Source organism: Coccinella septempunctata, chromosome 1, assembly GCF_907165205.1.
Source record: "Coccinella septempunctata chromosome 1, icCocSept1.1, whole genome shotgun sequence".
NCBI classification, from domain to species: Eukaryota; Metazoa; Arthropoda; class Insecta; order Coleoptera; family Coccinellidae; genus Coccinella; species Coccinella septempunctata.
The window spans coordinates 24,353,874-24,425,962 of record NC_058189.1 but is presented as its reverse complement, the minus strand read 5'-3'; the positions used below and the strand labels follow the sequence as shown (position 1 = coordinate 24,425,962).

The following is a 72,089-nucleotide window of genomic DNA, read 5'->3' as shown; positions in this document are numbered from 1 at the left end:
TGGTTCGAATTGATCCAATAGTTCCTTAGGAATTGAAATGATATTTTGTCGAATCGACTTCTGAAATCTCCATTCCTATTAGAACTATCGATCTGAAATTCAACATGTGCATCTCAATTCGAAAACTATGTGCAGTTTCTAGATTTGGGTCGAATTGGTTCAACAGTTTTTGAGGAATTGATATCACACTTTGCCGAATAGACCACTGAAATCTCAATTCCTATCTGCACTATCGAACTGAAATTCAAAATGTGCATCTGAATTCGAAAACTATGTGCAGTTTCAAGATTTGGTTCGAATTGATCCAACAGTTTTCGAAAAATTGATATCACACTTTGCCGAATTGACCACTGAAATCTCAATTCCTATCTGAACTATCGAACTGAAATTCAACATGTGCATCTCAATTCGAAAACTATGTGCAGTTTCAAGATTTGGTTCGAATCGATCCAATAGTTCCTTAGGAATTGAAATTATAATTTGTCGAATCGACTTCTGAAATCTCCATTCCTATTAGAACTATCGAACTGAAATTCAACATGTGCATCTCAATCCGAAAACTATGTGCAGTTTCAAGATTTGGTTCGAATTGATCCAATAGTTCCTTAGGAATTGAAATGATATTTTGTCGAATCGACTTCTGAAATCTCCATTCCTATTAGAACTATCGATCTGAAATTCAACATGTGCATCTCATTTCGAAAACTATGTGCAGTTTCAAGATTTGGTTCGAATTGATCCAACAGTTTTCGAGGAATTGATATCACAATTTGCCGAATAGACCACTGAAATCTCAATTCCTATCTGCACTTTCGAACTGAAATTCAACATGTGCATCTCAATTCGAAAACTATGTGCAGTTTCAAGATTTGGGTCGAATTGGTTCAACAGTTTTTGAGGAATTGATATCACACTTTGCCGAATAGACCACTGAAATCTCATTTCCTATCAGAAATATCGAACTGAAATTCAACATATGCATCTCATTTCGAAAACTATGTGCAGTTTCAAGATTCGGTTCGAATTGATCCAACAGTTTTCAACATGTGCATCTCATTTCGAAAACTATGTGCAGTTTCAAAATTTGGTTCGAATTGATCCAACAGTTTTTGAGGAATTGATATCACACTTTGCCGAATAGACCACTGAAATCTCAATTCCTATCAGAACTATCGAACTGAAATTCAACATATGCATCTCATTTCGAAAAATATGTGCAGTTTCAAGATTTGGTTCGAATTGATCAAACAGTTTTCAAGGCATTGATATCACACTTTGCCGAATTGACCACTTAAATCTCAATTCCTATCTGAACAATCGAACTGAAATTCAACATGTGCATCTCAATCCGAAAATTATGTGCAGTTTCAAGATTTCGTTCCAATTGATTCAATATTTCCTTAAGAATTGAAATGATATTTTGTCGAATCGACTTCTGAAATCTCCATTCCTATTAGAACTATCGATCTGAAATTCAACATGTGCATCTCATTTCGAAAACTATGTGCAGTTTCAAAATTTGGTTCGAATTGATCCAACAGTTTTCGAGGAATTGATATCACACTTCGCCGAATAGACCACTGAAATCTCAATTCCTATCTGCACTATCGAACTGAAATTCAACATGTGCATCTCAATTCGAAAACTATGTGCAGTTTCTAGATTTGGGTCGAATTGGTTCAACAGTTTTTTAGGAATTGATATCACACTTTGCCGAATAGACCACTGAAATCTCAATTCCTATCTGCACTATCGAACTGAAATTCAACATGTGCATCTCAATTCGAAAACTATGTGCAGTTTCAAGATTTGGTTCGAATTGATCCAACAGTTTTCGAAAAATTGATATCACACTTTGCCGAATTGACCACTGAAATCTCAATTCCTATCTGAACTATCGGACTGAAATTCTACATGTGCATCTCAATTCGAAAACTATGTGCAGTTTCAAGATTTGGTTCGCATCGATCCAATAGTTCCTTAGGACTTGAAATGATATTTTGCCGAATCGACTACTGAAATCTTCATTCCTATCAGAACTATCGATCTGAAATTCAACATGTGCATCTCAATTCGAAAACTATGTGCAGTTTCGAGATTTGGGTCGAATTGGTTCAACAGTTTTTGAGGAATTGATATCACACTTTGCCGAATAGACCACTGAAATCTCAATTCCTATCTGCACTATCGAACTGAAATTCAACATGTGCATCTCAATTCGAAAACTATGTGGAGTTTCAAGATTCGGTTCGAATTGATCCAACAGTTTTCGAGGAATTGATATCACACTTCGCCGAATAGACCACTGAAATCTCAATTCCTATCTGCACTATCGAACTGAAATTCAACATGTGCATCTCAATTCGAAAACTATGTGGAGTTTAAAGATTCGGTTCGAATTGATCCAACAGTTTTCGAGGAATTGATATCACACTTTGCCGAATAGACCACTGAAATCTCAATTCCTATCAGAACTATCGAACTGAAATTCAACATATGCATCTCATTTCGAAAACTATGTGCAGTTTCAAGATTTGGTTCGAATTGATCCAACAGTTTTCAAAGAATTGATATCACACTTTGCCGAATTGACCACTGAAATCTCAATTCCTATCTGAACTATCGAACTGAAATTCAACATGTGCATCTCAATCCGAAAACTATGTGCAGTTTCAAGATTTGGTTCGAATTGATCCAATAGTTCCTTAGGGATTGAAATGATATTTTGTCGAATCGACTTCTGAAATCTCCATTCCTATTAGAACTATCGATCTGAAATTCAACATGTGTATCTCAATTCGAAAACTATGTGCAGTTTCTAGATTTGGGTCGAATTGGTTCAACAGTTTTTTAGGAATTGATATCACACTTTGCCGAATAGACCACTGAAATCTCAATTCCTATCTGCACTATCGAACTGAAATTCAACATGTGCATCTCAATTCGAAAACTATGTGCAGTTTCAAGATTTGGTTCGAATTGATCCAACAGTTTTCGAAAAATTGATATCACACTTTGCCGAATTGACCACTGAAATCTCAATTCCTATCTGAACTATCGGACTGAAATTCTACATGTGCATCTCAATTCGAAAACTATGTGCAGTTTCAAGATTTGGTTCGCATCGATCCAATAGTTCCTTAGGACTTGAAATGATATTTTGCCGAATCGACTACTGAAATCTTCATTCCTATCAGAACTATCGATCTGAAATTCAACATGTGCATCTCATTTCGAAAACTATGTGCAGTTTCAAGATTTGATTTGAATTGATCCAACAGTTTTCGAGGAATTGATATCACACTTTGCCGAATTGACCACTGATATCTCAATTCCAATCTGAACTATCGAACTGAAATTCAACATGTGCATCTCAATTCGAAAACTATGTGCAGTTTCAAGATTTGGTTCGAATCGATCTAATAGTTCCTTAGGAATTGAAATGATATTTTGTCGAATCGACTTCTGAAATCTCCATTCCTATTAGAACTATCGAACTGAAATTCAACATGTGCATCTCAATCCGAAAACTATGTGCAGTTTCAAGATTTGGTTCGAATTGATCCAATAGTTCCTTAGGAATTGAAATGATATTTTGCCGAATCGACTACTGAAATCTTCATTCCTATCAGAACTATCGATCTGAAATTCAACATGTGCATCTCATTTCGAAAACTATGTGCAGTTTCAAGATTTGGTTCGAATTGATCCAACAGTTTTCGAGGAATTGATATCACACTTTGCCGAATAGACCACTGAAATCTCAATTCCTATCTGCACTTTCGAACTGAAATTCAACATGTGCATCTCAATTCGAAAACTATGTGCAGTTTCAAGATTTGGGTCGAATTGGTTCAACAGTTTTTGAGGAATTGATATCACACTTTGCCGAATAGACCACTGAAATCTCAATTCCTATCTGAACTATCGAACTGAAATTCAACATGTGCATCTCAATCCGAAAATTATGTGCAGTTTCAAGATTTGGTTCGAATTGATCCAATAGTTCCTTAAGAATTGAAATGATATTTTGTCGAATCGACTTCTGAAATCTCCATTCCTATTAGAACTATCGATCTGAAATTCAACATGTGCATCTCATTTCGAAAACTATGTGCAGTTTCAAAATTTGGTTCGAATTGATCCACCAGTTTTCAAGGAATTGATATCACACTTTGCCGAATTGACCACTGAAATCTCAATTCCTATCTGAACTATCGAACTGAAATTCAACATGTGCATCTCAATCCGAAAATTATGTGCAGTTTCAAGATTTGGTTCGAATCGATCCAATAGTACCCTAGGAATTGAAATGATATTTTGCCGAATCGACTACTGAAATCTTCATTCCTATCAGAGTTATCGATCTGAAATTCAACATGTGCATCTCAATTCGAAAACTATGTGCTTTTTCAAGATTTGGGTCGAATTGGTTCAACAGTTTTTGAGGAATTGATATCACACTTTGCCGAATAGACCACTGAAATCTCATTTCCTATCAGAAATATCGAACTGAAATTCAACATATGCATCTCATTTCGAAAACTATGTGCAGTTTCAAGATTCGGTTCGAATTGATCCAACAGTTTTCAACATGTGCATCTCATTTCAAAAACTATGTGCAGTTTCAAAATTTGGTTCGAATTGATCCAACAGTTTTCGAGGAATTGATATCACACTTCGCCGAATAGTCCACTGAAATCTCAATTCCTATCTGCACTATCGAACTGAAATTCAACATGTGCATCTCAATTCGAAAACTATGTGGAGTTTCAAGATTCGGTTCGAATTGATCCAACAGTTTTCGAGGAATTGATATCACATTTTGCCGAATAGACCACTGAAATCTCAATTCCTATCAGAACTATCGAACTGAAATTCAACATATGCATCTCATTTCGAAAACTATGTGCAGTTTCAAGATTTGGTTCGAATTGATCCAACAGTTTTCAAGGAATTGATATCACACTTTGCCGAATTGACCACTGAAATCTCAATTCCTATCTGAACTATCGAACTGAAATTCAACATGTGCATCTCAATCCGAAAATTATGTGCAGTTTCAAGATTTGGTTCGAATTGATCCAATAGTTCCTTAAGAATTAAAATGATATTTTGTCGAATCGACTTCTGAAATCTCCATTCCTATTAGAACTATCGATCTGAAATTCAACATGTGCATCTAATTTCGAAAACTATGTGCAGTTTCAAAATTTGGTTCGAATTGATCCAACAGTTTTCGAGGAATTGATATCACACTTCGCCGAATAGACCACTGAAATCTCAATTCCTATCTGAACTTTCGAACTGAAATTCAACATGTGCATCTCAATTCGAAAACTATGTGCAGTTTCAAGATTTGGTTCGAATCGATCCAATAGTACCTTAGGAATTGAAATGATATTTGGCTGAATCGACTACTGAAATCTTCATTCCTATCAGAACTATCGATCTGAAATTCAACATGTGCATCTAAATTCGAAAACTATGTGCGTTTTCAAGATTTGGGTCGAATTGGTTCAACAGTTTTTGAGGAATTGATATCACACTTTGCCGAATAGACCACTGAAATCTCAATTCCTATCAGAAATATCGAACTGAAATTCAACATATGCATCTCATTTCGAAAACTATGTGCAGTTTCAAGATTCGGTTCGAATTGATCCAACAGCTTTCAAGGAATTGATATCACACTTTGCCGAATTGACCACTGAAATCTCAATTCCTATCAGAAATATCGAAATGAAATTCAACATATGTATCTCATTTCGAAAACTATGTGCAGTTTCAAGATTCGGTACGAATTGATCAAACAGTTTTCAAGGAATTGATATCACACTTTGCCGAATTGACCACTGAAATCTCAATTCCTATCTGAACAATCGAACTGAAATTCAACTTGTGCATCTCAATCCGAAAATTATGTGCAGTTTCAAGATTTCGTTCCAATTGATCCAATAGTTCCTTAAGAATTGAAATGATATTTTGTCGAATCGACTTCTGAAATCTCCATTCCTATTAGAACTATCGATCTGAAATTCAACATGTGCATCTCATTTCGAAAACTATGTGCAGTTTCAAAATTTGGTTCGAATTGATCCAACAGTTTTCGAGGAATTGATATCACACTTCGCCGAATAGACCACTGAAATCTCAATTCCTATCTGCACTATCGAACTGAAATTCAACATGTGCATCTCAATCCGAAAACTATGTGCAGTTTCAAGTTTAGCGGTATGTGCTGGGGTGAGTTCACGCCATTTGAAGAATGGCGTGCTCTTGGGGTGATTGTTTCGTCCCACTGCTAGGGTCGGACTCATCAGGTAGGTTAATGAACCCTAGCAGCTACCTACGACAATCGCCGAAGCAGCGTAGTTTGTGCCTGCTATAAACGCCGGTTACGTCGAGGGTATAGAGTGTTGCGTCGCCGGTGGCGCCATCGTTTGGCGTATGCTGCACCGCAATAGACGTATAATCTACCCTGTGATCGCAACCGTCCTGCGCAGTGATGCCATCGTTTGGCTACCCTTGGTACCATCATGGTGAGATGAAGTATTCCTCTACCATGGGTACAACTACGCCGCCACAACACTCCCCCACCAGCGGCGCTGACTGGGGAAGCGATGCGATACGGTAGGCAGGGTACCGCCGTTTACGAAGATGGGGAAGGGCGTCTAGAGTAGCGTCAGAAATACCCGAAATGGGAGCGTGCATTGTGAGCGAGCTATTGTCTCAACCGGTCTGGCCTTCTGGGATACGTCGTTAAGACGGCCCTCCCTCATCACGTCGGGGTCACCACTTTAGCGGTATGTGCTGGGGTGAGTTCACGCCATTTGAAGAATGGCGTGCTCTTAGGGTGATTGTTTCGTCCCACTGCTAGGGTCGGACTCATCAGGTAGGTTAATGAACCCTAGCAGCTACCTACGACAATCGCCGAAGCAGCGTAGTTTGTGCCTGCTATAAACGCCGGTTACGTCGAGGGTATAGAGTTTTGCGTCGCCGGTGGCGCCATCGTTTGGCGTATGCTGCACCGCAATAGACGTATAATCTACCCTGTGATCGCAACCGTCGTGCGCAGTGATGCCATCGTTTGGCTACCCTTGGTACCATCATGGTGAGATGAAGTATTCCTCTACCATGGGTACAACTACGCCGCCACACAAGATTCGGTTCGAATTGATCCAACAGTTTTCAACATGTGCATCTCATTTCGAAAACTATGTGCAGTTTCAAAATTTGGTTCGAATTGATCCAACAGTTTTTGAGGAATTGATATCACACTTTGCCGAATAGACCACTGAAATCTCAATTCCTATCTGAACTTTCGAACTGAAATTCAACATGTGCATCTCAATCCGAAAATTATGTGCAGTTTCAAGATTTCGTTCCAATTGATCCAATAGTTCCTTAAGAATTGAAATGATATTTTGTCGAATCGACTTCTGAAATCTTCATTCCTATCAGAGTTATCGATCTGAAATTCAACATGTGCATCTCAATTCGAAAACTATGTGCGTTTTCAAGATTTGGGTCGAATTGGTTCAACAGTTTTTGAGGAATTGATATCACACTTTGCCGAATAGACCACTGAAATCTCATTTCCTATCAGAAATATCGAACTGAAATTCAACATATGCATCTCATTTCGAAAACTATGTGCAGTTTCAAGATTCGGTTCGAATTGATCCAACAGTTTTCAACATGTGCATCTCATTTCGAAAACTATGTGCAGTTTCAAAATTTGGTTCGAATTGATCCAACAGTTTTCGAGGAATTGATATCACACTTCGCCGAATAGACCACTGAAATCTCAATTCCTATCTGCACTATCGAACTGAAATTCAACATGTGCATCTCAATTCGAAAACTATGTGGAGTTTCAAGATTCGGTTCGAATTGATCCAACAGTTTTCGAGGAATTGATATCACATTTTGCCGAATAGACCACTGAAATCTCAATTCCTATCAGAACTATCGAACTGAAATTCAACATATGCATCTCATTTCAAAACTATGTGCAGTTTCAAGATTTGGTTCGAATTGATCCAACAGTTTTCAAGGAATTGATATCACACTTTGCCGGATTGACCACTGAAATCTCAATTCCTATCTGAACTATCGAACTGAAATTCAACATGTGCATCTCAATCCGAAAATTATGTGCAGTTTCAAGATTTGGTTCGAATTGATCCAATAGTTCCTTAAGAATTAAAATGATATTTTGTCGAATCGACTTCTGAAATCTCCATTCCTTTTAGAACTATCGATCTGAAATTCAACATGTGCATCTAATTTCGAAAACTATGTGCAGTTTCGAAATTTGGTTCGAATTGATCCAACAGTTTTCTAGGAATTGATATCACACTTCGCCGAATAGACCACTGAAATCACAATTCCTATCTGAACTTTCGAACTGAAATTCAACATGTACATTCGAAAACTATGTGCAGTTTCAAGATTTGGTTCGAATCGATCCAATAGTACCTTAGGAATTGAAATGATATTTGGCCGAATCGACTACTGAAATCTTCATTCCTATCAGAACTATCGATCTGAAATTCAACATGTGCATCTCAATTCGAAAACTATGTGCGTTTTCAAGATTTGGGTCGAATTGGTTCAACAGTTTTTGAGGAATTGATATCACACTTTGCCGAATAGACCACTGAAATCTCAATTCCTATCAGAAATATCGAACTGAAATTCAACATATGCATCTCATTTCGAAAACTATGTGCAGTTTCAAGATTCGGTTCGAATTGATCCAACAGTTTTCAAGGAATTGATATCACACTTTGCCGAATTGACCACTGAAATCTCAATTCCTATCAGAAATATCGAACTGAAATTCAACATATGTATCTCATTTCGGAAACTATGTGCAGTTTCAAGATTCGGTTCGAATTGATCCAACAGTTTTCAAGGAATTGATATCACACTTTGCCGAATTGACCACTGAAATCTCAATTCCTATCTGAACAATCGAACTGAAATTCAACATGTGCATCTCAATCCGAAAATTATGTGCAGTTTCAAGATTCGGTTCGAATTGATCCAACAGTTTTCAAGGAATTGATATCACACTTTGCCGAATTGATCACTTAAATCTCAATTCCTATCTGCACTATCGAACTGAAATTCAACATGTGCATCTCAATCCGAAAACTATGTGCAGTTTCAAGATTTGGTTCGAATTGATCCAATAGTTCCTTAGGAATTGAAATGATATTTTGTCGAATCGACTTCTGAAATCTCCATTCCTATTAGAACTATCGATCTGAAATTCAACATGTGCATCTCATTTCGAAAACTATGTGCAGTTTCAAGATTTGGTTCGAATTGATCCAACAGTTTTCGAGGAATTGATATCACGCTTTGCCGAATAGACCACTGAAATCTCAATTCCTATCTGCACTTTCGAACTGAAATTCAACATGTGCATCTCAATTCGAAAACTATGTGCAGTTTCAAGATTTGGGTCGAATTGGTTCAACAGTTTTTGAGGAATTGATATCACACTTTGCCGAATAGACCACTGAAATCTCAATTCCTATCAGAACTATCGAACTGAAATTCAACATATGCATTTCATTTCGAAAAATATGGGCAGTTTCAAGATTTGGTTCGAATTGATCCAACAGTTTTCAAGGAATTGATATCACACTTTGCCGAATTGACCACTTAAATCTCAATCCGAAAATTATGTGCAGTTTCAAGATTTCGTTCCAATTGATCCAATATTTCCTTAAGAATTGAAATGATATTTTGTCGAATCGACTTCTGAAATCTCCATTCCTATTAGAACTATCGATCTGAAATTCAACATGTGCATCTCATTTCGAAAACTATGTGCAGTTTCAAAATTTGGTTCGAATTGATCCAACAGTTTTCGAGGAATTGATATCACACTTCGCCGAATAGACCACTGAAATCTCAATTCCTATCTGCACTATCGAACTGAAATTCAACATGTGCATCTCAATTCGAAAACTATGTGCAGTTTCTAGATTTGGGTCGAATTGGTTCAACAGTTTTTTAGGAATTGATATCACACTTTGCCGAATAGACCACTGAAATCTCAATTCCTATCTGCACTATCGAACTGAAATTCAACATGTGCATCTCAATTCGAAAACTATGTGCAGTTTCAAGATTTGGTTCGAATTGATCCAACAGTTTTCGAAAAATTGATATCACACTTTGCCGAATTGACCACTGAAATCTCAATTCCTATCTGAACTATCGGACTGAAATTCTACATGTGCATCTCAATTCGAAAACTATGTGCAGTTTCAAGATTTGGTTCGCATCGATCCAATAGTTCCTTAGGACTTGAAATGATATTTTGCCGAATCGACTACTGAAATCTTCATTCCTATCAGAACTATCGATCTGAAATTCAACATGTGCATCTCAATTCGAAAACTATGTGCAGTTTCGAGATTTGGGTCGAATTGGTTCAACAGTTTTTGGAAGAATAGCAAACCTACCAGAGTAGCTGCTAGCCAGAGACAGAACTCGGTGTTGTCTAGGGTAGTAGCGACAACGAAGAAGTCAAAATCGAACTATGTAAAAGTTTATTCACAACTTCGGAAACTAATTATATGTACAAGGGAGATATGTGTGATATAAAATATGAGTGATTCTATCAGTGAAAATACATTCGGGGAATCTTATCCGGTCACGAGCACTTTATGAAATTTGTACCGGGTGTAGTGAAAAATTAAGGGTTCAATAAAAATGCGCCAACCAGAACTGACGAATGCTAAGGACTTGCTATACGGTATCGGTGTGTAGTTGTATTTCTCCGGGAATGAAACACAATAAGGACGGGTCTGTTCGAGACTTTTACTCGCTGCCCCAAGGGTTTTAGCACGCCATGACTGACAGCGAAGAAAATGTCTATTTTTAACGCAACTACGGGATCTCACTGACTACGTGCGGTATCTCTTATTCTCTGCCCCAAGGGTTATAGCACACCATGATTGACAGAAAAGAAGAGATTTCGGATTTAACACTTATGACGCGGAACGCGGACAGGGTAAAGAACGATAAAATACAACAGGAAACGATACAGTACAGCAGTGTCAAAGTTAAAGAAGTAACGGCGTAGGTCTAACAAAGAAACTGAACGGTACAGACGGGGACCTACCTCCTTTGTTTCAAGCACTCGGAACTCAAAGGATTTAAAAGAAAAAAAAAACTAAAAAAAATTAACTCTAAGCACTGATGCAAATAACACAAAATGATTATCTTCAACGGCGAAAGAAATACGGAAAATCAACTGAATTTATAACAGAAGTTAGAAACCACGTTAGAAAGCGAAAAATACTCAAGCGAAAGGAAAGCACTGAAGTAAAATTCAAAAGTGACCGTCGCGGGGGGAAAATTTGCTTTTATAGGCATATCCCCTCTCACGGTAAAAATCTGAAAATTCCAGAATGCGACGAGAATGAAAAACGTCGTCAGCTCCGGTTTATCGCATATCAACAGATGAAAAACGTCGAAATCTTCAGCGGCATGTAAGAAAAACAACGTGAAATACAGATAAGCGGTTTTTTTACATTTACTCTGCCTGTCGGAATGAACGCACGGAATATTCGAGAATTAAAATATTTTCAAAGACGGAAATTTAAAACGAAAGAAAATGCACTAAGATGAACTCCAATTTTCCTCAGAAAACTGGGGTTCATCACACCCCCTCCATCTCGGAAGAAATTAACTTACGATGAAATAGTGAGTTTAATTTCACGACTCTATCTACCCCTAGAAATAATGACCTTACTTTCGCGCGCGCCACTGATATACTCGTGACCAGTTTACAATTACAACTCGATCAAGTACTTATCTTCTCTATGGTTGGAATGGTAGTTCCAATGCGCACGCAGAAACGTCAGCGTCAGTCACCTCGGCGCAGGTCTCCGCCATCTTGTCAAAGAATTTTGCTCAGCGTTCCGTGCGTGGATGTTCAATTATTATAGTGGAAAATCTTCTTCCTCCATGTGGAAATCCATCTTTATCGCTGGTCGGAAACGTGCCATGTTTCATTCCTCCGGTGAGTACCTAATTTAACTGTGTTTGGCGGGTGTTTGAATTCCATCGTGGTTTTGTAGGTTACCCAGGAATCGTGGGAGCTGCAACAGGTGGAAAGCCTCCAACAGCTCGACGTGGGGGCTCAATGGACCGGTTCACCCCTTCCGACCTGGCTATACGGACGTTGGGACTCTCGGAGCCGGTAGGAGACTCGCAGGTGGGTAATTTCTAACAATAAACTCCCCAATCTTCATCGTTCCTCGTGGTCAACTTTTCTTCCTGGAACGGTTTTCCTCTGTACTCTGTTTTCAGGTAGACGGTGTTCTCTTCAGGTAAACAGTGTTAAATTGACGGTACAGTAATTTCGATTCGGTTCAGGACAGAAATTGGTTAGATCTATTGGATTAATAGACGGATATACTCAGTTGTAATGTGAAACAGTATCCTTTATTGGTATTCCTTACATAAATAACAGATTTTTCGGACAGTTTTAACAGGTTTGATTTATAATTGCATGTTGAACGGATGAAAATCTGTAGATACGGTATTTCGGTCAACGGTGGTGCATGTACGGAATTTGAACGGAATTGTAACGGTGTAGTCGGTTATAATTATGTTTGATAATGGGCATCCTATTAACGAGATTTCTCCTTGTAGGTAGCTTCGGCTTCTTGGACAGGCACAAAGGGCTAACTCCCTACTGGTTGACATGCGGAACTTGTTTAACTTCTTTCGGGGTGGTTCTATCCGCTGACTCTTGGAGACAGACTGTCTAGATGCACTGGTTCTGGTTGATTTAGCAACTACAGTTATTCAGATAAACAGGTAAACGGAAAATAATAATATAGTCGGTAACGGAAGAAATATATACATATATATATTCGGTGACGGAAAAATAAGGTATATTCGGTAACAAAAAAAACTATAACGGGTTCCCTCCTTTCAGAGGTTATTTCTAAAGAACGGTTAACGGATCATGACAATAATATATACTATGCATGAAATGGTTTTAAATCTTTAATGTGTATGTTAGTGATTTTTCTACCCTCTGTATCTTTCAGGTCATAGACGACAGGTGAAACAACTTTAACGACGGTAAACGGTCCGGAAAACTTCGGAGCCAACTTGGCGGCGAAACTGTCAACAGCCGAGGATAAAGGACGGTCCCGGCGGAGAACTTTATCTCCCACATGGTATCGGACTTCTCTTCGTCGAAGATTGTAGTGGTGAGCCTGTTGTTGGAAGGCACGGTACAGTTTAGTACGGACGAACTCATAAGCCTCCTGGAGATGTTTGATCTGTTGAGTACAGTAAGTCATGTCTCTATTTTCTTCTTCTGTACGGTTGGATTCTCCCTTCATTCCTTCATTGTGGGGGTTTGTCGAATAAATCGCCCTCGGGACTTCTAGTTCCCTTCCATAATTTAAAAATGCCGGTGTAAATCCAGTAGACTCCTGTTTAGCGGTGTTGATGGCAAACGTTAACTCTCCTATCTTTTCATCCCAGGTTCGTTGATCGGCTTCACAAAACTGTGCTATCATGGTCTTTAGGGTACGGTTAGCTCTTTCTACAGGATTGCACTGAGGAGTATACGGTGGTGTGAAACGGTGAGCGATGTTCAGCTCTCGGAGACTGTTCTTGAATAGTCTGCTGTCAAATTGTACTCCATTGTCGGATATTACTAGTTTTGGGCAACCGTATTTCAGGATGACTTGTTCGTAGAGGGCCGAATAAACAGTTTTGGCGGTGGCTTTTCGCAACGGACGACACTCTACCCACTTTGTGAACCGGTCTTGCATTACCACGATGTAGGAGTTTCCCTTTTTTGACCGTGGCAATGGTCCAACTATGTCCGTGGATACTTCTTTGAACGGCGCATCCGCCATTCGGTGTGGTTGCATCTTACCAGGGGTTTTCTGTTGCGAAACTTTGTACTTTTGGCACAATGTGCAGTTCCTCACGTATTTCGCAATGTCTCTAAACATCCCTGGCCAGTAATAATTTCTGGCTATCCGTGCAATCGTTTTGGCAATCCCCAAGTGACCTGCTAGTTCTGAGTCGTGGTTTTCCTGCAGTACTTCTGTTCGCTGTTCGGATGGTACACAGAGTTTCCAGGGTTGGCCGGTTCCATCTTCTGTGAAGTCGGATGAGTCCCAGAAATGTCGCAACAGTTTTCCATTTTCAACGGCGTAGTCAGGAAAATTTGCTGGGTCTTTTTCCACCTCCTGTAACTTTTTGTTGTACCATTTGCACTGAGTTGTTTCTATCTCGGATAAACATACGGAATCTAGGGACGGCAACGGGTTTCGGGACAGGCTGTCGGCTACTTTGTTCATCGATCCTTTACGGTACTGGACTTCGAAGTCGAATTGCTGAAGGAAAACGGCCCATCGAGCAATTCTTCCGGACGGTGACTTGATGGAGTTAAGCCATTTCAGACTCATGTGATCGGAAATTACTGTGAAATGGAATCCTTCTAGGTACGGTCGCAGTTTCTCTATGGAAAATACTATGGCGAGACATTCCTTTTCTGACACGGAGTAATTTTTCTCTGCGGGGTTTAGTGTTCGGCTCACATAGGCGATTACTCTCTCCTCTCCATCGATCACTTGTGTTAGGGCACCTCCAAGGCCCATGTCACTGGCGTCAGTTTGCAGAACGAACGGTTGGGTGAAGTCTGGACAAGCCAGTATCGGAGATTCTGTGAGTTTTTGTTTCAGAAGCTCGAAGGCCTTCTGCTGGTCTTCTCCCCATTTCCAACGGTATTTCTTCTGCAGTAATCGAGTCAACGGGGAAACTAAATCGGAGAAGTTCTCTATGAAACGACGGTACCAGCTGGCAACTCCAAGGAATCGACGAAGTTCTCGGACGGTTTTCGGTATTGGTAAAGACACTATCGAAGACACTTTGTCGGGATCGGTACAGATGCCATCGGAGGTGACGACATGTCCAAGGTATTTTAGGGATTTTCGCACAAAGTCACACTTGTCGGGGTTGAGACGAAGATTAGCTTCTCTCAACCGTCGGAATACTTCTCTCAAGTTCTCCAGGTGCTCCTCGAAAGTTTCCCCCAGGACAACTATATCGTCCAGGTAAGCGAACGCTTCCGGTTCCATTTCTGGGCCAATGACGGTGTCTAGGAACCTCTGGAAGGTAAATGGGCTTGCATGTAAACCGAACGGCATCACGGTGAATTGGAACAGACCTCTTCCGGGGACGGTAAATGCAGTAATCGGACGGCTCTCCTTTGCTAATGGTATCTGCCAGTATCCTTGTTTCAGGTCCAGCGTGGAGATGTATTTCGCTTTTCGGAGTTTGTCCAGAATCCCAGAAATGTACGGCAACGGGTATGCATCTTTCACAGACACTTGGTTAACAGCACGGAAGTCGATGCAGAAACGGTACTTTCCGTCTTTCTTCTTGACCAATACAACAGGTGAACTCCACGGTGACTTGGAGGGTTCAATCACTCCCTCAGCCAACATACGGTCCACTTCCTGATTGAAGATCTCCTGCATTTTCGGATTTAGGGGTCGGTACCGTTGTTTGATCGGTTCGGTGCCCGGTTTCAGTTTGATCTTGTGTTCAATCAGGTCGGTTGTACCATACAGGTCTTCGAACTTCTTTAATTCTTCGGTCAGAAATGCCTCCAGTTCTTGTTTCTGAGATTCTGTCAGTTCCAATAGGTGTTCTTCGGCGGTGTGAACTTCTGCGGTGGTTTCGACGGGAGTCATTGGTTTTGAGATCAGTCGGCCTTCCAGAAAGCACTCGGCGGTACTGAGATTTACGGAAAACTTGAAAGTCGACAGAACATCCATCCACAGAATAATGTCTACCGGTAAGCTTGGTACCAGTAAGAATTTCAAATCAGGCAGTGTGTAGTCGGAAATTTGCACGGTGGTGGTGTACAACAGTTTGTCCAACAGTTTTCAACGAATTGATATCACACACGATACAGAAATAATATAAAATCCAAGTATATGCGACTTGAAAAATCGAAGAATGGTCCCAATTTCATCTCTCATAAACTTTTCAATAAGTTACCTGTGGAGGTTAAGAGGCTCAATCCTAAAGAATTCAACAAAAGAATCAATGAAATATTGACGACAAATGCATTTTGGAGTGTGCAGGAGTTCTTGTCCAGTGACCTGACATCTTTTGAAATAAATTATTGAATATTTACTATATTCCTCATTTTTGATTGGAATGGTATATTGTGTCCTCCCAAATTTGTAGTGTCCAGGTGTTTTTTTATTCTTGTTAAATGTTTTTTATATAATTTTTGACTGTGATAAGAGATGGTTAAATCATCCTATTCCTATTTTGAAATATGACTTGTGCAATACAGTGTATTTTGTAAAGTAGCACCAATAAATTATCTTATCTTATCTTATCTTATCTTATCACACTTTGCCGAATTGACCACTGAAATCTCAATTCCTATCTGAACTATCGAACTGAAATTCAACATGTGCATCTCAATCCGAAAACTATGTGCAGTTTCAAGATTTGGTTCGAATTGATCCGATAGTACCTTAGGAATTGAAATGATATTTTGCCGATTCGACTACTGAAATCTTCATTCCTATCAGAACTATCGATCTGAAATTCAACATGTGCATCTCAATTCGAAAACTATGTGCGTTTTCAAGATTTGGGTCGAATTGGTTCAACAGTTTTTGAGGAATTGATATCACACTTTGCCGAATAGACCACTGAAATCTCAATTCCTATCAGAAATATCGAACTGAAATTCAACATATGCATCTCATTTCGAAAACTATGTGCAGTTTCAAGATTCGGTTCGAATTGATCCAACAGTTTTCAAGGAATTGATATCACACTTTGCCGAAATGACCACTGAAATCTCAATTCCTATCAGAAATATCGAACTGAAATTCAACATATGCATCTCATTTCGAAAACTATGTGCAGTTTCAAGATTCGGTTCGAATTGATCCAACAGTTTTCAAGGAATTGATATCACACTTTGCCGAATTGACCACTGAAATCTCAATTCCTATCTGAACTATCGATCTGAAATTCAACATGTGCATCTCAATCCGAAAACTTTGTGCAGTTTCAAGATTTGGTTCGAATTGATCCAATAGTTCCTTAGGAATTGAAATGATATTTTGTCGAATCGACTTGTGAAATCTCCATTCCTATTAGAACTATCGATCTGAAATTCAACATGTGCATCTCATTTCGAAAGCTATGTGCAGTTTCAAGATTTGGTTCGAATATATACAACAGTTTTCGAGGAATTGATATCACACTTTGCCGAATAGACCACTGAAATCTCAATTCCTATCTGCACTATCGAACTGAAATTCAACATGTGCATCTCAATTCGAAAACTACGTGCAGTTTCAAGATTTGGTTCGAATTGATCCAACAGTTTTCAAGGAATTGATATCACACTTTGCCGAATTGACCACTGAAATCTCAATTCCTATCTGAACTATCGCACTGAAATTCAACATGTGCATCTCAATACGAAAACTATGTGCAGTTTCAAGATTTGGTTCGAATTGATCCAATAGTTCCTTAAGAATTGAAATGATATTTTGTCGAATCGACTTCTGAAATCTCCATTCCTATTAGAACTATCGATCTGAAATTCAACATGTGCATCTCATTTCGAAAACTATGTGCAGTTTCAAGATTTGGTTCGAATTGATCCAACAGTTTTCGAGGAATTGATATCACACTTTGCCGAATAGACCACTGAAATCTCAATTCCTATCTGCACTATCGAACTGAAATTCAACATGTGCATCTCAATTCGAAACTATGTGCAGTTTCAAGATTCGGTTCGAATTGATCCAACAGTTTTCGAGGAATTGATATCACACTTTGTCGAATTGACCACTGAATTCTCAATTCCTATCTGAACTTCAGAACTGAAATTCAACATGTGCATCTCAATTCGAAAACTATGTGCAGTTTCAAGATTTGGTTCGAATCGATCCAATAGTACCTTAGGAATTGAAATGATATTTTGCCGAATCGACTACTGAAATCTTCATTCCTATCAGAACTATCGATCTGAAATTCAACAAGTGCATCTCAATTCGAAAACTATGTGCGTTTTCAAGATTTGGGTCGAATTGGTTCAACAGTTTTTGAGGAATTGATATCACACTCTGCCGAATAGACCACTGAAATCTCAATTCCTATCAGAAAACTCGAACTGAAATTCAACATATGCATCTCATTTCGAAAACTATGTGCAGTTTCAAGATTCGGTTCGAATTGATCCAACAGTTTTCAAGGAATTGATATCACACTTTGCCGAATTGACCACTGAAATCTCAATTCCTATCAGAAATATCGAACTGAAATTCAACATATGCATCTCATTTCGAAAACTATGTGCAGTTTCAAGATTCGGTTCGAATTGATCCAACAGTTTTCAAGGAATTGATATCACACTTTGCCGAATTGACCACTGAAATCTCAATTCCTATATGAACTATCGAACTGAAATTCAACATGTGCTTCTCAATCCGAAAACTATGTGCAGTTTCAAGATTTGGTTCGAATTGATCCAATAGTTCCTTAGGAATTGAAATGATATTTTGTCGAATCGACTTCTGAAATCTCCATTCCTATTAGAACTATCGATCTGAAATTCAACATGTGCATCTCATTTCGAAAACTATGTGCAGTTTCAAGATTTGGTTCGAATTAATCCAACAGTTTTCGAGGAATTGATATCACCCTTTGCCGAATAGACCACTGAAATCTCAATTCCTATCTGCACTATCGAACTGAAATTCAACATGTGCATCTCAATTCGAAAACGACGTGCAGTTTCAAGATTTGGTTCGAATTGATCCAACAGTTTTCGAGAAATTGATATCACACTTTGCCGAATTGACAACTGAAATCTCAATTCCTATCTGAACTATCAAACTGAAATTCATCATGTGCATCTCAATCCGAAAACTATGTGCAGTTTCAAGATTTGGTTCGAATTGATCCAATAGTTCCTTAAGAATTGAAATGATAGTTTGCCGAATCGACTACTGAAATCTTCATTCCTATCAGAACTATCGATCTGAAATTCGACATGTGCATCTCAATTCGAAAACTATTTGCGTTTTCAAGATTTGGGTCGAATTGGTTCAACAGTTTTTGAGGAATTGATATCACACTTTGCCGAATAGACCACTGAAATCTCAATTCCTATCAGAAATATCGACCTGAAATTCAACATATGCATCTCATTTCGAAAACTATGTGCAGTTTCAAGATTCGGTTCGAATTGATCCAACAGTTTTCAAGGAATTGATATCACACTTCGCCGAATTGACCACTGAAATCCCAATTCCTTTCAGAAATATCGAACTGAAATTCAACATATGCATCTCATTTCGAAAACTATGTGCAGTTTCAAGATTCGGTTCGAATTGATCCAACAGTTTTCAAGGAATTGATATCACACTTCGCCGAATTGACCACTGAAATCTCAATTCCTTTCAGAAATATCGAACTGAAATTCAACATATGCATCTCATTTCGAAAACTATGTGCAGTTTCAAGATTCGGTTCGAATTGATCCAACAGTTTTCAAGGAATTGATATCACACTTTGCCGAATTGACCACTGAAATCTCAATTCCTATCTGAACTATCGAACTGAAATTCAACATGTGCATCTCAATCCGAAAACTATGTGCAGTTTCAAGATTTGGTTCGAATTGATCCAATAGTTCCTTAGGAATTGAAATGATATTTTGTCGAATCGACTTCTGAAATCTCCATTCCTATTAGAACTATCGATCTGAAATTCAACATGTGCATCTCATTTCGAAAACTATGTGCAGTTTCAAGATTTGGTTCGAATTGATCCAACAGTTTTCGAGGAATTGATATCACACTTTGCCGAATAGACCACTGAAATCTCAATTCCTATCTGCACTATCGAACTGAAATTCAACATGTGCATCTCAATTCGAAAACGACGTGCAGTTTCAAGATTTGGTTCGAATTGATCCAACAGTTTTCGAGGAATTGATATCACACTTTGCCGAATTGACAACTGAAATCTCAATTCCTATCTGAACTATCAAACTGAAATTCATCATGTGCATCTCAATTCGAAAACTATGTGCAGTTTCAAGATTTGGTTCGAATCGATCTAATAGTTCCTTAGGAATTGAAATGATATTTTGTCGAATCGACTTCTGAAATTTCCATTCCTATTAGTACTATCGATCTGAAATTCAACATGTGCATCTCATTTCGAAAACTATGTGCAGTTTCAAGATTTGGTTTGAATTGATCCAACAGTTTTCGAGGAATTGATATCACACTTTGCCGAATAGACCACTGAATTCTCAATTCCTATCTGCACTATCGAACTGAAATTCAACTTGTGCATCTCAATTCGAAAACTACGTGCAGTTTCAAGATTTGGTTCGAATTGATCCAACAGTTTTCAAGGAATTGATATCACACTTCGCCGAATTGACCACTGAAAACTCAATTCCTATCTGAACTATCGAACTGAAATTCAACATGTGCATCTCAATCCGAAAACTATGTGCAGTTTCAAGATTTGGTTCGAATTGATCCAATAGTTCCTTAAGAATTGAAATGATATTTTGTCGAATCGACTTCTGAAATCTCCATTCCTATTAGAACTATCGATCTGAAATTCAACATGTGCATCTTATTTCGAAAACTATGTGCAGTTTCAAGATTTGGTTCGAATTGATCCAACAGTTTTCGAGGAATTGATATCACACTTTGCCGAATAGACCACTGAAATCTCAATTCCTATCTGCACTATCGAACTGAAATTCAACATGTGCATCTCAATTCGAAAACTATGTGCAGTTTCAAGATTCGGTTCGAATTGATCCAACAGTTTTCGAGGAATTGATATCACACTTTGCCGAATTGATAACTGAAATCTCAATTCCTAACTGAACTTTCGAACTGAAATTCAACATGTGCATCTCAATTCGAAAACTATGTGCAGTTTCAAGATTTGGTTCGAATCGATACAATAGTACCTTAGGAATTAAAATGATAGTTTGCCGAATCGACTACTGAAATCTTCATTCCTATCAGAAATATCGACCTGAAATTCAACATATGCATCTCATTTCGAAAACTATGTGCAGTTTCAAGATTCGGTTCGAATTGATCCAACAGTTTTCAAGGAAATGATATCACACTTCGCCGAATTGACCACTGAAATCTTAATTCCTTTCAGAAATATCGAACTGAAATTCAACATATGCATCTCATTTCGAAAACTATGTGCAGTTTCAAGATTTGGTTCGAATTGATCCAATAGTTCCTTAGGAATTGAAATGATATTTTGTCGAATCGACTTCTGAAATCTCCATTCCTATTAGAACTATCGATCTGAAATTCAACATGTGCATCTCATTTCGAAAACTATGTGCAGTTTCAAGATTTGGTTCGAATTGATCCAACTGTTTTCGAGGAATTGATATCACACTTTGCCGAATAGACCACTGAAATCTCAATTCCTATCTGAACTATCGAACTGAAATTCAACATGTGCATCTCAATCCGAAAACTATGTGCAGTTTCAAGATTTGGTTCGAATTGATCCAATAGTTCCTTAGGAATTGAAATGATATTTTGTCGAATCGACTTCTGAAATCTCCATTCCTATTAGAACTATCGATCTGAAATTCAACATGTGCATCTCATTTCGAAAACTATGTGCAGTTTCAAGATTTGGTTCGAATTGATCCAACAGTTTTCGAGGAATTGATATCACACTTTGCCGAATAGACCACTGAAATCTCAATTCCTATCTGCACTATCGAACTGAAAATCAACATGTGCATCTCAATTCGAAAACTATGTGCAGTTTCAAGATTTGGTTCGAATCGTTCCAATAGTTCCTTAGGAATTGAAATGATATTTTGCCGAATCGACTACTGAAATCTTCATTCCTATCAGAACTATCGATCTGAAATTCAACATGTGCATCTCAATTCGAAAACTATGTGCAGTTTCAAGATTTGGGTCGAATTGGTTCAACAGTTTTTGAGGAATTGATATCACACTTTGCCGAATAGACCACTGAAATCTCAATTCCTATCTGCACTATCGAACTGAAATTCAACATATGCATCTCATTTCGAAAACTATGTGCAGTTTCAAGATTTGGTTCGAATTGATCAAACAGTTTTCGAGGGATTGATATCACACTTTGCCGAATTGACCACTGAAATCTCAATTCCTATCTGAACTATCGAACTGAAATTCAACATGTGCATCTCAATCCGAAAACAATGTAAAGTTTCAAGATTTGGTTCGAATTGATCCAACAGTTTTCGAGGAATTGATATGACACTTTGCCGAATTGACCACTGAAATCACAATTCCTATCTGAACTATCGAACTAAAATTCAACATGTGCATCTCAAATCAACAACTGTGTACAGTTTCGAGATTTGGGTCGAATTGATCCAATAGTTCCTTAGGAATTGAAATGAAATTTTGTCGATTCGACCATTGAAATCTCAATTCATATCTGAACTATCGAACTGAAATTCAACATGTGCATCTCAATTCGAAAACTGTGTAAATTTCAAGATTTGGTTGGAATTGATCCAACAGTTTTCGAGGAATTGATGTCACACTTTGCCGAATTGACCACTGAAATCTCAATTCCTATCTGAACTATCGAACTGAAATTCAACATGTGCATCTCAATTCGAAAACTGTGTACAGTTTCGAGGTTTGGGTCGTATTGATCCAATAGTTCCTTAGGAATTCAAATGATACTATGTTGAATCGTCCACTGAAATCTCGATTCCTATCAGAACTATCGAACTTAAAATCAACATGTGCATCTCAATTCGAAAACTATGTGCAGTTTCAAGATTCGGTTCGAATTGATCCAACAGTTTTCAAGGAATTGATATCACACTTTGCCGAATTGACCACTGAAATCTCAATTCCTATCTGAACTATCGAACTGAAATTCAACATGTGCATCTCAATCCGAAAACTATGTGCAGTTTCAAGATTTGGTTCGAATTGATCCAATAGTTCCTTAGGAATTGAAATGATATTTTGTCGAATCGACTTCTGAAATCTCCATTCCTATTAGAACTATCGATCTGAAATTCAACATGTGCATCTCATTTCGAAAACTATGTGCAGTTTCAAGATTTGGTTCGAATTGATCCAACAGTTTTCGAGGAATTGATATCACACTTTGCCGAATAGACCACTGAAATCTCAATTCCTATCTGCACTATCGAACTGAAATTCAACATGTGCATCTCAATTCGAAAACTATGTGAAGTTTCAAGATTCGGTTCGAATTGATCCAACAGTTTTCGGGGAATTGATATCACACTTTGCCGTATAGACCACTGAAATCTCAATTCCTATCAGAACTATCGAACTGAAATTCAACATATGCATCTCATTTCGAAAACTATGTGCAGTTTCAAGATTTGGTTCGAATTGATCAAACAGTTTTCGAGGGATTGATATCACACTTTGCCGAATTGACCACTGAAATCTCAATTCCTATCTGAACTATCGAACTGAAATTCAACATGTGCATCTCAAATCAACAACTGTGTACAGTTTCGAGATTTGGGTCGAATTGATCCAATAGTTCCTTAGGAATTGAAATGAAATTTTGTCGATTCGACCATTGAAATCTCAATTCATATCTGAACTATCGAACTGAAATTCAACATGTGCATCTCAATTCGAAAACTGTGTAAATTTCAAGATTTGGTTGGAATTGATCCAACAGTTTTCGAGGAATTGATGTCACACTTTGCCGAATTGACCACTGAAATCTCAATTCCTATCTGAACTATCGAACTGAAATTCAACATGTGCATCTCAATTCGAAAACTGTGTACAGTTTCGAGGTTTGGGTCGTATTGATCCAATAGTTCCTTAGGAATTCAAATGATACTATGTTGAATCGTCCACTGAAATCTCGATTACTATCAGAACTATCGAACTTAAAATCAACATGTGCATCTCAATTCGAAAACTATGTGCAGTTTCAAGATTTGGTTCGAATTGATTCAAAAGTTTTTAGGAATTGATATCATACTTTGCCGAATCAAAACTCCATTCCTATCAGATCTATCGAACTGAAATTCAACATGTGCATCTCAATTCGAAAACTATGTGCAGTTTCAAGATTTGATTCGAAATGATCCAACAGTTTTCAAGGAATTGATATCACACTTTGCCGAATTGACCACTGAAATCTCAATTCCTATCTGAACTATCGAACTGAAATTCAACATGTGCATCTCAATCCGGAAACTATGTGCAGTTTCAAGATTTGGTTCGAATCGATCCAATAGTTCCTTAGGAATTGAAATGATATTTTGCCGAATCGACTACTGAAATCTTCATTCCTACCAGAACTATCGATCTGAAATTCAACATGTGCATCTCAATTCGAAAACTTTGTGCAGTTTCAAGATTTAGGTCGAATTGGTTCAACAGTTTTTGAGGAATTGATATCACACTTTGCCGAATAGACCACTGAAATCTCAATTCCTATCTGCACTATCGAACTGAAATTCAACATGTGCATCTCAATTCGAAAACTATGTGCAGCTTCAAGATTTGGATCGAATTGATCCAACAGTTTTCGAGGAATTGATATCACACTTTGCCGAATTGACTACTGAAATCTTCATTCCTATCAAAACTATCGATCTGAAATTCAACATGTGCATCTCAATTCGAAAACTATGTGCAGTTTCAAGATTTGGGTCGAATTGGTTCAACAGTTTTTGAGGAATTGATATCACACTTTGCCGAATAGACCACTGAAATCTCAATTCCTATCTGAACTATCGAACTGAAATTCAACATGTGCATCTCAATCCGAAAACTATGTGCAGTTTCAAGATCTGGTTCGAATTGATCCAATAGTTCCTTAGGAATTGAAATGATATTTTGTCGAATCGACTTCTGAAATCTCCATTCCTATTCGAACTATCGATCTGAAATTCAACATGTGCATCTCATTTCGAAAACTATGTGCAGTTTCAAGATTTGGTTCGAATTGATCCAACAGTTTTCGAGGAATTGATATCACACTTTGCCGAATAGACCACTGAAATCTCAATTCCTATCTGCACTATCGAACTGAAATTCAACATGTGCATCTCAATTCGAAAACTATGTGCAGTTTCAAGATTTGGTTCGAATCGTTCCAATAGTTCCTTAGGAATTGAAATGATATTTTGCCGAATCGACTACTGAAATCTTCATTCCTATCAAAACTATCGATCTGAAATTCAACATGTGCATCTCAATTCGAAAACTATGTGCAGTTTCAAGATTTGGGTCGAATTGGTTCAACAGTTTTTGAGGAATTGATATCACACTTTGCCGAATAGACCACTGAAATCTCAATTCCTATCTGCACTATCGAACTGAAATTCAACATGTGCATCTCAATTCGAAAACTATGTGGAGTTTCAAGATTCGGTTCAAATTGATCCAACAGTTTTCGGGGAATTGATATCACACTTTGCCGAATAGACCACTGAAATCTCAATTCCTATCAGAACTATCGAACTGAAATTCAACATATGCATCTCATTTCGAAAACTATGTGCAGTTTCAAGATTTGGTTCGAATTGATCAAACAGTTTTCGAGGGAATGATATCACACTTTGCCGAATTGACCACTGAAATCTCAATTCCTATCTGAACTATCGAACTGAAATTCAACATGTGCATCTCAATCCGAAAACAATGTAAAGTTTCAAGATTTGGTTCGAATTGATCCAACAGTTTTCGAGGAATTGATATGACACTTTGCCGAATTGACCACTGAAATCACAATTCCTATCTGAACTATCGAACTAAAATTCAACATGTGCATCTCAAATCAACAACTGTGTACAGTTTCGAGATTTGGGTCGAATTGATCCAATAGTTCCTTAGGAATTGAAATGAAATTTTGTCGATTCGACCATTGAAATCTCAATTCATATCTGAACTATCGAACTGAAATTCAACATGTGCATCTCAATTCGAAAACTGTGTAAATTTCAAGATTTGGTTGGAATTGATCCAACAGTTTTCGAGGAATTGATGTCACACTTTGCCGAATTGACCACTGAAATCTCAATTCCTATCTGAACTATCGAACTGAAATTCAACATGTGCATCTCAATTCGAAAACTGTGTACAGTTTCGAGGTTTGGGTCGTATTGATCCAATAGTTCCTTAGGAATTCAAATGATACTATGTTGAATCGTCCACTGAAATCTCGATTCCTATCAGAACTATCGAACTTAAAATCAACATGTGCATCTCAATTCGAAAACTATGTGCAGTTTCAAGATTCGGTTCGAATTGATCCAACAGTTTTCAAGGAATTGATATCACACTTTGCCGAATTGACCACTGAAATCTCAATTCCTATCTGAACTATCGAACTGAAATTCAACATGTGCATCTCAATCCGAAAACTATGTGCAGTTTCAAGATTTGGTTCGAATTGATCCAATAGTTCCTTAGGAATTGAAATGATATTTTGTCGAATCGACTTCTGAAATCTCCATTCCTATCAGAACTATCGATCTGAAATTAAACATGTGCATCTCATTTCGAAAACTATGTGCAGTTTCAAGATTTGGTTCGAATTGATCCAACAGTTTTCGAGGAATTGATATCACACTTTGCCGAATAGACCACTGAAATCTCAATTCCTATCTGCACTATCGAACTGAAATTCAACATGTGCATCTCAATTCGAAAACTATGTGCAGTTTCAAGATTTGGTTCGAATCGTTCCAATAGTTCCTTAGGAATTGAAATGATATTTTGCCGAATCGACTACTGAAATCTTCATTCCTATCAGAACTATCGATCTGAAATTCAACATGTGCATCTCAATTCGAAAACTATGTGCAGTTTCAAGATTTGGGTCGAATTGGTTCAACAGTTTTTGAGGAATTGATATCACACTTTGCCGAATAGACCACTGAAATCTCAATTCCTATCTGCACTATCGAACTGAAATTCAACATGTGCATCTCAATTCGAAAACTATGTGAAGTTTCAAGATTCGGTTCGAATTGATCCAACAGTTTTCGGGGAATTGATATCACACTTTGCCGAATAGACCACTGAAATCTCAATTCCTATCAGAACTATCGAACTGAAATTCAACATATGCATCTCATTTCGAAAACTATGTGCAGTTTCAAGATTTGGTTCGAATTGATCAAACAGTTTTCGAGGGATTGATATCACACTTTGCCGAATTGACCACTGAAATCTCAATTCCTATCTGAACTATCGAACTGAAATTCAACATGTGCATCTCAATCCGAAAACAATGTAAAGTTTCAAGATTTGGTTCGAATTGATCCAACAGTTTTCGAGGAATTGATATGACACTTTGCCGAATTGACCACTGAAATCACAATTCCTATCTGAACTATCGAACTAAAATTCAACATGTGCATCTCAAATCAACAACTGTGTACAGTTTCGAGATTTGGGTCGAATTGATCCAATAGTTCCTTAAGAATTGAAATGAAATTTTGTCGATTCGACCATTGAAATCTCAATTCATATCTGAACTATCGAACTGAAATTCAACATGTGCATCTCAATTCGAAAACTGTGTAAATTTCAAGATTTGGTTGGAATTGATCCAACAGTTTTCGAGGAATTGATGTCACACTTTGCCGAATTGACCACTGAAATCTCAATTCCTATCTGAACTATCGAACTGAAATTCAACATGTGCATCTCAATTCGAAAACTGTGTACAGTTTCGAGGTTTGGGTCGTATTGATCCAATAGTTCCTTAGGAATTCAAATGATACTATGTTGAATCGTCCACTGAAATCTCGATTCCTATCAGAACTATCGAACTTAAAATCAACATGTGAACCTCAATTCGAAAACTATGAGCAGTTTCAAGATTTGGTTCGAATTGATTCAAAAGTTTTTAGGAATTGATATCATACTTTGCCGAATCAAAACTCCATTCCTATCAGATCTATCGAACTGAAATTCAACATGTGCATCTCAATTCGAAAACTATGTGTAGTTTCAAGATTTGATTCGAAATGATCCAACAGTTTTCAAGGAATTGATATCACACTTTGCCGAATTGACCACTGAAATCTCAATTCCTATCTGAACTATCGAACTGAAATTCAACATGTGCATCTCAATCCGGAAACTATGTGCAGTTTCAAGATTTGGTTCGAATCGATCCAATAGTTCCTTAGGAATTGAAATGATATTTTGCCGAATCGACTACTGAAATCTTCATTCCTATCAGAACTATCGATCTGAAATTCAACATGTGCATCTCAATTCGAAAACTATGTGCAGTTTCAAGATTTAGGTCGAATTGGTTCAACAGTTTTTGAGGAATTGATATCACACTTTGCCGAATAGACCACTGAAATCTCAATTCCTATCTGCACTATCGAACTGAAATTCAACATGTGCATCTCAATTCGAAAACTATGTGCAGCTTCAAGATTTGGATCGAATTGATCCAACAGTTTTCGAGGAATTGATATCACACTTTGCCGAATTGACTACTGAAATCTTCATTCCTATCAAAACTATCGATCTGAAATTCAACATGTGCATCTCAATTCGAAAACTATGTGCAGTTTCAAGATTTGGGTCGAATTGGTTCAACAGTTTTTGAGGAATTGATATCACACTTTGCCGAATAGACCACTGAAATCTCAATTCCTATCTGCACTATCGAACTGAAATTCAACATGTGCATCTCAATTCGAAAACTATGTGCAGTTTCAAAATTTGGTTCGAATCGATCCAATATTTCCTTAGGAATTGAAATGATATTTTGCCGAATCGACTACTGAAATCTTCATTCCTATCAGAACTATCGAACTGAAATTCAACATGTGCGTCTCAATCCGAAAACAATGTAAAGTTTCAAGATTTGGTTCGAATTGATCCAACAGTTTTCGAGGAATTGATATGACACTTTGCCGAATTGACCACTGAAATCACAATTCCTATCTGAACTATCGAACTAAAATTCAACATGTGCATCTCAAATCAAAAACTGTGTACAGTTTCGGGATTTGGGTCGAATTGATCCAATAGTTCCTTAGGAATTGAAATGATATTTTGTCGAATCGACTTCTAAAATCTCCATTCCTATTAGAACTATCGATCTGAAATTCAACATGTGCATCTCATTTCGAAAACTATGTGCAGTTTCAAGATTTGGTTCGAATTGAACCAACAGTTTTCGAGGAATTGATATCACACTTTGCCGAATAGACCACTGAAATCTCAATTCCTATCTGCACTATCGAACTGAAATTCAACATGTGCATCTCAATTCGAAAACTATGTGCAGTTTCAAGATTTGGTTCGAATCGTTCCAATAGTTCCTTAGGAATTGAAATGATATTTTGCCGAATCGACTACTGAAATCTTCATTCCTATCAGAACTATCGAACTGAAATTCAACATGTGCATCTCAATTCGAAAACTATGTGCAGTTTCAAGATTTGGTTCGAATCTATCCAATAGTTCCTTAGGAATTGAAATGATATTTTGCCGAATCGACTACTGAAATCTCCATTCCTATCAGAACTATCGATCTGAAATTCAACATGTGCATCTCAATTCGAAAACTATGTGCAGTTTCAAGATTTGGGTCGAATTGGTTCAACAGTTTTTGAGGAATTGATATCACACTTTGCCGAATAGACCACTGAAATCTCAATTCCTATCTGCAATATCGAACTGAAATTCAACATGTGCATCTCAATTCGAAAACTATGTGCAGTTTCAAGATTTGGTTCGAATTGATCCAACAGTTTTCGAGAAATTGATATCACACTGTGCCGAATTGACCATTGGAATCTCAATTCCTATCTGAACTATCGAACTGAAATTCAACATGTGCATCTCAATTCGAAAACTATGTGCAGTTTCAAGATTTGGTTCGAATTGATCCAACAGTTTTCGAGGAATTGATATGACACTTTGCCGAATTGACCACTGAAATCACAATTCCTATCTGAACTATCGAACTAAAATTCAACATGTGCATCTCAAATCAAAAACTGTGTACAGTTTCGGGATTTGGGTCGAATTGATCCAATAGTTCCTTAGGAATTGAAATGATATTTTGTCGATTCGACCACTGAAATCTCAATTCCTATCTGAACTATCGAACTGAAATTCAACATGTGCATCTCAATTCGAAAACTGTGTAAAATTTCAAGATTTGGTTGGAATTGATCCAACAGTTTTTAAGGAATTGATATCACACTTTGCCGAATTGACCACTGAAATCTCAATTCCTATCTGAACTATCGAACTGAAATTCAACATGTGCATCTCAATTCGAAAACTGTGTACAGTTTCGAGGTTTGGGTCGTATTGATCCAATAGTTCCTTAGGAATTCAAATCATACTATGTTGAATCGTCCACTGAAATCTCGATTCCTATCAGAACTATCGAACTTAAATTCAACATGTGCATCTCAATTCGAAAACTATGTGCAGTTTCAAGATTTGGTTCGAATTGATTCAACAGTTTTTAGGAATTGATATCATACTTTGCCGAATCAAAACTCCATTCCTATCAGATCTATCGAACTGAAATTCAACATGTGCATCTCAATTCGAAAACTATGTGCAGTTTCAAGATTTGGGTCGAATTGGTCCAACAGTTTTCGAGGAATTGATATCACACTTTGCCGAATAGACCACTGAAATCTTAATTCCTATCTGAACTATCGAACTAAAATTCAACATGTGCATCTCAAATCAACAACTGTGTACAGTTTCGGGATTTGGGTCGAATTGATCCAATAGTTCCTTAGGAATTGAAATGATATTTTGTCGATTCGACCACTGAAATCTCAATTCCTATCTGAACTATCGAACTGAAATTCAACATGTGCATCTCAATTCGAAAACTGTGTAAAATTTCAAGATTTGGTTGGAATTGATCCAACAGTTTTTAAGGAATTGATATCACACTTTGCCGAATTGACCACTGAAATCTCAATTCCTATCTGAACTATCGAACTGAAATTCAACATGTGCATCTCAATTCGAAAACTGTGTACAGTTTCGAGGTTTGGGTCGTATTGATCCAATAGTTCCTTAGGAATTCAAATCATACTATGTTGAATCGTCCACTGAAATCTCGATTCCTATCAGAACTATCGAACTTAAATTCAACATGTGCATCTCAATTCGAAAACTATTTGCAGTTTCAAGATTTGGTTCGAATTGATTCAACAGTTTTTAGGAATTGATATCATACTTTGCCGAATCAAAACTCCATTCCTATCAGATCTATCGAACTGAAATTCAACATGTGCATCTCAATTCGAAAACTATGTGCAGTTTCAAGATTTGGGTCGAATTGGTCCAACAGTTTTCGAGGAATTGATATCACACTTTGCCGAATAGACCACTGAAATCTTAATTCCTATCTGAACTATCGAACTAAAATTCAACATGTGCATCTCAAATCAACAACTGTGTACAGTTTCGAGATTTGGGTCGAATTGATCCAATAGTTCCTTAGGAATTGAAATGAAATTTTGTCGATTCGACCATTGAAATCTCAATTCATATCTGAACTATCGAACTGAAATTCAACATGTGCATCTCAATTCGAAAACTGTGTAAATTTCAAGATTTGGTTGGAATTGATCCAACAGTTTTTAAGGAATTGATATCACACTTTGCCGAATTGACCACTGAAATCTCAATTCCTATCTGAACTATCGAACTAAAATTCAACATGTGCATCTCAAATCAAAAACTGTGTACAGTTTCGGGATTTGGGTCGAATTGATCCAATAGTTCCTTAGGAATTGAAATGATATTTTGTCGATTCGACCACTGAAATCTCAATTCCCATCTGAACTATCGAACTGAAATTCAACATGTGCATCTCAATTCGAAAACTGTGTAAAATTTCAAGATTTGGTTGGAATTGATCCAACAGTTTTCAAGGAATTGATATCACACTTTGCCGAATTGACCACTGATATCTCAATTCCTATCTGAACTATCGAACTGAAATTCAACATGTGCATCTCAATTCGAAAACTATGTGCAGTTTCAAGATTTGGTTCGAATCTATCCAATAGTTCCTTAGGAATTGAAATGATATTTTGCCGAATCGACTACTGAAATCTCCATTCCTATCTGAACCATCGAACTGAAATTCAACATGTGCATCTCAATTCGAAAACTATGTGCAGTTTCAAGATTTGGTTCGAATCGATCCAACAGTTTTCGAGGAATTGATATCACACTTTGCCGAATTGACCACTGAAATCTTAATTCCTATCAGAACTATCGAACTGAAATTCAACATATGCATCTCATTTCGAAAACTATGTGCAGTTTCAAGATTTGATTAGAAATGATCCAACAGTTTTCAAGGAATTGATATCACACTTTGCCGAATTGACCACTGAAATCTCAATTCCTATCTGAACTTTCGAACTGAAATTCAACATGTGCATCTCAATCCGAAAACTATGTGCAGTTTCGAGGTTTGGGTCGTATTGATCCAACAGTTTTCGAGGAATTGATATCACACTTTGCCGAATTGACCACTGAAATCTCAATTCCTATCTGAACTTTCGAACTGAAATTCAACATGTGCATCTCAATTCGAAAACTATGTGCAGTTTCAAGATTTGGTTCGAATCGATCCAACAGTTTTCGAGGAATTGATATCACACTTTGCCGAATTGACCACTGATATCTCAATTCCTATCTGAACTATCGAACTGAAATTCAACATGTGCATCTCAATTCGAAAACTATGTGCAGTTTCAAGATTTGGTTCGAATCTATCCAATAGTTCCTTAGGAATTGAAATGATATTTTGCCGAATCGACTACTGAAATCTCCATTCCTATCAGAACTATCGATCTGAAATTCAACATGTGCATCTCAATTCGAAAACTATATGCAGTTTCAAGATTTGGGTCGAATTGGTTCAACAGTTTTTGAGGAATTGATATCACACTTTGCCGAATAGACCACTGAAATCTCAATTCCTATCAGAACTATCGAACTTAAATTCAACATATGCATCTCATTTCGAAAACTATGTGCAGTTACAAGATTTGGTTCGAATTGATCCAACAGTTTTCAAGGAATTGATATCACACTTTGCCGAATTGACCACTGAAATCTCAATTCCTATCTGAACTATCGAACTGAAATTCAACATGTGCATCTCAATCCGAAAACTATGTGCAGTTTCAAGATTTGGTTCGAATTGATCCAATAGTTCCTTAGGAATTGAAATGATATTTTGACGAATCGACTTCTGAAATCTCCATTCCTATTAGAACTATCGATCTGAAATTCAACATGTGCATCTCAATTCGAAAACTATGTGCAGTTTCAAGATTTGGTTCGAATTGATCCAACAGTTTTCGAGGAATTGATATCACACTTTGCCGAATTGACCACTGAAATCTCAATTCCTATCTGAACTATCGAACTGAAATTCAACATGTGCATCTCAATCCGAAAACTATGTGCAGTTTCGAGGTTTGGGTCGTATTGATCCAATAGTTCCTTAGGAATTCAAATCATACTATGTTGAATCGTCCACTGAAATCTCGATTCCTATCAGAACTATCGATCTGAAATTCAACATGTGCATCTCAATTCGAAAACTATATGCAGTTTCAAGATTTGGGTCGAATTGGTTCAACAGTTTTCGAGGAATTGATATCACACTTTGCCGAATAGACCACTGAAATCTTAATTCCTATCAGAACTATCGAACTGAAATTCAACATATGCATCTCATTTCGAAAACTATGTGCAGTTTCAAGATTTGATTCGAAATGATCCAACAGTTTTCAAGGAATTGATATCACACTTTGCCGAATTGACCACTGAAATCTCAATTCCTATCTGAACTATCGAACTGAAATTCAACATGTGCATCTCAATCCGAAAACTATGTGCAGTTTCGAGGTTTGGGTCGTATTGATCCAATAGTTCCTTAGGAATTCAAATCATACTATGTTGAATCGTCCACTGAAATCTCGATTCCTATCAGAACTATCGAACTTAAATTCAACATGTGCATCTCAATTCGAAAACTATGTGCAGTTTCAAGATTTAGGTCGAATTGGTTCACAAGTTTTTGGGGAATTGATATCACACTTTGCCGAATAGACCACTGAAATCTCAATTCCTATCTGCACTCTTGGTTAAACTCTTCAATGATGTATACAACACGGGAGAAATACCAGAAGAATGGCTGAGATCTGTATTCATAACAATTCCCAAAAAACAACGAGCCAGAAGATGCAACGATCACAGACTAATAAGCCTGATGAGCCACACACTAAAGGTGTTCCTTAAGATTATACACTCTCGAATAAGAAACAAATGCGAAAATGATTTAGACGAGACGCAATTCGGCTTTAGAAATGCCCTTGGCACCAGAGAAGCAATGTTTGCTCTGAATGTTCTTCTCCAAAAATGTCGAGACCAGCGTAAGGATGTCTTCGTGTGTTTCATCGATTATGAGAAGGCCTTCGACAGAGTACAACACGAAAAGCTCATAAATATATTGAGAGGCGCTGGTGTTGATGGAAAAGATCTACGTATAATTAAGAACCTGTACTGGCAACAGAAGGCAGTCGTTCGAGTCAACGGGAGATTTACAGATGAACGACAAATCCAACGAGGCGTTCGGCAGGGATGTGTCCTGTCTCCACTGCTCTTCAACCTATATTCTGACAAAGTCTTTAAAGAAGCTTTACATGACAAAGAATTTGGGGTCAAAATCAACGGTGAACTGATTAACACCATTCGCTATGCTGACGATACGGCTATTTTGTGCGACGATCTTCAAGGCCTCCAAAATCTCATCAATTCTGTTAATGCAGTGGGACAGGAAATGGGACTGAATATAAATGTTGCTAAGACAAAATTTATGGTCTTTAGCCGTCAGCCATACCTCAATGCGTCACTAGAGGTGAATGGACAAAACATTGAGAGAGTATCCAGTTTTAAATACCTCGGATGCTACATCACCGAGCAACTCGACCCGGAGAAGGAGGTTAGATGCAGGATTGAGTCAGCGCGTGCAACGTTCAAGAAGATGAGGTCACTGTTCTGTAATGACAGCCTGAACCTAAAACTGAGACAAAGAATGATTAAATGTTACATTTGGTCTGTGCTGTTGTACGGAGCTGAAGTCTGGACCCTGAAAGCTGCCACAATCAACCGTTTAGAAGCATTTGAAATGTGGTTACATAGAAGAATGCTGAAAATACCATGGGTGGCCTTGCAAAGAAATGAAGCAGTCTTAGACAGAGCAAATACAGTTCGTGAACTTTTAACAACAGTTAAATGCCAAAAACTGGCATACCTCGGCCATGTTCTCAGAGGAAATCGTTACCGGATTCTACAACTTATAATGAAGGGCAAGATAGAGGGCCGCAGGGGCGTAGGAAGAAAACAAATCTCCTGGTTGAAAAACATCCGGGATTGGACAGGCATACATAGCGTCGAACAACTGTTTAGAATGGCTGAAGACAGAGATCAGCTCGCCATCGTGATCGCCAACGTCAGGGGGACCTGACAGGGCACAACAAGAAAAAGAAGAAGATCTGCACTATCGAACTGAAATTCAACATGTGCATCTCAATTCGAAAACTATGTGCAGTTTCAAGATTTGGTTCGAATTGATCCAACAGTTTTCGATTAATTGATATCACACTTTGCCGAATTGACTACTGAAATCTTCATTCCTATCAGAAGTATCGATCTGAAATTCAACATGTGCATCTCAATTCGAAAACTATGTGCAGTTTCAAAATTTGGGTCAAATTGGTTCAACAGTTTTTGAAGAATTGATATGACACTTTGCCGAATTGACCACTGAAATCACAATTCCTATCTGAACTATCGAACTAAAATTCAACATGTGCATCTCAAATCAAAAACTGTGTACAGTTTCGGGATTTGGGTCGAATTGATCCAATAGTTCCTTAGGAATTGAAATGATATTTTGTCGAATCGACTTCTAAAATCTCCATTCCTATTAGAACTATCGATCTGAAATTCAACATGTGCATCTCATTTCGAAAACTATGTGCAGTTTCAAGATTTGGTTCGAATGAAACCAACAGTTTTCGAGGAATTGATATCACACTTTGCCGAATAGACCACTGAAATCTCAATTCCAATCTGCACTAACGAACTGAAATTCAACATGTGCATCTCAATTCGAAAACTATGTGCAGTTTCAGGATTTGGTTCGAATCGATCCAACAGTTTTCGAGGAATTGATATCACACTTTGCCGAATTGACTACTGAAATCTTCATTCCTATCAGAAGTATCGATCTGAAATTCAACATGTGCATCTCAATTCGAAAACTATGTGCAGTTTCAAAATTTGGGTCAAATTGGTTCAACAGTTTTTGAAGAATTGATATGACACTTTGCCGAATTGACCACTGAAATCACAATTCCTATCTGAACTATCGAACTAAAATTCAACATGTGCATCTCAAATCAAAAACTGTGTACAGTTTCGGGATTTGGGTCGAATTGATCCAATAGTTCCTTAGGAATTGAAATGATATTTTGTCGAATCGACTTCTAAAATCTCCATTCCTATTAGAACTATCGATCTGAAATTCAACATGTGCATCTCATTTCGAAAACTATGTGCAGTTTCAAGATTTGGTTCGAATGAAACCAACAGTTTTCGAGGAATTGATATCACACTTTGCCGAATTGACCACTCAAATCTCAATTCCTATCTGAACTATCGAACTGAAATTCAACATGTGCATCTCAATTCGAAAACTATGTGCAGTTTCAAGATTTGGTTCGAATCTATCCAATAGTTCCTTAGGAATTGAAATGATATTTTGCCGAATCGACTACTGAAATCTCCATTCCTATCAGAACTATCGATCTGAAATTCAACATGTGCATCTCAATTCGAAAACTATATGCAGTTTCAAGATTTGGGTCGAATTGGTTCAACAGTTTTTGAGGAATTGATATCACACTTTGCCGAATGGACCACTGAAATCTCAATTCCTATCTGCACTATCGAACTGAAATTCAACATGTGCATCTCAATTCGAAAATTATGTGCAGTTTCAAGATTTGGTTCGAATTGATCCAACAGTTTTCGAGGAATTGATATCACACTTTGCCGAATTGGCCATTGGAATCTCAATTCCTATCTGAACCATCGAACTGAAATTCAACATGTGCATCTCAATTCGAAAACTATGTGCAGTTTCAAGATTTGATTCGAATCGATCCAATAGTTCCTTAGGAATTGAAATGATATTTTGCCGAATCGACTACTGAAATCTTCATTCCTATCAGAACCAACGATCTGAAATTCAACATGTGCATCTCAATTCGAAAACTATGTGCAGTTTCAAGATTTGGGTCGAATTGGTTCAACAGTTTTTGAGGAATTGATATCACACTTTGCCGAATAGACCACTGAAATCTCAATTCCTATCAGAACTATCGAACTTAAATTCAACATATGCATCTCATTTCGAAAACTATGTGCAGTTTCAAGATTTGGTTCGAATTGATCCAACAGTTTTCAAGGAATTGATATCACACTTTGCCGAATTGACCACTGAAATCTCAATTCCTATCTGAACTATCGAACTGAAATTCAACATGTGCATCTCAATCCGAAAACTATGTGCAGTTTCAAGATTTGGTTCGATTTGATCCAATAGTTCCTTAGGAATTGAAATGATATTTTGTCGAATCGACTTCTGAAATCTCCATTCCTATTAGAACTATCGATCTGAAATTCAACATGTGCATCTCACTTCGAAAACTATGTGCAGTTTCAAGATTTGGTTCGAATTGATCCAACAGTTTTCGAGGAATTGATATCACACTTTGCCGAATTGACCACTGAAATCTCAATTCCTATCTGAACTATCGAACTAAAATTCAACATGTGCATCTCAAATCAAAAACTGTGTACAGTTTCGGGATTTGGGTCGAATTGATCCAATAGTTCCTTAGGAATTGAAATGATATTTTGTCGATTCGACCACTGAAATCTCAATTCCTATCTGAACTATCGAACTGAAATTCAACATGTGCATCTCAATTCGAAATTTGTGTAAAATTTCAAGATTTGGTTGGAATTGACCCAACAGTTTTCAAGGAATTGATATCACACTTTGCCGAATTGACCACTGAAATCTCAATTCCTATCTGAACTATCGAACTGAAATTCAACATGTGCATCTCAATTCGAAAACTGTGTACAGTTTCGAGGTTTGGGTCGTATTGATCCAATAGTTCTTTAGGAATTCAAATCATACTATGTTGAATCGTCCACTGAAATCTCGATTCCTATCAGAACTATCGAACTTAAATTCAACATGTGCATCTCAATTCGAAAACTATGTGCAGTTTCAAGATTTGGTTCGAATTGATTCAACAGTTTTTAGGAATTGATATCATACTTTGCCGAATCAAAACTCCATTCCTATCAGATCTATCGAACTGAAATTCAACATGTGCATCTCAAATCAAAAAATGTGTACAGTTTCGGGATTTGGGTCGAATTGATCCAATAGTTCCTTAGGAATTGAAATGATATTTTGTCGATTCGACCACTGAAATCTCAATTCATATCTGAACTATCGAACTGAAATTCAACATGTGCATCTCAATTCGAAAACTGTGTAAATTTCAAGATTTGGTTGGAATTGATCCAACAGTTTTAGAGGAATTGATGTCACACTTTGCCGAATTGACCACTGAAATCTCAATTCCTATCTGAACTATCGAACTGAAATTCAACATGTGCATCTCAATTCGAAAACTGTGTACAGTTTCGAGGTTTGGGTCGTATTGATCCAATAGTTCCTTAGGAATTCAAATGATACTATGTTGAATCGTCCACTGAAATCTCGATTCCTATCAGAACTATCGAACTTAAAATCAACATGTGCATCTCAATTCGAAAACTATGTGCAGTTTCAAGATTTGGTTCGAATTGATTCAAAAGTTTTTAGGAATTGATATCATACTTTGCCGAATCAAAACTCCATTCCTATCAGATCTATCGAACTGAAATTCAACATGTGCATCTCAATTCGAAAACTATGTGCAGTTTCAAGATTTGATTCGAAATGATCCAACAGTTTTCAAGGAATTGATATCACACTTTGCCGAATTGACCAGTGAAATCTCAATTCCTATCTGAACTATCGAACTGAAATTCAACATGTGCATCTCAATCCGGAAACTATGTGCAGTTTCAAGATTTGGTTCGAATCGATCCAATAGTTCCTTAGGAATTGAAGTGATATTTTGCCGAATCGACTACTGAAATCTTCATTCCTATCAGAACTATCGATCTGAAATTCAACATGTGCATCTCAATTCGAAAACTATGTGCAGTTTCAAGATTTAGGTCGAATTGGTTCAACAGTTTTTGAGGAATTGATATCACACTTTGCCGAATAGACCACTGAAATCTCAATTCCTATCTGCACTATCGAACTGAAATTCAACATGTGCATCTCAATTCGAAAACTATGTGCAGCTTCAAGATCTGGTTCGAATTGATCCAACAGTTTTCGAGGAATTGATATCACACTTTGCCGAATTGACTACTGAAATCTTCATTCCTATCAAAACTATCGATCTGAAATTCAACATGTGCATCTCAATTCGAAAACTATGTGCAGTTTCAAGATTTGGGTCGAATTGGTTCAACAGTTTTTGAGGAATTGATATCACACTTTGCCGAATAGACCACTGAAATCTCAATTCCTATCTGCACTATCGAACTGAAATTCAACATGTGCATCTCAATTCGAAAACTATGTGCAGTTTCAAGATCTGCATTTGATACTGTGGACCACGATATTCTACTCAGTAAATTGAGACATTATGGACTGGAGGGTGCTGCTCTGAACATGATCGTCTCGTTTCTATCAAATAGGCAACAATATGTAGAATGGAATAACATACTATCTGGAAGTAGAAACATAACGTCTGGAGTGCCGCAAGGATCGGAGCTGGGGCCCTTACTTTTCTTATTATTTATAAACGACCTGAATCTGACTAAGGACGAGTTGAACATGTATCTGATAACTCTTCTGTTTGCAGATGATACCTCTTTTTTCCTTAAGGCCGTGGATGAGGGTACCCTGAGGGCATTGGAAGAATATGTGCATACAACATCAAAGCACTGGTTCAGCTGTAACTCACTTGTCATAAATGAATCCAAGACTCAAAACTTAAAAATCAAGAGTAGTAAAAACGAGACCATCAAATTACTTGGTGTTACAGTAGATGGGGCACTTTCATGGGAGGCGCACATCAAATCATTAAAAAGAAAACTAGCAGTTGCAATCTACACCATCTCCACTGTTAAAAGAGTTTCCAGCAAGGAGGCGGCGGTGATCTCCTATTTTGCAAATTTCCATTCGTTGGCAACGTATGGAATTCTCCTGTGGGGGACATCAGTACAAGGCAGAGACATCCTGATTCTCCAGAAGAAAGCAGTGAGAGCAATAATGGGTTTGAAACAGAGGGACAGTTGTAGAGAGGCGTTTAGGGAACTAAAAATACTTACCATACCAGCCCTATACATATTGGAATGTTCCACATATGTCCATAAAAACTTAGACAGCTTTCCAACTAATAGCTCATTCCACGACTTCAATACACGATGCAGAAACAAACTTACCATCCCATACCATGAACAAAAGTATGCACAGCAGGGAGTAGACTACTGAGGTCCTAAAATGTACAATGGGCTTCCCGATGCCATAAAACAAATGAATGGAAAAAAGTTCAAGAAATCTCTCAAAGAATTTCTCTTGAAAGAGACAATCTACAGTTTCGATGAATTCTTAAAATATTGAATGTTTAACTTCCAAATTGACGAAGCATGTAAATTATTGATGCTAATAAAAGTTATTGTTATTGTTATTGTTATTGTTATTGTTATTGTTATTGTTACTTAAAAACACATACCTATTCATATGGATTATCCCTCATAATATTCTGAGGTGGACATAAAACTGTGTCGTCAATTCTTTTAAAAACTCAATATGAAGGTCCATTTGTCAATAGATAAAATTGTTCAATTTCAATTTCATTTCCTACAATAAACAACTGAACCAGATTCCGTATTATCTGACATATACAGAGATCGACCGTCATATGGTAATCTAATATCACAGAAAGCAGGTATGTTCCTGAAATTCTTCAAGAACGAATCATCCGTTTATACCTCTCTAAAATGTTGTGATATATTGTGCTCAAATTCTGTACATCAGTCCTCAAATTTACCGTCTCGTTCAAAGAAATATGAATCATCTCACCGATACATCTCCTTTTATAATTTTTTTCCTTTTTTAAGATGGTGACGTTCTCGAAATCGAAATTGTGGTTTTCGTTGAAGTGAGGGGCAGCTAGTGCGGTTTTTTCGTTTTTATCTTTATTAATGGGTCTACAATCATATCTGTGCTGGTAGACTCTATTTTTAAGATACTGTTTGGTCATACCTATGTAGCATCTGCTGCAGTCTTTACAAGGGATTTTGTATATTAAATCCGACTGCAAATCATCTGGAGTTTTATCTTTGATTTTCGAGAAGAGGGAACTGACGCATTTCAGCGGATAGAAAGCCAGTCTTGTATAATAGAAGGGTTGGTTTGTTGTAATGCTCTACTCATGTTTTCAGATAAACCCTGTATATAAGGAAAACGGTAATATCTGGTTCGTTCATCACCTCTCGAGCCTGCGTTATCAGTGAGCACTTTCCTTTTATATTGATTAAGAACACGTTTGACCAAGGTTGTTGGGTAATTATTTTTTGTTAGTAATTCAGTTATTTTCAGTTCATTTTCTCTGTGAAATCTTTCATCACTCAAATGAATAGCACGGAACATCAAGTTTGTTATCGTTGCTATCTTTTGGGATGTAGGGTGTTGTGATCGGTAGTTCAACATTCTACCAGACGAGGTGGGTTTGGTATACCAATTGGTGCTTATAGTTCCATCTTCGTTCCGAATCAACAGTATATCCAAAAATGGTATTGTTGCCTCGGACTCACGTTCAATGGTGAATTGCAATTTATGGTGAACGTTATTGAATTTGAGGAGTAATTCGTCAGATTTCCCTTTCGGAACTGAGAAAATAGTGTCATCTACATATAATTTAATGAAGTGGACATCAAAGGTCAGCGTTCTTAAGCCTATCGTTATTACTTCATCCATAACCAAGGCGGCTAGTGTGCCGCTAGCCGGATTTCCCATGGCTGCGCCATCAATCTGCACATATATTACACCGTTAAAGGAGAAGTAACTAGAGTCAAAAATGTACTCAACTATTTTGCAAAATAAATTTTGTGGAATTGTTGTATATGCAGATATATACTGCCATCGTTTCTTTATAATGTGCAAAACTAGGGGTTTAGGAATATTAGTATATAACGATACAACGTCGAGTGACACCCATTCACTTTCCTTAGGTACTCTAATTTCCTTGACGAAGTCTACAAAATCTTTGGAATTCGATATATTGTATTCGAATGATGTAGTGACAGGAGATAAAATATCATGAATATATTTGGACAGGTTGTATGATGGAGCACCTATACAGCTGACCACAGGTCTAATGGAAATATTCTCCTTGTGAGTTTTCCTAAGGCCATATAATTTTGGAATAACTGAGTTACGACATTTCAGATGTTTCGCTTTCATTTCATCAATGGCGCCCACATCCCTAAGTTCTTTCACGATTTCATTGGCCAAAGTTTGAAATTTATTTGTTGGGTCACTAGGCGTTATTTTATATGTTCCTGTATCAGACAATAAATTCTCCATATATGGGATATACTCATCTCTATACATGATAACTGTGGAGTTTCCCTTGTCAGCTCGCATAACAATGCAATCCGGATGTTGTTTGAGGAACCTACTTGTTAATACATAATTTAGGTATGTCTGTTTCATACATGGACCTTCATTAGCAGATCGAGCCAAATAGTTGGTCAAGATGTTAGTGGTTATGCCTCTTAAAACGTTTTTGTCCACTTCGGTTAATTCAACTTGATCACCAATACAGAATTCGATGTCCTTGATTAGCGTAGGTATAGGACATTCTCTTGGGGAAATAGGTATTGCGAATTTAGGACCCGCACACAGAGTATCTTTGATGGGTTCTGGCAAAATTACATTTGTATAGTTAAAAATAAAATTATCATGCATCCCTCTTTTGAATGTGGCCGTCTCTCTACATAGATCACCGAGTTTTTTCAAATTCCTTTCTCTTATCAGCTTGAACAGTTTGTTGTAGTCTTCTTTTGATCTATCAGATATTGCGTTAAACAACTGGGGCGGAATAGACGTTACTAATTTATTCCTTATGGTATTGTAATCGTATTCGAGTTTTTTGATCTTCCATATAGTGATGTCAATTTCAACATTAAGTACTGACTTTTGAAACCTAGATATTAATTTATCAATATCACGAAAAAAAGGATTTCTGTCAGCTTTAAGTGTATGTAAAAACTTAAAATTATTAGCAATATGACTAGGTGAAATTTGCTTCTGCCTGCATTTGAGAAGAAAGACTATTCGATTCCTCACCGCGGACAATTTCTTGTTGGTGTTACTCCACATCTTCAACAGTTCCACTATGTCTCCTCCGTATTCATTCCTGATGGATTGGTAAAAGCCGCCAACGTTATCATTCATCACTGGTGTTCGTGTCCTGACTTTTTAAATAATCAACTATGTAGTGGCAAAGAGGACAGGGGAAATAAAAATTTATATTGACTTGTATTTTGTACTTTGTTACATTTTCTGAATAAATATTATTATGACTTTAGCCTTGCGGTTTTCACACTCCTCTCCAGAGGAAAATTCACTCATCCCAGATATCTCACATATCAAAAGGATTAAGCTCTGTTGGAGCTCCTTCCAGGTTTTCGGGCTCGTGGTGGTGGTCGGGTCCGGGTCGCTCCTCGGCTCCCTGCCATCGCGTCGGTTGGTTTCCTGCTCCACCCCACTTCCTGTCAGAGCAGACGTTGTTTCTCTTAATTTCCCATGTACTTGCGTACGGTTCTCGTCGTTCCCAGCAATACCGCCTTCTGCATTACTTTATAGAAATTTTCATCCAACTGAAGTTTCCTTGAGTTCTCTTGTAGTTTCTTCGGTATCAGGCCTGTAGATAATATGCCCGCGAACTTCTGACATCCCCGGTGATGTGCTGTATAGTTCCATGTGCACAACCATAACGACAGCTATTGTCTGCCACTGAGGCATCCTTGGCGATATATTTCATGTAGATCCTTGTTGGAATCACCTGATCCTGGATGGCGTGCATGGGGCCCCCTGCCTCAGGAAACAACCTTCCGGAAGTCAACCAGTAGTTCGACGCAGATATGTCGACGTAATCATGGTTGACCTCGTTTTGGTGCCTTCCATGCAAAGGTTTGCAAATCAGTTTCTGCATTTTACTTTCTGCCACAATGCACAACATTCTATGCATCCAGTAAAGGGATGCTCCATCTTGGTGTGTAATATCTTTGACCCGCACTTACTTCTACGCTAAGACCTTAGAATTCCAAGGCAAAGACGTTTGGGCGACTCAAAATACACAATAATTGTTTATATCGCCATCTGATGGCGATAATAATAGAAGGGAGATTTGTTCGAAACCTTTCGTTATAGAGTTTCCGTAGGGTTCGGTAGAAAGACAGGTGTATTAACACTAGGACTCAGATGCGACATGTAGTTCACCGAATTAATATCAAATATAATACTCTTACGAAAACGCTACTAAGCGTAGCGAAACCTACTGGAGTTAATCGCAAGAAGGAAAATTATTTACTTTTTTTTTTCATTTCATTAAATTTATTTTATGTTAACCCGGTCGTAGAAGAATCCAACAAATCATCTTTTATAACAAACAGTTCATCCAATCTTTAGTTATAAATGGTATTACCCACAAAATGGCGACTTTTAGTTATACAGGGTGTTTCATGAGTCGTTGGCCATAGCCCAATGGTGAATGCAGGTCATCAAGGCCTTTCAGAAAACTTGCTTGCTTTGTATCCTAAGGCTATTAGTTTCGGAGATACGGGGTGTTAAAAATTGGAGTAATTTTTAACCCAACTCTATCACTTGGTGCACATCTCTAGCAACTCAGTGACTACGTTTATCGTTACATGCTTCTGTGAACGTAACCTTAAAATCGCTGTCAATCAGCTGTTCAAAAAACCGGTGGAACCTGTTGAATCGGCTCAATTCATTCATTCTCCTTAGATTCTTCGTTCGCTCAAGTGAATTGGAACTTGGTCTAAATTCTTAACGTGATTTTTTAGTGCACTCTCAACTTTTTCAGTCAGCTCAAATCTAATAATATTATTTTATATTATAATTATCAATCGATCAACATCTCAAAAAGGTACAGTACTTTTTCACTCAACAAAAAATGTATTCATTTTTTGCATGTGTCACGTTATAATGTCATTCTACATAATTTTCCTCTCAACATTCACTCCATCGCTATGCATTTTCTCACAATTACATTTGCAACATTCTGCTCTACATCTCTCTATCATAGTTGCATGTATATTTTCTCAATTTTCTCTAAATCTCTCAATCAACCACGTGCTCAATGTGCTTAACTGTCTCAACCTCCTCAAAATGCATCGATATTTCATTCGCTTACAATCACATCACCTCGAAGACCACTCACATTTTAATTTCTCTAATTTTAGCACCAAGTTCACATTTCACACCACTCTATTAGAAGCTTATATACTTGTATTCACTCTCATTTTGTATATATGTCACCTCAGATTAACTTTACACCTCTTACAATCAGACTTCTCAGGCCTCTTAAATTTCAGGTACCTCTACGCTCAAGTTGGACACTTCGAAGGCTTCTCATAGACCAGATCGAAATCCATCTCACTACACTCAGAACTCTGAATAATGGAATACACTCAATCACCTCTCTTGGACAGACTGGGTTGTGATAACGCTCGAGGAGGTCCAACCTGATTTCAACTCAATAAGTATAATTTATTATAAACTTTCTCATGACTCTATTACCTGAAAATTATGATGCCTTATTTCTTTTCTATAACGTTATGAACTGCTCTTCTTGTTTCATCTCAATTATGAATACTATTCATTAATTCTTTCTACGTTTACAATATTTCATTTCTCTACATTGCATTTGTAACACAACTCACCTCAATTTATGTACTCTCATACAACACCTTCTGCTTTTCTAATAGATTTGCTATTCCTGTAAGCGTTGGTAATCATCTCTCTACATTACATTTGTAACACAACTCACCTCAATTTATGTACTCTCATAAAACACCTTCTGCTTTTCTAATAGATTTGCTATTCCTGTAAGCGTTGGTAATCATCTCTCTCTCATTCTGTCTCATTACACCTGTCTCACTACATTACATATCTCTAACTTCTCAAGTTATCACTGCAACCTTCTGTTTTTCTGATAGCGAGACAGTTTATGAAATCGTAAACTCTATCACTGTAAACGTTGTGCTTGCATGATAACACTCACAGCAATTCATAACTTTCAAGCTCAATTATTATGCAACTCAAAATACATAAACACGTTTTGATGTAAATATATCTCAATTCTTATCAAGCACATAATAATTGATCTTGTTACTCGATACATGAAATTCACTCAACCTGCTCTTTCTCCCAAGCAAATACAACGTTGATTTTCTCATTAAAACATTACTCTCAAATTCTCTCGATAACTTCTCAATAATTGTAAATAGGTTCACTCTGTTTAGATGTTGTATATAATTTTACTTCATGCGAGTGTCTATTTATTATGTGACGTGTTTGATATACAATAAAGATTTTATTTTACCATCTCCAACTCAATCATTTGGTAACAGTCCACTTTTAAGTAATTGCCAAAAATCTCAACACCCAGATTTTTGAACATATGGTCCTTCGAGCCGGATGATTGAGTTGGAATAATTATTCATTCATATCACATTCATCTCAAAAGGTCATGTCTCAAAAGTCGGGAAGATCTTCTCCATCTCCAAAAGAGGATGACACTCAACTGCAGGTCCCTCCTACTCGATCGTCCAGATCTTCCACATCTTCGCAGCCTGATGTTGGACCTCAAACTCGCTCGGCTGGTCTTCCCACCCACCTCAAATTAAAAGTCGCTACTCAAATGAGTAGACTGCAACTCATGAAGGACATCTTCTCCAAGCTGTCCAACGTCTCAACATGGACTGTGCAGGACCTGTCACACACTCAAGAGCAACTGCAAGACCTTCACAAGAACTTCTCAAAGTCACACTCATATTTTGAGTCAGCGTGGCCTGAGTCTTGTCTCGACCACGAATACTTCGCATCCTCAGTCTTCTTCGAGGAATACTCTCTCTTCCAATCAGCCACCTCGAAATTAATACAACTCAATATGTCACTCAATCCTGTGGATTCACAGCCATCCACTTCTGCTCAAGCCCCTCAGCCTTCTCAAACTCGTCCTCGATTGCCTGACATCTCAATTCCCACCTTTTTCAGGCGACTTCTCAAAATGGCCTGCCTTCCGAGACCTTTTTCAATCACTCGTGATCAAAAGCACCTCAATTTCTGACATTGAAAGGTTACATTACCTTCGGCAATGTCTCTCTCAAGAACCTCTCGACACCATCTCTAGTCTTCCCTTAACGGAAGTCTCGTTCCCCATAGCCTGGAAGAAGCTTATGGATAAATATGAAAATAAAAGGCTGCTCCTCTCTTCTCAATACACAAAACTTCTCTCCTTCTCATTGGCGAATCAGAAAAATTCTACCACCTCATCTCTTCGTCAATTTATTGACAGCATCGTCAATCCTCTCCAAAGTTTGAAAGCTCTAGGTGAAGATCTAGAGCAGAACAACAGTCTTTTGGTGTTCCATAACATCAACCGTATGGATCACGCCTCTCGAACACATTGGGAAACTTTCATCTCCTCTAATAACGAATTTCCCTCCTTCGCTCAGTTGATGGAGTTCCTTCAATCTCGCTCTAGAGCTCTAGAATGGACTGAGTCCAACCAGAGACAGTCATCTCAAGAATCCTCTCGCTCTCGCACAACAGTGCACACAATTTCTCAAAAGGTTACAGCTCAAAGTAAACCTTCTCCGTCACTCAACTCAAGCAAATCGGCCTCCTCGAACACTCCAATCTCAAAAGTCTCTTCTATGCCCAGCTCCACCTGTGATGATTGTGGACACGACCACTTTATTGCAGATTGCCCTCGCTTCTCCAAACGCTCACCTCAAGAAAAAGCTGATGTAGTATTACATCGCATTCTCTGCTCTAACTGCCTCGGTAGACATCATCGCCACCCTTGCAGAACGACAAAGATCTGCAAAATCTGTGGAAGTCGTCATCACACTCTTCTACATGATGCTCCTCTCAGCAGTAAACCACACTGCAAAGTTCCACCGGTACCCCCTCGAGTGCTTCCTCAATCAGCTCTCACATCTCAAAAATCTGCTCAAAGGGAGGTGAGTTCTAGCAACTCAGCTCTAAAGCCGTCAAAATAGTTCGAAGAAGCGTTGAATTATTTTTCTTCAGCTACCTCAACCACGACTCAACACTCTCCTCGCCACTGCCATCGCCCATCTCATCACCTCAACAGGATCACACACGGTTCGACTACTCATCGACAGTGGATCCGAGCTGACCTTCATCTCTCAAGATCTAGCCAGAAAACTCAACATCTCTAGAAGGAAGTCGCATGTTGTAATAGTGGGAATTCATGGAAAGACTTCTAAGACACAAGGATCTCTTGCCCTCACTCTCAAGTCGACGTATGACCATCAAACCATAAATATTGATGCTCATATTCTTTCATCATCATTCTCTAATTTGCCTTCCTTCTATACATGTTTTCAGCAATCTCTACATCTCCAGCATCTCAAGTTAGCTGATCCAGAATACCACATCTCAAGAGCCATCGACATCATTTTGGGTGCTGATGTATATGGCTCAGTTGTTCTTCCTCAGATGAAAAAAGGCCCTCCATCATCTCCAATCGCACAACTCTCAATCTTCGGCTGGCTAATCCTAGGCCCTGTGTGTCAAGAACAGGAACGCCTTCCAATTCAATCTCCAATGTTTCACACCATCTCACAACAGTCACATACTGAACTAGATCAGCTCCATTTTTGGCAATCAGAGTTCTTCTCCAACTTCTCAAAGATGAGGGTCACAACTTTCCACTAGCCATTCCTCCATTAACGAAAGGTCGTTATGTCGATGATATTTGTGGTGGAGCAGATACTGAACATCAACTTCTCGAAATTGCCAAACAACTCCAGAACCTTTGCATGGCGGCCGGCCTTCCGCTAGCAAAATGGCAGTCAAACGTCTCAAGTCTCTCTCACGTCGTTCAAGAGGGAGAATCAACAGCCACTCCAATCTCATTCAATGAAGATTCTCACTCAACTAAAGTGTTAGGTCTAATCTGGTACCCTCAAGATGACTATTTCACTTTTAAAGTCAGCTCCAATCTATCTGGGTCTTTGATCACCAAGCGATCAGTTCTATCTCATATTGCTAAAATATTTAATCCACTCGGTTTAGTCTCCCCTGTTACGATTAGGGCTAAAATGTTGTTGCAGGAATTATGGCTCCAAAAGTTATCATGGGACGAACCTCTACCTCAACTACTCCAACAGAAGTGGTACGACATCAGTGAAGATCTCTCCAAGCTGGCCAGCATCACAAGTCCAAGATGTATTAACACTCAAGAGGGTTCCTTCATCCAACTCCACGGCTTCTCTGATGCATCTCAACTCGCCATTTCAGCCGTCCTCTACCTTCTCGTTCGAACTCCGTCCAAGGAATGCAAAGTTACAATGCTTTGCTCCAAAACCAAAGTATCGCCTTTAAAACCACTCACAATCCCGAGACTCGAATTATCAGCTGCTCTTCTCCTCTCTCGACTCGTTAATTATGCGCATAATGTTTTAGCTCTCAACATTCACTCAACTACTCTATGGACGGACTCCTCAATCACTCTAGCTTGGATTAACACTCACCCTTCACGTTGGAAGGACTTTGTACGGAACAGAGTTGCAACAATCCAAGATCTAACTCCAAGGGCCCATTGGAGGTATATTTCCGGCAAAGACAATCCTGCTGACTGTGCATCACGAGGGTTAACTTCATCTCAACTTCGCAACCACTCGCTATGGTGGACGGGACCACCATGGCTTTCCAAGTCAGAAGATTTATGGCCAAATCGTCAGCCGGCACCGACAACCGACCATGAATCAGAAGCAAGACCAGTCATCTCTATACTCACCTCCACTACGTCAGACTACTCATGGGATCTCATCTACAGGTATTCCAGTTTGAATAAATTGTTACGAATTACCTCTATTTGTTCAAAGATTCCCGCACGACTCCAACGGAAGCTGGATCCAGCACACCTCACACACCTGACTTCAACTGACTTGGAAGCATCTCGAAGGCAACTCAAAAAGTCTACTTTCCACATGGACTCAAGGCTCTTCAATCACAGACTCCACTTCTCTCTTCACATGTATTCAGTAGACTCACCGCATTCCTCGACAACAATGGTGTAATTCGTGTAGGCGGACGAATTTCCCATTCTCAGCTCGACCCAGATAATGAAACTCACCAAAAAACTCTACATGGAGGCACTCAACTCACTCTAGCCACAATAGGTTAAAGGTATGGGATCATTGGAAGAAGAGCTCCAGTTAAATCCCATATACTGAAATATGTTCTGTGTGCAAGGCACTGTGGCACCGCTCTCAACAACTCATGGCACAACTACCCACATCTCAAGTGCAGCCATCTCATCCATTCCTCCACACTCTGAGGATTGAAAGCAGTCTTTTCGCTCCAGTTATGGGTGGATTGAGTAGCACAGACACTGGAGTGATGGATTGCCTCAACTTCCTCACAATGGATAATTTACGAAGATCTACTCGATTATAATCAACTACGTTAATTATGGCGGCCGGAATGTTAAAAATTGGAGTAATTTTTAACCCAACTCTATCACTTGGTGCACATCTCTAGCAACTCAGTGACTACGTTTATCGTTACATGCTTCTGTGAACGTAACCTTAAAATCGCTGTCAATCAGCTGTTCAAAAAACCCGTGGAACCTGTTGAATCGGCTCAATTCATTCATTCTCCTTAGATTCTTCGTTCGCTCAAGTGAATTGGAACTTGGTCTAAATTCTTAACGTGATTTTTTAGTGCACTCTCAACTTTTTCAGTCAGCTCAAATCTAATAATATTATTTTATATTATAATTATCAATCGATCAACATCTCAAAAAGGTACAGTACTTTTTCACTCAACAAAAAATGTAACCATTTTTTGCATGTGTCACGTTATAATGTCATTCTACATAATTTTCCTCTCAACATTCACTCCATCGCTATGCATTTTCTCACAATTACATTTGCAACATTCTGCTCTACATCTCTCTATCATAGTTGCATGTATATTTTCTCAATTTTCTCTAAATCTCTCAATCAACCACGTGCTCAATGTGCTTAACTGTCTCAACCTCCTCAAAATGCATCGATATTTCATTCGCTTACAATCACATCACCTCGAAGACCACTCACATTTTAATTTCTCTAATTTTAGCACCAAGTTTACATTTCACACCACTCTATTAGAAGCTTATATACTTGTATTCACTCTCATTTTGTATATATGTCACCTCAGATTAACTTTACACCTCTTACAATCAGACTTCTCAGGCCTCTTAAGTTTCAGGTACCTCTACGCTCAAGTTGGACACTTCGAAGGCTTCTCATAGACCAGATCGAAATCCATCTCACTACACTCAGAACTCTGAATAATGGAATACACTCAATCACCTCTCTTGGACAGACTGGTTTGTGATAACGCTCGAGGAGGTCCAACCTGATTTCAACTCAATAAGTATAATTTATTATAAACTTTCTCATGACTCTATTACCTGAAAATTATGATGCCTTATTTCTTTTCTATAACGTTATGAACTGCTCTTCTTGTTTCATCTCAATTATGAATACTATTCATTAATTCTTTCTACGTTTACAATTTTTCATTTCTCTACATTGCATTTGTAACACAACTCACCTCAATTTATGTACTCTCATACAACACCTTCTGCTTTTCTAATAGATTTGCTATTCCTGTAAGCGTTGGTAATCATCTCTCTACATTACATTTGTAACACAACTCACCTCAATTTATGTACTCTCATAAAACACCTTCTGCTTTTCTAATAGACTTGCTATTCCTGTAAGCGTTGGTAATCATCTCTCTCTCATTCTGTCTCATTACACCTGTCTCACTACATTACATATCTCTAACTTCTCAAGTTATCACTGCAACCTTCTGTTTTTCTGATAGCGAGACAGTTTATGAAATCGTAAACTCTATCACTGTAAACGTTGTGCTTGCATGATAACACTCACATCAATGCATAACTATCAAGCTCAATTATTATGCAACTCAAAATACATAAACACGTTTTGATGTAAATATATCTCAATTCTTATCAAGCACATAATAATTGATCTTGTTACTCGATACATGAAATTCACTCAACCTGCTCTTTCTCTCAAGCAAATACAACGTTGATTTTCTCATTAAAACATTACTCTCAAATTCTCTCGATAACTTCTCAATAATTGTAAATAGGTTCACTCTGTTTAGATGTTGTATATAATTTTACTTCATGCGAGTGTCTATTTATTATGTGACGTGTTTGATATACAATAAAGATTTTATTTTACCATCTCCAACTCAATCATTTGGTAACAGTCCACTTTTAAGTAATTGCTAAAAATCTCAACACCCAGATTTTTGAACACGGGGTGATTCATGAATATTGACCTAAATTTGCGATAGCCATAACTCTGAAATACAAGGTCCGAATTCGAACAAATTTTATGGGTTTGTTCACTTCAGAAAGCTATTCAGAACGGTTTATGGAATATCAATATTCTCAGGGCAATACTCAGAAAACCATAATTTTTCATTCAAGCCCCAAAATCTATATTTTTTACATCCCCTACGGAAATTTTGTTATTGCCGTGAAAAACTACATTACTTATTCTAAGGAATTCAATTTTCACTTTGAATGGCACAAGGGATTAGGAACCCGACGAATTCATATTTTATATCAATTTTTCCAAATGCGGTCCTGTTTTTATTCCTTCGGTGATAATATTTATTGTCCTTTGCCGAGATTCTGAATTATTTTAAATTCTGTTCAATTCTTCGTCATTTTAAACCCTCAGCACATACTGAGTGTTCGTAAAAAAGTGTTTAAAAGTATTGAAAGTCGAGCTGTGAATTCTTTTGATATTACATATTGCATTTAGTTACGAGTGATTGAAACCCTCTTGAAAAATGTAATCCGTAAGTGTATTTGCTTCATAACACACATAACTGTTGAAATTTATTCTTCCAAAAAACCTTACACTATTTATTTCTTTTCATGAAACAACAATGAAGGAACCGAACGAATTAATGCTTTTTGTCATTTTTGCGAAATGCGGTCCTGTTTTTATTGCTTTGGTGATATTATTCATTGTCTCCGGTCGATATTTTAATTTTCATTAAATTCTATTCAAATCTTTCTCATTTCAAACCCTCAGTTCCTACTGAGTGTGCGTGAAAAAATGACAGACAATCTGACTTCAGTAGAGCATTTGCGGAAGAGGATAGAAGAAGCCTGTGCAGAAGTTAAATAAAATCACGATATGATGAGAAGGGCAATGAAAAGTTTGATTTTAAGCGCTAGGAAATGTGTCGAGATTGAAGAACCCCATTTCGAACGTCTCTCATGATATTACACTTTCATTGTTGAAGAATACATTTCAATACTTATGTGTGTTATGAAGCAAATACACTTACGGGTTACATTTTCCAAGATGGTTTACATCATTTGTATGTGAATTTGATATGTAACTTCAAAAGAATTCACATCTCGACTTTGCATACTCTTAAACACCTTTTTACGAACACTCGGTATGTGCTGAAAGTTTGAGATGAAGAAGAATTGAACAAGATTCGAAATAATTCAGAATCTCGGCGAAGGACAATAAATATTATAACCGTGGGAATAAAAACAGGACCGCATTTCTAAGGAATGATATAAAATATGAAGTCGTCCGGTTCCTAATCCCTTGTGACAAGTTTGCCATTCAAAGTGAAAATTGAATTCCTTAGAATAAATAATGTAGTTTTTTATGGCAATAATGAAATTTCTGTAGGGGATGAAAAATATATAGATTTTGGGGCCTGAATGAAAAATCATGGTATTCTGAGTACTGCCCTGAAAATATTGATATTTCATAAACCGTTTGGAAAAGCTTTCTGATGTGAACAAACCCATCAAATTTGATCGGAAACAGACCTTGCATTCCAGAGTTATGGCTTTCGCAAATTTAGGTCAATATTCATGAATCACCTAGTATTTTCGAAACTAATAGCTTTATGATACAAAACAAGCAAGTTTTCTGAAAGGCCTTGATGACCTGCATGCACCATTGGGCTATGGCCAAGGACTCATCAAACACCCTGTATATTGAAATTATCAAATCTTGGATAGGGAACGATACAAGCTCAGGGCTGAACAAAAAGTAAAATATGTTAATTTGTTGCTTTACCCATTTTTTCTGAATTTTTTTTTTTTTAGTTGTGTTGTGTGTATTCAGTGTTCCGTGAAGACAGTTATGGTAATTCTTGGAATTGTTCTTGAACAATTTAGCCAATTATTCGTTATGTTCCGTCGAAAGGTCTAGAAATAGCCCTATGTTTTTTCGAAACGGCTATTTAAATTACGAATATTAAATATGCATCCAAAGATATGAAAATATCAGTCGAATGCCGGTATATCCGCTACAAGCCATTTTGTATCAATATCCATACTCAGTATAAGCTCAATAACAAAACCACAATTCGTTTCGCGCTATTTCTGCGTATGACATTGAAGTCAGCGGGTTGATATGATTTCAAAATTGTAAATTAAACTTGGAAGGGGTAGAATTAGTACTGCAACCGAAACGACGAAATTTAAATTTCCGGGAGAGCGGTTTAGACCCTAGTGATATTTCACAATTATTATTAGAGCACCTCAAATCATACACATAATAGGTAATTTCTTGCACTAATTACTCGATGAAATATTAATGCTAGTAATCATAAAGCAGAATTATATGGTTCTCGGCTGTTCACCCCTTTACCCAGCATATTCTCATACCCCCAACTCTACAGGGTTACAGATTACGTCAGTGATGTTATAGTAATAGGAGGACGGAAATTCCCCTAGCGCTTCTGCGGAATGAAACTTTCTATTGGGAATTCCAACCAACCATCTAAGCTTTCTGGTGTCAATTTTTGTAAATAAAAAGTTATTAGAGTTCTGTTTGTTTACAACGAGTAGAGGAGAGTATTTCGGTGTTTCCATAAGAGTTTTCTCGAAAAATTTATCTCAATGTGTTGAAAATATCTTCATCTATCTCGTGACCATGGGAAAAGCTGGATGGAGATTTCATGATATGGATCCTTCGAGCAAATCTTCGATTAGGACTTTCTTGTGAAGATGTCAGTTTTTAATGTTTTCCAAGATGAAATGGACGTTTAGTCAATATTTAGGTACAGGTATAAAGAAAAGAATGCGAATCAGCTAACCTAACCTAACCTAACCTAATCTAACCTGGATATACAGGGTGTTTCATGAGTCTTTGGCCATAGCCTAATGGTGAATGCAGGTCATCTGGGCCTTCAGAAAACTTCTATAGGTTTGTTCACTTCATAAAACGTTTTTAAACGGCTCATGAAACTTCATTATTTTCAGGCCAGTACTTAGCATAACATGAAAAATTTTCCTTCAAGCTCCAGAATCTATATTTTTCACATCCCTCACAGAAATTTCGTTATTGCCATAAAAAACTACATAATTTATTTTAAGGAATTCAATTTTCACTCTGCATGCCACACTTATCACTAGAGGATAGGAACCGGACAAATTAATCTTTTGTGTAATTTTCTTGAAATGCGGTCCTCTTTCTATTCCTTTGGTGGTAATATTTATTGTTTTTTGCAAAAGACTATTTTAAATTCTGTTGAACTCTTTTTCATTTTAAATCTTCTGCACCCACTGAGTATTTGTGAAAAAGTGATTAAAAAGTATACAAAATCGAGCTATGAATTCTTTGAAAATTGGATATTGAATTTAGATACAAATAAATAAGTATATTTGGTCTATATCACACATATGTGTTAAAATTAGTTCTTCTGAAAACTTTATTTATTTCCTTCCAGAAAACAACAATGAAAATGTATTATACTATCATAAGAGATGTTCGAAACGGAGTTATTCCATTTCCACACATAACATTTGCTTGCTCTAAAAATCATTGTCCTTAGCATATCGGGATTTTGTTCAAGTTTTGCGGAGGCTGAGGTGTCCAAGTTGAAATAATAACCATTTCCACTTATGTACAACTTTATTTATAGTAATATTTCTCGTTATACAGACTAGATACTTTCTGATCTACGTCTTCTCAGGTAATGTCTGTACTACCCAGACTCGCGTAGTGATGTCATATGTAACACTTTCCCCTTTTGAATTTATCCGCCCAATTCTGATATAATCTACTTTACCTAATCTAGTCTAGCCACAAGTGTTATTGTATAACACAAATTAAATGTAATTTCTGTCCTCAATATTTTCTTTTTTTCTTTTTCGATTTGCATGAAATAATACCTATTACTACCGATTTCTATTACTAACAACCTACATCTATTTCTATTCCTAAATATCTATCACTAAAACTTACAACTAAAACCTACATCTATTCCTTTACTACCTACAAATACTGTAAAATATTTCATACGTCTTATATACATACCCTGTGTGGATGTATCCTTATTATATATATATATTCCTGCCATCATCACATGAAACTTTAAATCTAACCATCTGATTGATATGTCTTTCTGTGATTTAATTATTTTGTAATGTTCTAACCTTATAAGTCACAGGTGAAAGCTTCTTGATAATTTCAGCATGAGTTCGATCCTTTTTATTTTTTTGCTTAACATCAATCATAACCCTATCTCCTATCAAAATCTTTTCTTTCTACAACATTTACAGAATTGATTTTATTATATTGTCTGATATTAATATTACTATTCATATTATTGCCACGTAATAAATGAAATCTAGACTTTATTTCCCTTTTAAATATTAATTCTGCCGGTGACCTATTTGTTGACGAATGAACCATAGTTCTATAGTCAAATAGAAAGAGGTTAACAGCTGAACTAAGAGATCTACCCGATTCAAGTACAATTTTCCTCACTTTATCTTTGAAAGTTTGAACAAAATTTTCTGCAGCTCCATTCGTAGCTGGGTGGTAAGGAGGAGAATAAGTATGCAGAATTCCTAAAGACTTTATATATTCTTCGAAATCCACACTCGTATATTGGGGACCATTATCCGATACTAAATGATTACATAATCCAAATCGCGCAAATATTGAATCAAAAACTTCAATTATTTTTGTTGTTGTGGCATTCTCTTTCATGTCTACAACTTCCGGCCATTTACTATGAGCATCGATTATAACGATAAACATGTGACCATAGAAGGGACGTAAAATATCTGTATGGATCCTAGACCAGGGCTCTGCATTGTATTCACTTTATTCGTCAATTCTATTTCTCACACAAGTTTCACACGAATCAACTAGTTTTTCGATTTCTAAATCTATGCCTGGCCACCAAAAAATGATCCAGCAATTTGTTTCATCCTGACAATTCCGAAATGCGATTCATGCAATTGATTCAAAACGTGGTACTATTACTCTAAAAACCCACAATACACACTCGTTCTCTTCGCACAATTCATCTCGTCTATCATACAACACTTTTTCTTCGCCTTCCAAATCTGCAACATTCTGATTCCAACCAAATATCAACTTTCGCATGATTTTTGAAAAAGATTTATGCGTTTTAGTGAATTTCTTTATCATATTGATATCAATTAATTTGCAGTCCCTTTGAATAAAGTTTAAACTGTTGATTTCTGAATCAAAAACCAGAGTTACATCTGAAACAGGCAATCTTGAAAGAGCGTCAGCGTTTTCTTTTTCTACTGATGAAATAAACTCAATTTTGTAACGAAAACTTGACAAAAAATAAGACCAACGCAACAGACGATGCTGAACTATCGTACTCATTTTCTTAGAATCACCAGAAATATATTTTAAGGCCTGATTGTCCGCTTTTAAGAACACTTCATTTCCAATTAAATAATGATAGAATTTTTTGAACCCGAAAACAATTGCTGCCGCTTCCTTATCTAATATCGATCGATATAATTCAGTTTCAGGAATGATTTTTGACGCGAAGGCTATAGGTTTTTCTTCTCCATTTGGAAAACGATGAGATAAAATACTTGAGAGACCAACAAAACTTGCATCGCACGATGAAACTAGAGGTAATTCCTGCTGGAAAGGAACCAAAACTTCACTAGACGTCAATTCTCTTTTAACCCATTCGACTACTTCCTGACACTCATAATTCCACTGAAATTGTGTCTTTTTCAACAAATCATATAAAACATTTAAATTATCTGCCCTATCCCTCAAAAATGGCTCATAAAAATTAATCAATCCTAGGAATGTCTGTAATTCTTTTTTAGATTTGTGTGTTGGTAAGTTTTTTATAGCCCTGCCTTTAGCTGGTGAAGGCTTAAGTCCTTCCTTATCTGAAAGAAAACCTAATATTTCGATTTCATTTTTGAACAACTCACACTTTTTTCTCATCCACTCGCAATCCTGCTTCACTCAAACGTTGAAAAATGTTTTCCAGAATTTGTAAATGTTCAGCATCCGATTCGCCTGTACAATAAATATTGTCAATATAAACTTCAGTATGAGGGATACCCTTCACCATATCAGTAATTATTTCCTGACATTCCGCCGGACTTGATGCTATACCTTGTGGTAATTTAGTATACCTGAACAAACCTATTTCGGTGATAATTGTTAATGGATCCCTACTATTTCCTTCTACCTTACATTGCATGAATCCATGTTTTAAGTCTATTTGCGACCATTTTCTACCAATCTTCAGGGTTTGAATAATTTTCTCTTTTCGAGGTAACGAATATCGTTTCACAATTAACTGAAGTTTAACAGTAATTTTAAAATTTCCGCATAGCCTTACGCCATTACTTTTTACTACTGGTATGACTGGTATAGCCCATGCGCTAGAAATTACCGGTTCCACATTTCCCATCGCTACCAACCTATTTATTTCTTCATTTACCTTATTCTTCTGCGTGAATGGAACATGGTATGGCTTACATAAAATTGGTTCAACATTTTCGTGGAAATATACCTGAATACTTTTACCGTTATACTTTCCTGGTAAATTTGAAAATACACTCGGAAATTCATTTTAAAATATTTTGTAGCATTTTCATGATTATAAATGGTTTTTATATTATAACTACTCATATTCAAATCAATAATAAGAGGCCACGAACCAAAATTTTGAAGCCACTGTCTACCGATTATATTTTTTCTATTACTTGGCATAACACACGCAGAAAGTACATAATCTCTGTTACCATACTTAACCGTCAAATCTATTATCATACACCACTTTTAATTTCGATTCATCATAGCTGGATAACAACATATCATTATTTTCAATTCGTTTATTTGTGAAATTTATTTCAACTGTATATTCTGATATAACAGTAACATACGAACCTGTATCAATTTCAAACTCAATTAATTTATTTTCTATTTCTATGTGCAATTTCATAGGTTCTGCCTTAATATTGTTTATTTTTATATAAGTTTCATTCATGACAAAGAGTCAGCGTCAGACTCAGAGTCAACGTGTTTCTCTATTTTAATCTCGTTACCATCGATCATGTTAATTCTATTCTTTTTCAAGCAAGCTGATTCTATATGTCCTTTAGTATTGCAAAAGTTACATATCTTATATCTAAATCTACATTTCCTTGTATAATGATTCAGTTTATTACAACAAAAACAAACAATTTTATTTTTTTGGTTATTTTAACTCTACTATTTGAACTACTGTTTGACTGTTGTCTTCTATCGTTATTTCCTCGATTACCTTTGTCTCGTGGCGCTCCCCGTCTCACGTCCTGTCTCTTTCCTTCCACGCCGGCGTGTCTTTGTCCATTCCACTTCCCATCGTTTACTTTCATTTTCTGTCCCATGAAGTATAGCGAACCATTTTCTTTCCTCTTCGACAAATTGGTGTTTTCCACAGCCGTTTCTCGTGAAGAGGCGATTTCTACTGCTTTCTGGAATGTGAGATTGGCCTCTCGAAACAATTCGATTTTTGTTTCTTGATTTATTAGTCCGAAGACGAATTGATCTCTCAAAGCTGTATCGATGTCTTTGAAATTTCAGTTCAAGGCCTCCTCTTTCAGTTTCACGAAAAAGCTGGCTACATTTTCAGATGCGTGCTGCTTCAATTCATGAAAGTTGTTTCTTTCCGAAATTTCAGAGGGTTTAGGATTCAAGTGTTGAGTCATCATTTTCACTAGCTGTTCATAAGAGTATTCTTTGGGTTTTCTGGGTGCACATAAATTACGGAAAAGAAAATATGTTTCTTGACACACCCTTGTTAATAATTCCGAATTGAATTTTCCTTTTAATATTTCGTTTGCGCTGAACCATAATTCTAACCGTTTTACGAAGATGTCCTATTCATCACTGTGCAAGGAACATGTCATCTTATTATTTTCTGACGCACTACTCATGTTTACTGTTTTTTCCCTTGACACTGATATCACTTGATTGTCTTTTTTTCCTGTGTCCTTGAAAGAAAGTCCGAAATGTTCTTCGTGTGATTTTCGCCACTCGTTAACTAAAAGTTTTCGTAAATTGTCCACACTGGCACTTTGATCAGCGTTTACATGCAACTTTGTTAGTTCTTCTAATAACTGATTTTTACTTAGTTCATAAACCCACGACACTTTGCCTTGTGAACGGCTGCCATCTTCTTCACGTGATGCACTACGCATTACTTGAAATATGGAGTATTTCAATATGTATAGTGACACTGCAAAATTTTAATCCTCGACGCCAATTCTGAGGTGTCCAAGTGAAAATAATAAGCAATTTCCTTTATGTTCAACTTTATTCATAGTAATATTTCTCGTAATATACACTAAATACTTTTTCATCTTTGTCTACTCAGGTAATGTCTGTACTACCCAGACTCGCGTAGTGATGTCATATATTACAGAGGCTTCGTCCATCATCTCAAATACTCCAGTGGAGTTATTTCAGTGGCATATACTATACTCCATTCAATTTCATTTTAGCAGTCGGTTGGCCATAGAAATTTGACACATTTCACTCTGTATAATACGAAAATGAAGCTATGAAGATTGTCAAAAAATTTTTGGGTTTTAAATCAACGCTATGTTGCACGTTCTACTGAAAGTTTCTGTTATTACGTATTTTATCGCAATGTTGAATCCCTTCAGAAAATATGTGACGAACATGATTGAAGTTTATACAAACTGATTGAAGGCATACCAAACCCAGTTATTTGCATGGAAAATGCAAGAGATCAGTATAATATCATAATATGCACTAATGCACTAGCTTGAGGAGAGTTAGTTTTCGTTATCTTCTTTGAATACGTTACATCAGTTGTAGATTTCAAAAATATTAACCCGAAGATGAAATGCATATGTTGCAGTGGTTGGGAATGGGTATCTCCTGAAGGAATAAACAGATAATTACAAAAATGTTAAATTCTTCAACAAAAATCATCTTGCATCAATATAAGTGAAAGGAATTGAAGGAAGTTTCAATTAAGATGAACTTCACCTTCGAACCAAAATTTCACATGGATAAACAATTAGCAGGACAACTGGCTCGTATTCGTGGCTGTTTATCTTGATGCATTGATATAATAATAATAATTAGGTATTTATCAGTACCTTGAGACATTTAGGTACGATGTATAAGACAAATCCTGTAGTAACTTTCTGCATTAATTCTCTCAAACATAAAATTCTCAAATGCCACCATTTTTTTTGGGTCTCCCAATAGAAAGAAATTCTTTGTCATCCTCTTCATTCACAATCTTTCTGATTGTGAAAATATTCAGCTCAAATATAATAATAAATAGGTTAGGTTAGGTTTTAACATGCGGCTTCGACTACCAAGGTCATTAGCCGATCGACAAATTATGAAGGCACATGCATTCTCACATTTCAACATACACAAATAAAAAAGTGTATAAATAAAATGAATCCAATATGATGAAATTCATAAATGATAAAATGAATATTTTATAATCACACGAAAAAAAATTACAAATACACATATGTACATTGGAATAGAACAAACAAACACTCAATTTCAGCTAAATCACAGTATGTATCTATGTATGTAATATATTACAACGCATCATATATGGGGGGAGATGTAAAGAAAAGCGTTATAATCGTGAAGCTTTTCTCAGATATTATATTCGTGTTACCTGGAATTGCCGAACTGACACTTTAAAATAAATTTTGAAGTTTTTCGAAGCGTCATAATGAATAGTTTCAGAAGATTGAATTAGAGGCTTTAAATATTGTTTCCCTCTATTGTTTCAGGTTTGTTATATTGTGAGTTTTGATATTGTTAATAAAGATTTCCCCTATTGTTTCAGAGAAACGCAATTGACTCTCTATTCATTATATTTATATCTCTACAAAATTTAAGTATATTTTTGATTTCAGGTTTCCCACATAAATTTTTCTTCAAAGTCGATCTGATGTTGCAGTTTTCTCTCATAGCAGTGTACGCTGGACATTCACATATAAGGTGAGGAATTGTTAACGGATCGTTACACCATTCACACAATGGTTGGTTCTCACGTTTCAGTATATGTCCATGTGTGATCTGAGTGTGCCTATACGAAGACGATGTAATTTGGTTGTATCACGTGTGTGGAGCTTGACAACAGGGTAAGTAGATCTCACATTTGGATGAATTTGCTTAAGCTGAGTGGTTTCATTATCCCATAATTGCTGCCAATATTCAGAACATTTCTCGGATATATGATTGTACAGATCTGATATTTTTACAAAATTCACATCCTGCGTATCAGAGTTCGCAGCTCTACGTGCCTCTTTATCAGCTTGTTCAATACCTTCTATTCCTACATGACTAGGTACCCATATGAACACAATGTTGAAATCTCTTCTTTTTAGATGACATATTAGTAATTTAATTCTTTTCATTACTGAGTCCTCAATCCTTGTATCAGACTAAAAGAGTCAGCAACAATCAGGATTTCCTGAGGGTATTCTCTAATATAGCAATACATCAGAGCTTGCCATACGGCATATTGCTCGGCAAAATATACGGATGATATAGGATTTAATTTCCGGGAATGTTTCTCTCCGTGCATTGCTATAGCACATCCAGTTCCTTCAATTGTTTTTGAACCATCAGTATATATAAATTTTGCTGAACTGTATTCTTCTTTCAATGAATAAAAACATTTTCTTATTATTTGGTGATTGGTTGAAAATTTGTCTCCATTTATGAGTTCAAGTCTAAATTTCACAATGGGTATAGTCCAAGGAGGTATTTCTTCAAAGCCGTCTTGACACAATTCAGGTATGGTCATTCTTTCTTGCTCTAGGTATTCCACAAAACGAACCACAGCAGGGCGTGTTGCTGTTGGTTTTCTCCTGTATATGTTTATATCTTGCACCATTGAGCTGTAATTTGGGTTTTGTTGATTCAATTGTACTCCTAGCATATATTTCATAAGAATTTTTTTCCGTCTTACGTCTAAGGGTTCAACACCAGCCTCCACGTACAAGCTGTGAATTGGACTTGTATGAAATGCTCCTAGGCAATATTTCAGTGCCAAGTCATGGACAGGGTCAAGAGTTTTCAGTACGTATTTTCGCGATGATTTATAAACCGCGCATCCGTAGTCAATGCGAGAGAGAATCAGCGAACGATATATGGTCAGCAAACTGTTAGTATCTGCTCTCCATTTTGTGTTTCCTAGTATCTTGAGTAGGTTGAGCGTTTTTCGGCACTTTATTTTGAGATAATTTATATGTTTTTTTCACGTCAATTTTGAGTCGAATGTTAACCCTAAAAATTTCACATCTTCTAAGCATTTCATTCTGTTGGATCAGGATGCAATTTTCTCATACGGCAAAAATGGACACAGTATGTCTTCTCCTAGGCGAATTCATATCCAATACTCTCCCCATTATAAATGATTGTAATAATGGCCTTTTGAATTTTGCTACTAATTTCCTCAATGGATTTGCCAGATAATAATATGGCTAAGTCATCCACGTACAAACATTTCACTATTTCCGGGTCAACGTTTTTTGTGGTTTTGTTGATGGCTATGGTAAACAGTTTGCAGCTAAGTGTGGATCCCTGTGGAACCCCATTTTCCAGATGTTTAATGGCTGAAAGTGAGTTCCCGACCCTTACTCTGAATTTTCTGTCTTTTAGGAAGGACTCAATGAACATTGGAAGGGTGCCTCTAAAACCGTAGTTGAACATCCTCTCGTACTTTCAGGCATGTTATTGGATTTGGGTTATGTTTCCCTGAAATTGATTTTATTTTTTTCCAAACATTCCCTAGACTCTCATTAGTTGTTATGGATGATATATATTGATTCCAGCTTTGTCGTTTGGATTCGAGGATTTTCCTTTTGGCCTCGAGCTTTTTTAAATGTTATCAAGTTTTCAGTTGTAGGGTGCTTTTTGAAGCGATTTAAGGCTGTCTTCTTTTTTTATTTAAAGAGCTCACCTCGTGGTTCCACCATGGCACTACATATTTCAACGAAATGGAACTGGTCTTTGGGATACTTCCATCTGCAAGATTTAACACTTACGTTCTCAGGAGGGATCAACCCAGTCCTAAATTTCTGCCAATTGGCTTTTCTATTGAGCCATCGTCGTGGGGCGTAATGAATTCTCCTCAATTCTTCAGTTTCAACAATTATTGGAAAGTGATCACTATTGTGCAGATCGTCGTCTACGGTCCAGAGTAGTTTGGTGGCTAGAATATGAACTCTGAGATCTATTGCTGAGAACGTATTACTGCAGTAATATGATAGGTATATGATATGATAGTATTCATGTGCGTATGTGAACCGGTATTTAATAGGGTTAGATCGTCCCTTTCAAGCCAATTTTCAATCAGTCTTCCTCTTCGGTCGGTTTTTATTGATCCACATAACAAATTATGTGCAGTGAAGTCACCCATTAATATGATTGGGGAAGGAAGTTGTTCGATTATATCATCGATTTCCCTAGTAGACCAATTCCCGTCTGGTAAATATATGCTACACAGTGTTGTCTTTGATGGAAATTCAACTTCAACAGCGACTGCCTGCAGTGACGTGTGAGCTGTATCTCTTTATAATGTACATCATATCTCAATAATATAGCCACGCCACCAGATACTATCTCGTTCAGCGTATAATCTCTTCTCACAATATGCACATATGCACATTGAATCATATTGTTGAATTAATAGCTTGATATCACAGTATCTTCTAATACATCCTCTACAGTTCCATTGGATCATGCGGATTTGCGCATGATGGCGTCGAGTGAAGGCGAAGTTGAGTTACGTGCTGATTAAAACAAAGAAAAAAGTGAAGTTAAATGCGCCCATTGTGGTAGAAAAGTGGTCCAAAAAAAAGTTCAGTGTGGAAAATGCCTGGAGAACTTTCATTCATCCTGTCTGACATTGAAAGGTTACATTACCTTCGGACATGTCTCTCTCAAGAACCTCTCGACACCATCTCTAGTCTTCCCTTAACGGAAGTCTCGTTCCCCATAGCTTGGAAGAAGCTTATGGATAAATATGAAAACAAAAGGCTGCTCCTCTCTTCTCAATACACAAAACTTCTCTCCTTCTCATTGGCGAATCAGAAAAATTCTACCGCCTCATCTCTTCGTCAATTTATTGACAGCATCGTCAATCCTCTCCAAAGTTTGAAAGCTCTAGGTGAAGATCTAGAGCAGAACAACAATCTTTTGGTGTTCCATATCATCAATCGTATGGATCACGCCTCTCGCACTCATTGGGAAACTCTCATCTCCTCTAATACGGAATTTCTATCCTTCGCTCAGTTGATGGAATTCCTCCAATCTCGCTCTAGAGCTCTAGAATGGACTGAGTCCAACCAGAGACGGTCATCTCAAGAATCCTCTCGCTCTCGCACAACAGTGCACACCATCTCTCAAAAGGTTACAGCTCAAAGTAAACCTTCTCCTTCACTCATCTCAAGCAAATCGGCCTCCTCGAACACTCCAATCTCAAAAGTCTCTTCTATGCCCAACTACACCTGTGATGATTGTGGACACGACCACTTTATTGCAGATTGCCCTCGCTTCTCCAAACGCTCACCTCAAGAAAAAGCTGATGTAGTATTACATCGCATCCTCTGCTCTAACTGCCTCGGTAGACATCATTGCCACTCTTGCAGAACGACAAAGATCTGCAAAATCTGTGGAAGTCGTCATCATACACTTCTACATGATGCTCCTCTCAGCAGTAAACCACACTGCAAAGTTCCACCGGTACCCCCTCGAGTGCTTCCACAATACGCTCTCACATCTCAAAAATCTGCTCAAAGGGAGCTACCTCAACCACGACTCAACACTCTCCTCGCCACTGCCATCGCCCATCTCATCACCTCAACAGGATCACACACGGTTCGACTACTCATAGACAGTGGATCCGAGCTCACCTTCATCTCTCAAGATCTAGCCAGAAAACTCAACACCTCTAGAAGGAAGTCGCATGTTACAATTGTGGGAATTCATGGAAAGACTTCTAAGACACAAGGATCTCTCGCCCTCACTCTCAAGTCGACGTATGACCATCAAACCATAAATATTGATGCTCACATTCTCTCATCATCTTTCTCTAATTTGCCTTCCTTCTATACATGTTTTCAGCAATCTATACATCTCCAGCATCTCAAGTTAGCTGATCCAGAATACCACATCTCAAGAGCCATCGACATCATTTTGGGTGCTGATGTATATGGCTCAGTTGTTCTTCCTCAGATGAAAAAAGGCCCTCCATCATCTCCAATCGCGCAACTCTCAATCTTCGGCTGGCTAATCCTAGGACCTGTGTGTCAAGAACAGGAACGCCTTCCAATCCAATCTCCAATGTTTCATACTGTTCAAGATGAAGACCTTCATCATCTCCTCACTAAGTTTTGGGAACAGGAAGAAATTCAACCAACGTCTACGTCACATCTCACCTCTGACGAGCAAGAATGTGAAAACCACTTTGTCTCCACTCACTCTAGGCTCTCCTCAGGGAAAAACATGGTAAGATTACCATTGAAATCATCTATTGACGTCTTAGGTTCTTCCAGACAACGAGCCTTCCGATGTCTGCAAGCCTTGATTCGGAAATTCGACAAGGATCCTGACTACTCTCTGCTCTACCACCAATTTCTCGATGAATATGAACTCCTCCAGCACATGCAACCAGTCTCGTCAGAAAAGGTCAGCTCAAGATATTTTCTTCCTCATCATGGTGTTCTCAAAACAGACAGCTCTACAACGAAACTGCGAGTAGTCTTCAACGGCTCCAGCCCCACCTCAACTGGTATTTCTCTCAACGATATTATGCACACCGGAGCGAAACTGCAACTCGACGTGATAGATGTTTTTATGTGGGTGCGTAAATTTAAATTTGTCTTCTCTACAGATATCACAAAGATGTACAGACAGATTCTTGTTCATCCTGATGATTGGGATCTTCAAAGCATCCTTTGGCTCGACTCAAATAACAACGTAAAGACATACCATCTCACAACAGTCACATACGGAACTAGATCAGCTCCATTTTTGGCAATCAGAGTTCTTCTCCAACTTCTCAAAGATGAGGGTCACAACTTTCCACTAGCCATTCCTCCATTAACGAAAGGTCGTTATGTCGATGATATTTGTGGTGGAGCAGATACTGAACATCAACTTCTCGAAATTGCCAAACAACTCCAGAACCTTTGCATGGCGGCCGGCCTTCCGCTAGCAAAATGGCAGTCAAACGTCTCAAGTCTCTCTCACGTCGTTCAAGAGGGAGAATCAACAGCCACTCCAATCTCATTCAATGAAGATTCTCACTCAACTAAAGTGTTAGGTCTAATCTGGTACCCTCAAGATGACTATTTCACTTTTAAAGTCAGCTCCAATCTATCTGGGTCTTTGATCACCAAGCGATCAGTTCTATCTCATATTGCTAAAATATTTGATCCACTCGGTTTAGTCTCCCCTGTTACGATTAGGGCTAAAATGTTGTTGCAGGAATTATGGCTCCAAAAGTTATCATGGGACGAACCTCTACCTCAACTACTCCAACAGAAATGGTACGACATCAGTGAAGATCTCTCCAAGCTGGCCAGCATCACAATTCCAAGATGGATTAACACTCAAGAGGGTTCCTTCATCCAACTCCACGGCTTCTCTGATGCATCTCAACTCGCCATTTCAGCCGTTCTCTACCTTCTCGTTCGAACTCCGTCCAAGGAATGCAAAGTTACAATGCTTTGCTCCAAAACCAAAGTATCGCCTTTAAAACCACTCACAATCCCGAGACTCGAATTATCAGCTGCTCTTCTCCTCTCTCGACTCGTTAATTATGCGCATAATGTTTTAGCTCTCAACATTCACTCAACCACTCTATGGACGGACTCCTCAATCACTCTAGCTTGGATCAACACTCACCCTTCACGTTGGAAGGACTTTGTACGGAACAGAGTTGCAACAATCCAAGATCTAACTCCAAGGGCCCATTGGAGGTATATTTCCGGCAAAGACAATCCTGCCGACTGTGCATCACGAGGGTTAACTTCATCTCAACTTCGCAACCACTCGCTATGGTGGACGGGACCACCATGGCTTTCCAAGTCAGAAGATTCATGGCCAAATCGTCAGCCGGCACCGACAACCGACCATGAATCAGAAGCAAGACCAGCCATCTCCATACTCACCTCCACTACGTCAGACTACTCATGGGATCTCAACTACAGGTATTTCAGTTTGAATAAATTGTTACGAATTACCTCTATTTGTTCAAAGGTTCTCGCACGACTCCAACGTAAGCTGGATCCAGCACACCTCACACACCTGACTTCAACTGACTTGGAAGCATCTCGAAGGCAACTCAAAAAGTCTACTTTCCACATGAACTCAAGGCTCTTCAATCACAGACTCCACTTCTCTCTTCACATGTATTCAGTAGACTCACTGTATTCCTCGACAACAATGGTGTAATTCGTGTAGGCGGACGAATTTCCCATTCTCAGCTCGACCCAGATAGCAAGCATCCAATTATTCTTCCTCAACATTCTCAATTTACTTCTTTGGTTATAGATGAAACTCACCGAACAACTCTACATGGAGGCACTCAACTCACTCTAGTCACAATACGTTAAAGGTATGGGATCATTGGAAGAAGAGCTCCAGTTAAATCCCATATACTGAAATATGTTCTGTGTGCAAGGCACTGTGGCACCGCTCTAAACAACTCATGGCACAACTACCCACATCTCAAGTGCAGCCATCTCATCCATTCCTCCACACTCTGAGGATTGAAAGCAGTCTGTTCGCTCCAGTTATGGGTGGATTGAGTAGCTCAGACCCTGGAGTGATGGATTGCCTCAACTTCCTCACAACGGATATTTCACGAAGAACTACTCGATTATAATCAACTACGTTAATTATGGCGGCCGGAATGTTAAAAATTGGAGGAATTTTTAACCCAACTCTACCACTCGATGCACATCTCTAGCAACTCAGTGACTACGTTTATCGTTACATGCTTCTGTGAACGTAACCTTAAAATCGCTGTCAATCAGCTGCTCAAAAAAACCGGTGGAACCTGTTGAATCTGCTCAATTTAATCAATTCTCTTTAGATTCTTCGTTCGCTCAAGTGAATTGGAACTTGGTCTAAATTCTTAACGTGATTTTTCAGTGCACTCTCAACTTTCTCAGTCAGCTCAAATCTAATAATATTATTTTATATTATAATTATCTATCGATCAACATCTCAAAAAGGTACAGTACTTTTTCACTCAACAAAATGTAATCATTTTTTGCATGTGTCACGTTAGAATATCATTCTACATAATTTTCCTCTCAACATTCACTCCATCGCTATGCATTTTCTCACAATTACATTTGAAATATTCTGCTCTACATCTCTCTATCATATTTGCATGTATATTTTCTCAATTTTCTCCAAATCTCTCAATCAACCACGTGCTCAATGTACCTAACTGCTTCAACCTCCTCAAAATGCATCGATATTCCATTCGCTTAAAATCATATCATCTCGAAAACAACTCACATTTTAATTTCTCTAATTTTAGCACCAAGTTCACATTTCACACCACTCTATTAGAAGCTTACATACTTGTATTCACTCTCATTTTGTATACATGTCACCTCAGATTAACTTTACACCTCTTACGATCAGACTTCTCAGGCCTCTTAAGTTTCAGGTACCTCTACGCTCAAGTTGGACACTTCGAAGGCTTCTCATAGACCAGATCGAAATCCATCTCACCACACTCAGAACTCTGAATAATGGAATACACTCAATCAACTCTCTTGGACAGACTGGTTTGTGATAACGCTCGAGGAGGTCCAACCTGATTTCAACTCAATAAGTATAATTTATTATTATATAAACTTTCTCATGACTCTATTACCTGAAAATTATGATGCCTTATTTCTTTTCTCTAACGTTATGAACTGCTCTTCTTGTTTCATCTCAATTATGAATACTACTCATTAACTCTTTCTACGTTTACAATATTTCATTTCTCTACATTACATTTGTAACACAACTCACCTCAATTTATGTACTCTCATAAAACACCTTCTGCTTTTCTAATAGATTTGCTATTCCTGTAAGCGTTGGTAATCATCTCTCTCTCATTCTGTTTCATTACACCTGTCTCACTACATTACATATCTCTAACTTCTCAAGTTGTCACTGCAACCTTCTGTTTTTCTGATAGCGAGACAGTTTATGAAATTGTAAACTCTATCACTGTGAACGTTGTGCTTGCATGATAACACTCACATCAATTCATAACTATCAAGCTCAATTATTATGCAACTCAAAATACATAGACACGTTTTTAAGTAGATCTATCTCAATTCTCTCAATTCTTATCAAACGCATAATAATTGATCTTGTTACTCGATACATGAAATTCACTCAACCTGCTCTTTCTCTCAAGCAAATACAACGTTGATTTTCTCATTGAAACATTACTCTCAAATTCTCTCAATAACTTCTCAATACTTGTAAATAGGTTCACTCTGTTTAGATGTTGTATATAATTTTACTTCATGCGAGTGTCTATTTATTATGTGAAGTGTTTGATATACAATAAAGATTTTATTTTACCATCTCCAACTCAATCATTTGGTAACAGTCCACTTTTAAGTAATTGCCAAAAATCTCAACACCCAGATTTTTGAACAAGCGCCGTCACTAAGTAGAAACACCAGTCATCTGAATACGAGCCTCTAAAACGATACCGCCTAAAGGTCAAGGAAATGTCAACGCTACGCTCAAAGATAACCACAAAGTAGTACCGGTGACGGCTGATAGTTTCTCTATGGTTGCGGAAAGTAAACATAAAAATACAAACATACATAACTTGGACAAAAACAGAAGAGAAGAATCTAATACTAATATTATAGAAACGCCATGGAGGAAAGTAGTATCTAGGCGAATGAGAATGATTGGCACAGCTAAAACAACAACAAACAATGAGATCAACTGCATTCCGAGGAAGAAACAATGGAAATAAAAAAGTGTGGCTCTTTTACAAATTTTCAACAGAAATTAACCGCCAAACCAAATCAA

General features: G+C 37.5%; 3 protein-coding genes across 3 annotated transcripts; 2 read left to right on the top strand and 1 right to left on the bottom strand.

Annotated features, from left to right (window-relative positions):
* Nucleotides 1–41,727: 41,727 nt before the first annotated feature.
* On the bottom strand, nucleotides 41,728–43,815 carry LOC123318845. Its single transcript, XM_044905638.1, has one exon. The coding sequence runs from the start codon at nucleotides 43,813–43,815 to the stop codon at nucleotides 41,728–41,730; it is 2,088 nt and encodes a 695-aa protein (XP_044761573.1).
* Nucleotides 43,816–47,134: 3,319 nt separating this feature from the next.
* On the top strand, nucleotides 47,135–49,531 carry LOC123318758. The gene is made up of 3 exons (XM_044905526.1): nucleotides 47,135–47,400; nucleotides 47,963–48,632; nucleotides 48,703–49,531. Exons 1-3 carry the CDS (start codon nucleotides 47,135–47,137, stop codon nucleotides 49,351–49,353), a joined length of 1,587 nt encoding a protein of 528 aa, XP_044761461.1. The 3' UTR covers nucleotides 49,354–49,531.
* Nucleotides 49,532–66,239: 16,708 nt separating this feature from the next.
* On the top strand, nucleotides 66,240–72,033 carry LOC123318679. Its single transcript, XM_044905405.1, has 2 exons — nucleotides 66,240–68,343; nucleotides 71,768–72,033. The coding sequence occupies exons 1-2, from the start codon at nucleotides 66,240–66,242 to the stop codon at nucleotides 72,031–72,033; spliced, it is 2,370 nt and encodes a 789-aa protein (XP_044761340.1).
* Nucleotides 72,034–72,089: the final 56 nt, after the last annotated feature.

Bases quoted from the DNA above. Each gene is read 5' to 3' on its own strand.
- LOC123318845 (XM_044905638.1), bottom strand. From the start codon at position 43,815: ATGAATGATAACGTTGGCGGCTTTTACCAATCCATCAGGAATGAATAC.
- LOC123318758 (XM_044905526.1), top strand. From the start codon at position 47,135: ATGTCTCAAAAGTCGGGAAGATCTTCTCCATCTCCAAAAGAGGATGAC. The intron at 47,401-47,962 runs GCAAGACCTTCA...ATTTATTGACAG, and splicing joins TCACACACTCAAGAGCAACT to CATCGTCAATCCTCTCCAAA. The intron at 48,633-48,702 runs GTGAGTTCTAGC...ATTTTTCTTCAG, and splicing joins AAAAATCTGCTCAAAGGGAG to CTACCTCAACCACGACTCAA.
- LOC123318679 (XM_044905405.1), top strand. From the start codon at position 66,240: ATGGATCACGCCTCTCGCACTCATTGGGAAACTCTCATCTCCTCTAAT. The intron at 68,344-71,767 runs GTCTAATCTGGT...TACCGCCTAAAG, and splicing joins TCACTCAACTAAAGTGTTAG to GTCAAGGAAATGTCAACGCT.